Source organism: Chenopodium album, chromosome 27, assembly GCF_948465745.1.
Source record: "Chenopodium album chromosome 27, dcCheAlbu1.1, whole genome shotgun sequence".
In the NCBI taxonomy this organism is placed as follows: domain Eukaryota; kingdom Viridiplantae; phylum Streptophyta; class Magnoliopsida; order Caryophyllales; family Amaranthaceae; genus Chenopodium; species Chenopodium album.
Genome location: NC_137860.1, coordinates 19,011,469 through 19,083,557, shown reverse-complemented (window position 1 = coordinate 19,083,557; position 72,089 = coordinate 19,011,469). Strand labels below are relative to the sequence as shown.

The 72,089-nt window shown below is 36.3% G+C and overlaps 2 protein-coding genes and 2 long non-coding RNA genes across 4 annotated transcripts; 1 reads left to right on the top strand and 3 right to left on the bottom strand.

Moving 5' to 3' along the window:
• The first annotated feature begins 996 nt into the window (after nt 1–996).
• LOC145620226 (uncharacterized) lies at nt 997–2,425 on the top strand. The gene has a single exon (XM_081674862.1). It carries the CDS (start codon nt 1,132–1,134, stop codon nt 2,203–2,205), a length of 1,074 nt encoding a protein of 357 aa, XP_081530988.1. The 5' UTR covers nt 997–1,131; the 3' UTR covers nt 2,206–2,425.
• A 31,149-nt stretch (nt 2,426–33,574) lies between these two features.
• LOC145619235 (26S proteasome non-ATPase regulatory subunit 2 homolog A-like) lies at nt 33,575–48,438 on the bottom strand. The gene is made up of 25 exons (XM_081673884.1): nt 48,079–48,438; nt 47,848–47,948; nt 45,969–46,089; nt 45,812–45,871; nt 44,540–44,607; nt 42,625–42,667; nt 42,333–42,398; nt 42,184–42,222; nt 42,028–42,110; nt 41,546–41,660; nt 41,037–41,111; nt 40,362–40,520; nt 38,484–38,591; nt 38,299–38,403; nt 38,062–38,202; nt 37,877–37,981; nt 36,907–37,128; nt 36,255–36,368; nt 35,957–36,172; nt 35,414–35,473; nt 35,218–35,331; nt 35,046–35,131; nt 34,830–34,938; nt 34,160–34,338; nt 33,575–34,074 (listed from the first exon to the last, which is right to left on the bottom strand). The coding sequence occupies exons 1-25, from the start codon at nt 48,193–48,195 to the stop codon at nt 33,999–34,001; spliced, it is 2,682 nt and encodes an 893-aa protein (XP_081530010.1). The 5' UTR covers nt 48,196–48,438; the 3' UTR covers nt 33,575–33,998.
• A 5,495-nt stretch (nt 48,439–53,933) lies between these two features.
• Nucleotides 53,934–59,267, bottom strand: LOC145620407 (uncharacterized). Its single transcript, XR_014108219.1, has 3 exons — nt 58,949–59,267; nt 58,328–58,437; nt 53,934–54,173 (listed from the first exon to the last, which is right to left on the bottom strand). It is a non-coding gene; the product is annotated as an uncharacterized LOC145620407 (long non-coding RNA).
• A 961-nt stretch (nt 59,268–60,228) lies between these two features.
• LOC145620977 (uncharacterized) lies at nt 60,229–62,674 on the bottom strand. The gene is made up of 2 exons (XR_014108327.1): nt 61,768–62,674; nt 60,229–60,407 (listed from the first exon to the last, which is right to left on the bottom strand). It is a non-coding gene; the product is annotated as an uncharacterized LOC145620977 (long non-coding RNA).
• Nucleotides 62,675–72,089: the final 9,415 nt, after the last annotated feature.

The following is a 72,089-nucleotide window of genomic DNA, read 5'->3' as shown; positions in this document are numbered from 1 at the left end:
AAATCGCTAATTTGGTTAGAAGAAGAAGATAGGTTGCTTTAAATTATGTTGAGTAAACAACAAACTTTGCATTGTGGACTAAATAAGGACTTTTCGCTTTACAATTTCTTGCTTATATTACGGAAAGCTTTTATCAATCAAGGGTATACCAAAAATAATCTGATGATGTAAATGAGTTATTAAGGGAAAATTCTATTGCCCCTAGTTGATTTAATTACTCATGGTCTCATAGACAACACACAACATCAACAGCATTTTGGAGTCATTTTCCGCTTACGATTCTCGTATGTATACGAAGAAGCCAATAAGCAGTAAATAATGTTGCTATTTTAGCTTACACACTATTATCAAACAAAACTTGGTGAAGTTAGTGAAGAACTCACTTTGTGACTTTGAGGTCACAACTCATGAGTTGACCTGCGGAGTAGTGGGATTCCCTTACCTTTCCCCTCTACTCTCAAATGTTGACATGCGTGCGTGCGGAGCAGGGTTGTCTTAACTTGTGAGTGGTATCGATTCATTAGAGTTCATCTTACCCTTTAAAAAAAATGTAACATCATTTTACATGATAATATTTTTATTTATCCTTCGCATGTGTATAAACATACAATCAAAGTTTTTGTACAAAGTAGATGAATAATTGTTATTATTCAAAAGACAAAGGTCAAATTATGACAGTAATTCACACACAAAAATCTGCATAGGTCAATGTACTGCAATAAAAAAAAAAAAAAAAAAAAAAAAAAAAAAAAAAAAAAAAAAAAAAAAATTGTAGCATGCACTTCTTATATTGGTACCAAAAATTAAAATTAGGCAACCCTACGTCCCTACACATTGAGCACATTGTGAAGGGCACATGGAGCATGCACTAAATGACATAATTTCACAAACCCCACCATTTTACAAATTGCCTTAGACCTCAATTCATTCTCCCCTCAATCCCCGCATCATTACCCGCCTCTTTTTCCTCTTTTTCTTTTTTCTTTTTCTTCTTTTTACCCTTTTAATATTTGACTTAAAAAGAGAGGGAACCACTCATACCTAACAATCTAAGGGTGTATAAATACACTATAACAAACATTCAATAAAACAACTCCCTAAATTTCCTCTGTTTTTTTTTTCTTCTTAGCAATGGCATCCAATGTAAGATGCTTTTTCTTGCTCTTAGTCTTAGCCTTAGCCTTTTGTCTTCAAACTCATGCTAGAGATAGCAAGTTCTTTAGCAAAGTAAGCAAAGAAAACAAAGAATCCATTAGTATTGCTCCTACACAATCACCAACACTAGCTCCTTCTCCGTCGCCCGAACCCGATGTTGTCGAACATGGGTACGGGCTTTACGGTCAGGAGACGACTTATCAATACCCTCCTACCACCACAAACCCTACAAAAAGTGAAAATTTTGGTCAAGAGAAGTTTGTTTCTAGTGAAGAGTTGAGCAAGAACAACTTCAAGGAATTTGGAATGGGTTATTCCAATGACAATTTTAATGAGAATGGGAATGAGAAGAAAGGAATGAGTGATACTAGATTTTTGGAAAATGGGAAGTATTATTATGATGTTAATCAAGATGTTAAGGATGAAAGTAGCTTATTTAATGGGAATAAGAATGAGGTTTTACCTGAAAGGCAAGGAATGAGTGATACAAGATTTTTGGAGAATGGAAAGTATTTTCATGATATTAGTCAAGAGGGTAGAAATGCTCATTTCATCACTAACAACTATGAAAATGAGAATGAGAATGAGAACGAGAATGAGAACGAGAACGAGGACGAGGAGTTTGAGGAAAACTTTGGCCATTTCAACACGAACAACTTCGAGGATGAAATCCACAACAAAAACGAGAAATTTAACAACGCAGAGAAACAAGGGATGAGCGACACGAGGTTTTTGGAGAATGGGAAGTACTTCTATGATGCCAAGAATGATCATGGAGTTGGAGATGATGTTGGTTTTCACAACAACAATAATGTTGAGTTTGCCAATACTTTCTCTAGGAATGGGAATGAGTATGGTAATGGTAACAATGAGTATGAAACACAAGGAAGAGAGGGTTATAATTATTATCATGGTAATGAGTATAATAATCTGAAAGAAGGAAGAGAAGGTTATACACCCAAGAAGTTTCCCAACGAATATGATACTATGGAAGAATATGATAGGGAACAAGGGTACATTAATGGTCATGAAGGTGAATATGTACCATGATTAGTGTTTATTAGAGTTATGTCTAAGAAAAAATGATTTTAGTTTGAGAAGATGAAAAGGGTTTATAGTTTTTTGTTATACTTTTGTTTGTTAAGTTATCAAGATGTATGAGTCTTGTTTGGCAATTTTAGCTTTTAGTTATTTGTGTAAGCTAAAATTAGCCATAGTTTATGTATTTTTCTTATGTGGGAAATGCAACTTTGAAATTTAACATCAAAAACGATTCTCACTTAATATAAAAGAAACAATAATACTTTTTCATTTGATTAGTTATTAGGAAATTTTCACATTTACTATAAAAGAAAGCACTGTATTTGACATTTGCTACCCGTTTAAAATTTTATTTTATTTTATTAAACTAAAACACACTAACTGTCATAAGAGCACTCTCACTCATGGTCATTTTTTTTGCCCATGAGGAGATTTTAATGAAAACAATGAAATTTTGGCTTCCCACTCATGAGCATTAGAAAAAATGCCCATGGGGAAATCCTCAAATGCCCATAGCAATGGCAAAAATTAATTGCTACAGTAGTGTGGGCCATGGTACCAAATCAGCAAAAAAATAAAAGAAAATAAATAAATAATGTGATGATAGTAATACTTTAGGAGAGAGAAAAAATAGGAGAGAGAGTGGTGTGGGTTTTTTCTTAGCCCATGAATGTGTGATAAGTTGTAAAAAAAAAATGCCCATAAGAAAAAGTGAAAAAGAGGAGTGAGAAATTGGGTAGAGAGATAATGGCATTTTTTTTTATTTGCCCATGAATGGGAGTGGTCTAATAACTACCACTTAACATATTTTGTTCAAGAATCGTTATGTGGGGCCCACTCAATTAACTAACTCTATCTAACTCCCTCTCTCTCCCCGTAACTCTGTTCTCCTATTCTCTCTCTTCTCCCATTAATTTTACTCAATCTCCATAATTGACCAAGTTGAAATTTTTTTGTGAGGAGTGTGAGTTACTTGACATACCTTTGCAGTGAAGTGTTTAAAGATATGGGGTGGGAGGTTCCTCAGAGTTATAGTTTATGGTATAAGGAGCAAGGAAAGACTTGGGTAACTGGGAAGAGGAGGATTGATAATGATGATGATGTTAGGGGCTTTTTAGAGTCCAAACATAGTGAAGGGCATGTGGAGCTATTTCAAACTGTGGGGTTAGAAGAGTGGGACAGGTATCCCCCCTCTAGTGTTATTGTGTCAAACCCATCCACATCCAACCCATCTGTATCTGGATCTCACCCACCCAATTCTTATCCAAATGACCCAAATCCAAATGATAATGGATCTCAGCCTTCTCACTCACACCAATCTCATTCCTTACCATCTCAAACATATCAGCTTACTAATTTAGAAGCTAAGCCTGCATCTACAAAACACCCCAAAACCAGTCAAAGCCGAAGTAACTAGGAGGAGCCCTAGGAAGGTAAAGCATGCTGAGATTAAGCCACATACAGGTGAGAGTAAGGCACCTACAACTGAAAGTAAGCTACCTTTAGTTTCTTTACCTAGATCTAAACTACAACCTAGGAAACCAATTCAGCCTGTGTGTAGGAGAAGCCCTAGGTTAATTAAAGATTCTAGAAAGGGGGTGGGTTAGAGTGGTGTTAAGGAGAAGGAAGATGATGTTAAAAAGAAGGGAAAGGGTGTAGCTATTGAGGAAAGTGAACAAGGGAAGGTGAAAGAGAAGAGGCAGTCCTTGAGAAAGTGCACAAAGAGGTTGTTGAAAGAGGAAGATTCTGGATCAGAATCTGGCTCATCATCTACAGAGCTAAGTGACTTTGATATTGATTGGAAGGCAGGGGAAGAGGAGTTGGAGACTATTGATGAGGAAGAGGCATAGTGGCATGTCAAGACAAGAAAGGGTGTGTTAGGTGAGGTGCAGAAGACTTTGCATATTGTTAAAGTTGGAGACAGTTTCAAGAAAGAAGTTGAGCTCAGGGAGCAGAAGGAAAACCAGCTTGGAAAGGACATTGGGTGCACAGATCTGCAGCTGCAGGTTTAGGGAAGTGAGTCAGATGAACTAAGGAGTGCACATGGGTCAGATGAAGAAGAAGACTCTTGCCCATGGTTCAGGGAAGACACTGACTTTAAGAAGCCAGTGGTTCTTTTAGAAAGGCAGTGTTTTAGCAACAGTAATGTGCTAAGAAGGGCACTGAGAACCCATGCTGTAGAAAACAGGTATGAGTTTTATTACCTGCACAATGGTGGTAAAAGGATCACCATTTTCTGTAGAAAAAGATGCAATTGTCAGTGGAATCCTAAGAGAAGCAGCTTGCCACAATGCAACTGTGGTGATGAAGTGAAGAAATGTGAGTTCAAGGTGTCTGCAAGGAGACTTTATAATAGATGTGCTTGGAAAATCAAGGAATTGAGATTACAGCACAAGTGTATGAGAACAAGGATGAATGCAATGATTTCAGCTGAATATTTGGCAGAGATGTATGTTGAGGAGTGGAAGAGCAATCCCACATGGAAAATTAAGACATTTAGAGCTAGGGTTTTGAGTGATTTAGGTATACATATTGGGTATTCTTTAGCTTGGGTAGCAAGAGCCAGAGCAAAGTTCATGATTTATGGATCTTCACCAGAGCAATATGCTAGGGTTTGGGATTATGGCAAGGCAGTGCTAAAGTATAATCCAGAGAGTGGGGTGTATGTTGTGATAGATGGAGCAGGTAGACTAGAACCTCCTCTATTCTTGAGGATGTACATATGTTTGGCAGCATTGATGTGGGGTTTTAACATAGGTTGCAGGCCTCTCATAGGCCTAGATGGGTGTCATTTTAAAGGGGTCTACCCTGGTCAAATCCTTGTTGTAGTAGGCAAGAATGGGAATAATCAAATTTTCCCATTTGCATGGGAAATAGTAGAGGTAGAGAACAAAGAGACTTGGGCTTGGTTCATACAATGTTAGCAAAAGGATCTTGGAGATTGCAGTGAAGGATTGGGTCTGACATTCATGAGTGATAGACAGATTTTTCTTTATTTCCTTTCTTCAACGGTGTGATTAAGTTTTTTGTTAATGATTATGATGTGTGTTTGACTTAAAACTGTAGGGATTGCTTGAAGCCTTTGAAGAATTAGTCCCAAATGCTGAAAAGAGATTTCGTGTGAGGCATATTTGGGCTAATTTTAAGCTCCAATTCACTGGATCCACCTTCAAGGAATTATCCTGGAATGCAGCAAGGGCAACCACTCTGGTAAGTCTCTTACTTGGTGTTCAGTTTCCTATAATGTCATGTATGCCATTCCATTTTCCATTTTTTGTGCCATTCCATGTGTTCAATGTGTTATGTGTTGAAGATTAGTCATCGTGTTCTGTCAATATAGTTCAGTCATTCTGTTCACTCTTGCAATGTGACATGTCTTCAGAACTCAGTCATTTTGTACTGTCATGATATGTGTTCTGTTCTCTTATCTTAGTGTATGGTTTTCTCATGTAGTTTGACTTTGAGGTTGCAACGGAGTCCATTAAGTTTTTATCAGAAGATGCATATGAGTACTTAGCTAATATCTCACCATCACACTAGTTAAGACATGCATTTTCTGATTGGTGTAAGTCCAACATGCTCCTAAATAATCTTTGTGAGACTTTCAATGCTATTATAAAAGATGCAAGAGACAAACCCATTCTCACTCAGATGGAGTGGATGAGATGTTACATGATGAAAAGGAATTGTGAGAAGTGGGAGGCAGTACAAAAAATGGAAGGAAAGAACATGCCTTATGTCACTAAGGTTTTTGGGAGAATTGAAAGGGCTGCTAGATACTGCATTGTCCAATTGTCAAGGGGGGTGGCTATGAGGTTGACTTGAATGGGGATAAAGTGGTGGTTGACCTAAAAATGAAGTCATGTACTTGTTATCACTGGCAATTGACAGGGATACCATGTGTACATGCTTATGCTTGTATACTTGACAAAAGGGTGGATCTAGATGACTATATGGATGCATACTATAGTAGGGCAACCTACATTCAAGCATATCAACATAAAATCAACCCTATGCCAGGCCCCAAGCATTGGGAGAATATAAACTCGAGACAATCACTCCCACCTGTAGTTAGAGTGATGCCTGGGAGGCCTAAAAAAAAAGGAAGCTGGAGAAGGAGAAGGGGCATCAGGCAGCAACAAGCAACAACCAAAGGGCCCTAAGTTCTAAAAAAGATGCAGAAACTATGGCACCTTTGGTCATTATGCCAATAGCTGTAAAGATGCACCAAAAACTAAAGCCTCATCAAACTCTGAGCCTGTATTGTCAACCAAGCCTATCCTCAACACCCCATGGCTGCAAGAACAGAGGAGAAAGAAAGCTCAGAGGGCTGCTGCTATTGTAAGCTAAATGTCCTGTCACTTTTTGTATTCAAATAGTGAAGTTTATATGTTTTGTATGGCTTATGTGTTTGCGTGCTGTGACTATTTACTGAGAGGGGCAACTGCAAGACCAAACAGTATTGGTAATAGGAAATTTCCCAAGAGCAACAGAAGGAGCAAGGTCAAAATTCCAGCAAGGTCAAAGCTCACAGCCTGTAACTTGCAACCAAAATACTCAAGCATCAACAACCACAACAAGGTCAAAGGCTAAGGGAAAGAAGCCAGTTGTTTGAAATTTATGTTTAGCTACCTTTTGTAAAACTTGACTTTTGTTTCACTGAATTCTATTCTGAAAAATGTTTGTATTTAAGGATCTATAACAACTTGGTGTTTTTTATTTTATTATTTTTTTGACTTTGCATCCTTGTCAAACAATTGCAACAAATGAATTTGCAATGGTGAAAAAATTTGTTTAATTTCTCATAAATTATTCATTTTTCTTTCACGCTTGAAGATTTTACATATGCATACTGTCCACTTCATTAGAGCAGAATGAACTACTAGCATACAACATCAAACTTATTGAAATAACAACAAACACCTACTAACTTAGACCCTACACTAACCTAGCTAAGCTATCTTAACCACAACTAACAGCCCTAGCATCATCAAAATAGAGCAAAACCCAACACCCACAGCTACACACCCAAACCAGTTCCTGATCTACTGCCCTTCATTACAGTACCTCTTCCTGTCACCATTCAGAGCTTTACACTTTAGCTTAAGGTTGTCAATCTCATTGAGGAGGCACCTCCTCTATCCAGTGAGATCCTCCACTTTAGTTTTTAGTGAGCTTATCTCACCCTTCGTGAGTTTTTTGTCAAGGATCAATTGCTTAATAACATCCCTTTGCCAATCTGTCCCATCATCTTCATCCACCCACTCAAAGCTCTTGCAGCCCCTTGTTTCAATTTTGGGATCATAGAACTTGCAAGTCAAAAACTTCCTCCCTAGATTTTCTCGGGTCCATGAGGTTAGCCTTGCCATTGGTATGCCACAATCACACTTCTTGTATTTTGAGGGTGAACACCTAACCAAAGCTGCCATAATTCACTGCAAAAACACAAAAACCAGGATTCATTACAACATTTCATACTTTAATTACCCACCAACACTTTCAATTTCATGATTTTCACACCCAACAAAAACCCACAAATTAACATTACACTCAAGAACCCTAATTTGTTTTCCAAAATATTTGTGCAAATAACACACACCTCCATTCAATTAAATCCAAAAAAACATTCCTATGTACTAATAACCTTAATAATTAATCAAATAATTGAAGAAAACTTGCTTAAATTGTTCGATTAATCCAAAGAACTCACCTTTTCGAGCTTCGCAATTTTCTCCTACTCAACCCAACAATCACCAATTACCCACACTCACTAAATTCGCCCTTGTTTGTTTTATAAAATTTGTGTTTTAATTTGATGATTTTGTGTTTTAATTTGCTCCAATTGAAACCACAACGATTACAATGAACTCAAACTTTGAATATTCGTATTTGAATGGGAAGAATTGAGGAGTAGCCGTTGGAGTGGACCCCACTTCACAGAAACAGTAATGGAATAACCCAGGTGGTAGTGATTATGAAAGTTAGTGTGTTTCAGTGGTAGTAAAATAAAATAAAATAAAATTTTAAAGGGGTAACAAATGTGAAACATGGTGCTTTCCCTCGTAGTAAATGTGAAATTTTCCTAGTTATTAACGTTATAGCATGAACCTTATCAAACTCACTCAGTCGTCTATGAGTTACCCCTCCTAATCTCTTAAATCTTTTTTACTTTTAACAATTTTGTGTATAAAAAAAGGAGGGGAAAATGTTAACTTGACTTCTAAAAGAAAATATAAAAATGTTCAATCAATACATAAGAGTGAAATACTAACAACTAGGCCTGTACAAAACTATTCGTGAATTCAAAAATCCGATCCACAATGAATACGAATTTTTGGATATCCAATCCGAGTTTTCATTTCGGATCGGATATCCAATCTAAAATAAGGATATCAAATGTAGATATAAATAGATTTTCAAAATTTTGGATATGCAATACCTGAAATATAATGCCTAAATTTATAAACCTATACTAAAGGCGAAACCTGGAATGACACTTGTCATTTCCTGGTTAAAAAAATTTCCATTTTTTAATTTTTTTTTTATTGCCATAATAGTTATTTTCATTATAACAACATATTTAATCCGATTATACTAAATTTTATTTACATATATTTTATAAACTAGGAAATTTTTAGCTACAAAAATATTAACATAGATTAAAATAAGATACTGTAATATATTGTTTTCCAAGATTATTATAATATTATCAATATCAATTTTTTTTCCAACTTTTATCATTTGACAATAAAATTTATTTTAAATAAAAAAGAAATATCATTTGGTAGCATACTTTGTATAAATATTGAAATTACAAAACGTTTATAAGAACAAAATCGTTATGTTATAGTATACATATATATTTTTTATACAATCCAATTCAATAACCTTTACGTATTTGGTATTGGTATAAACTAAAATTGAATTTATTTTGTTATTACAAATAATTTTTTTAGATTAATTAATGTTGAATTTACACCATTATTTATAATTTATTTGTAATTTAATTATGATCGTGCATGGCACAAGACTTAACCTAGTTAGTGAAATATATACAAAAATTTTAAATTGTTCATATAAAGACCTTGTATTATTAACATATTATAATATTTTTGATATATTTGGTCATAATATTTATTGCAAAATGTTTAATATTTTGTTAAATATGTTGTACAATTTAACGATAAAAAAGCGATAAAATTAGTGAAATTTAAAAAGTTATCATAATCAATTATACTTAATTAATATTGGATAATAGATATCTGAATCATTCGATAATTTTCAAATCGGATTTGAATATCATTTCTGAATCCAATCAGAAATCACATTTTGGATTCGTGAACAGGCCTAGTAACAACTAACAATAAATAAAGAGTGGATTTCCCAAAAATCAACCTTAATTATAATTAGAGAAAGATAAATTACCTTGGCGATACTACTGAGTAGAAATGTTGTATCTTTTGCTTTACTAGGGCGGTGCTACATGTTGATAAATTGAATTGTATTAAAAATTAGTAGCTGTACATGTTTTTTGAAAGAGTTGAATGTATAATTTATTTATTATGTTATTAGCTAAGTGTTGAGGAAAAACGTTATTAGCTAAGTTGGCTTACTTGACTATACATTGTAAATAATATTTAGGAGCAAATTCATGTTTGTAACAGTGAGAAATGATCATCGTTCATCAAGGGGTTTGAATGTAATATTTCATGGAATACAGTAGAATTATCGCATGTGACCCAAATAATAACAACATCAGAATTCTACCGGACATCTATATGAAATTGAAAGCAATACATGTTACTTGCACTACATTTTACTCAGAGACACCGTAGAATTTCACAACACTAGGACATACAAGACATCTACATGAAAGCAATGTATTTTGCACCCTCTGTCCCTATTTTTTTTTTCTCTCATTTGACTTTTCATGATCTCTAATACGTGTCTTATGATGTATATAACTCAAAATCTATATGAGTAAAAATTATAAAAACTTAATATTAATAAAATATACGAGGCAAATCCAATAAGACCTCAGTTGACTATATCTTTTATAGACTAATGAGAATTTTTTATTTTTTATTTTTTTAGACAATCTAGACTAATGAAGTAATGAGAATTTAGAACCAATAGTTATAAAGTTTGACGCAATAGTTTGCAATGGGGTATAAAAAAAATAGGGATACAAAGGCAGTACAAAGCATAAAAAATGAAATGAACTTATAAAAATATAAAGTATTTTGAGGCATCAGTTCGTACCTTAAAGAACTCATACACGTGATTCACTCATTATTATCAATCAAATTCAGTCTAAAGAGGCTGGTATTGAACAACAATATAAATTTACGAGGTGAAGTGGAGAACCACTATAAATTCATTCCATTACATAATATATATGGCTAGGTAGTATTAAACTTCTCACATCAATATATGAAAAATGACTAAAGATATTTGCATCTCAAAAATTTATGCATGCAACCCTATAAGCATTGTCAGCATTTTCTTCAATTCCCCTGCATTTTTTTTTTTCATAAATCAATAAATTCGTCCAATTTTATAAAGTCATCACACCCAACTCTAAATTACCTAAAAAAAAAATAAAGAACTTCTCAATATTATTGTACAAACATTCTAAAAGTTCAAGCTTGCATTGCGTGAATAAAGAATTAGCTCATAGTAATCCAAACAAGTTCCTGAAATTCATTTTACCATTTAAAGAACCAATTAGTTCAAGGGTCTAAGCAATATTTTCTTTCTATTCCCCTTTTCCCTTTTATTATAAGATCATTTCAAATTAGTTGATAGCTATAGTAGCACACATGCTGACTAAGAAACTTTAAAAACTCGTGTATGGCTTCACATTGGCGAAGCCAGAAATTGAAATATGGGGAGGCCGAGATTTATTAAGTAAAATAGTATTGTATTTTCTAGCGGTATTTATAATGTTACAAATTAGATTTCACTATATTTTGTAAAGCAACATAAAATATTTCATCAAAATAATCAATACTACAACCTATGAGGTCTAGCCTTATTGGTTAAAGTGAAGGATTTCTATACGATATAAGAGCATAGGCATGATTTTCTCCTATGTCCTCCCCGTTTATATTTTGTATTATTCTTGTGGTTCGTTTGCAAAAAAAAAAAAAAATCAATAAAATAGATAAATGATTTTCTCTCTTTGGACTAAATGTCTGGGAGCCGGGCGGACGCAATTCCCCCATTAGGTTATTTGAGAGTTCTGGAGACTAAGTGTTGGAGGTGCAAATTTCTTGAATTTGTGATTCAACCAACTTTGACGTGCCGTCAATTGTCCATCTGGATCTCCATACAAATTGACAGAACCCTAACGTCATCCGTCTCTTTCTTCGAGTAATTTCTCAAAGAGTTACCGTTTGAATGTTTAGGCGGGAAAGGTGGTTTTACCATTTTGCCCCCATAAATTCATTCTATAAATATGGGAGGTAAAATCTCATTTTCACACTTTACTCAATTGTGAATTCTAGAGAGAAGACAGAGCATTTTAGTGAGAGTAAGTTATCCTCCCCCTAAATCTTCAAGAGCGCCGCCGTGAGTTTGAGTTTTTCGGACGTTTTTTGAGTTTTCCGGTCAATCTTCAAGAACACCAAGAACATTTTCAAAGTTTTCAGAACGTACAAAGGTAGGTCGTCTACACCTCTTTCTTTACTTTTACTTGTATTTTTTCTTCATTTCAATTCTGGATCCATACTCGGCTTCGTCCGACTCTCCTCATGAGGCCGGCTGTTCGCCTGGGACTGAGGAGTCTAGAGTGGACGGAGAAGAGTTGTCTTCTTCTTGGAGTGAGTCTATGTCTAGTGCGTACGTACTCACCCCCACTTGTTCTTCTCTGTCCCTACAGGCAATGGCAAGAACCATGCGTACGCGTGAGTTTCATGCGGCCAGGAACCCAGACGATAGTCTTGTTCACCCTAGGGTCCCTTATGACCCGAACAACCCAAGCAATACGGATGTGGAGACCGCCTCCACCACACAAACAACCGCCTCCACTAGCTCTCATCACTTGGTCGTGGAGGTCACTTCATCTTTCGAGGAACGCCAAAGAGCTCAAGGCGCCTCGTCCGCTCCAATTTCGAAACTTAGGTTCTTACAATATGCCAACACGGTCATGGATGAGGCGGAGCTGGTACTTTGCCAAGACCATCCTTCCCAATCTGGGGCGGACGCTGCTGGTTCGTCCGTCCCCACTTCTTCTCAACCTCTACTCCAACAGGGCAAAGCGGACAGACTAAGGACGGGAATCTCAATCAGAGAACCGTCCATTCTGCCTATTCGCAGGGCCCCTCCTACGGGAAATGAGGCGGACGCTGCCAAGGACAAGGGCAAACGTCCCTTAGTCGAAGAGGACGCCACTTCCCCTATAGGCGTACTTAGCTCTAGAGGCCGAAGCTCGGCCGAGGCAGCAGACCTGGGTAGGGTGCTGTCTTCAGAGTTTGGTAGTGCTCCTTCTCACCAAGTGGAAGAAGAAGAAGTTGAGAAAGAGGCCGAAGGTGAGACGGCCGAAGGCGAGGCGGCGGCTGAAGAGAATGTCGCCAACATTGACAATTTTAGAGACCCGTACGCCTGTATGGTTGGAGAGAGGGGCCTGAAGTTCTTGGGCCACAAATTTGAAAAATACAAGGAATCCCTCCATCTTGGGGAGGGGTTTGAGATTCAAGTCCCCATGAAGGCCATTTCTATGGCCACTTGGGACGAAGAGAAGCCGCGTAAAAGAGCCTTTTGCGTGTATAGGGCCGCTTTGGATGTGGGCCTTCGCTTCCCCCTTCATCCTTTCGTCCGGACGTTGCTGGACGAGTATGACATTGGCCTTTTCCAACTTACGCCAAACAGTTGGTTAAATGTTTTTGGGTATTTTGTGACGTGCATCTGCATAGGCTTCAAGCCAGACTTTGTTGTTTTCTGTGAGATGCACTCACTTACACGGCTGGAGAAAGACATGGACGGTTGGCTCGTCTTGAGTTCAACCAGGGATTACATGGTAGTGGTTGACCGTGTCAGCAAATGGAGGGACTTGAATCACCGTTTCTACCGCGTCAAAACCAAGGACACGGAGTTCAACTTGCGCATGAACAGGTGCCGTCCAGAGCCTATCCAGCTCGGACGCGGGGATCATAAGCCTAACAAGCCGCCCGTCCATCCCAGCCAAGAATACCAGCTAGAGTATTTCAAGGTCAACAGGGTCAAGCAGGGTAACAAGATTGAACGTGTTCCTCGCCACTGGGTTCCTTTATCCAGTTGGCTTAAGGATACCACTTTCATGTCTGCGTACGGCCTGTACCAGAACTTACCCCAAGGTGGACGCTTAGATATAAGCTTTTTGTACGCACCTAAGTTTTACTTAGAAAATTATTCTAACACTTTCTTTTTCTTTTTGCAGCGGAGGCGTACGCTATGCTTGACCCTGAACAAAAGGGTGATGTGGAGATGTCCGAGGTGGACATTGCTCGCTACAAGGCTCGGCACAAGATGTACGAGCAACTCAAGGAGGTAAATACTTGTCTAATTATTCTGAGTCTTCTTTTTTGTTGTCCGCCTTGATGTATTGATAAGAGCATGCTTCCTGAGTTTGCACGGACGCTCTTTGTCCGTTCAGGCATATTAGAAGGGAGCTCCTTCCCACTTTTACACGGACACTGAAATTTTGTTTTGTGCCCTTTTTCTAACAAGTTTACTTGTATTTTTGACAGGCATCTCCCACTCCAAGGGCGAGAAGGAAGCAGCCGGCTTCTTCTACTCCCGATGCGAACGCATCAAAGAGAAGGAAGGCGGTCGCTACCAAGCCTGCTTCCAAAGCTGCGGCCAAGACAAAGTCGCAGACTGCTACCACGCAGTCTAAAGGAGAACAGCCCCGGCTGACACAAAGCGGGGCCTCCAAGTCCGTGGATCCTGTTGCTGATCAGGTCCACGATGCGTCCGTCCCTTTGGACGATGGGGGTAAGTCGTCCCCGGAAAAAAGACCGGCCCCATCTCGACTCCGCATGTCGAGTTAGTCAAAAGATCTGGATGGTTAAACGCCAGTCAGTCGGCCAGTGACGCTGCTGGCCGCTCAGGAAACGAGGGGGATGCCTCACTACCGCCTCCTCCCGTCAATCTCTCTCCTCCAAGCTTCTCCACTGGTTAGTTTCTCTTCTTTATTTTTGTACGTCTTAATTTACTTGTACTTGTACATTTTAGCTGACACTTTTTACGCGATCGTTCGCAGATATCTCAGAGGAGATGCAGATGAGGCTGCCCGGCCAGTCACTTATTGGCGTGGACAGGAAAGCTATGCGCGAGGCCATGGTCCGCGCAGTTCCCCAAGCGCAGCGAGACAAGCTACGGGGAATAAATGAGGGGTTCCTCGACCCCATGCTCAATTGTAGTGTCGAGGTACGTCGTCTCCCTTTCATCACATTTTTCTTTCCAGCACTTAGCATATTTTTCTTTTTACTTGACTAACTCTCCTTCTTCTGTCCGCAGCTCGTCCTCCGCTTAAACGCCTTCCTTGATTGGAAGGACAAGGAAAACGAGCGGCTGAAGCAAGCTTGGCTCGAAATTAGGAAGGCCGAGGATGTTGTGACTGGGACGGCCGCCGTCCAGAGGGTCCACTTTGAAACCCCGATCACCGCGCTGTCCGACAAGGCGGCGCGGCAAACTGAAGACCTGGTCAAATTGGGCAAGGCTCTCGATCAAGAGACCTTGGCCAGGAAGGCCATGAGGGTGGAAAGGGACGAGGCCGTCCTGGAGAAGGAAAAATGGGGGCAGGGCTTTGAGGCGTCTGAGGCCTTAAGGGGCAAGCTGAAGTTGGCCCAGGCCAACCTTAAGTCTGCTTTGGACGAAGCGGACGCGTTGAAGGCCGAGGTGGAAACCTTGAAGAAGTCCGTCTCGGACTATGCTAAGCAGCTTAAAGCTCCTCGGCCGCCCAGCGCGGAGGAAATCGTCCGCATAGAGCAGAATGCTGAAGACCGGCTTAAGACATACTTCTTCGATGCATTTGAACTGATGGTGGACGATGGTGAGGCCGCTTACTATGAGGAGCGCTTCACCAAGCGCCTGAACTACGTCTGCCTCAGAGAAGAGGCAAAGAAGGCCGGCCAACCTCCTCCAGAGCTGATATGTAATCCCCCATATTTTAATTTAATTATAATTTATTTATATATATTTCTTGTAATTATATTTATGGCAATTTCATTAAATAAATTATTTTTATGAAAGGATTTAAATAACTAGTGTATTTTTACTAATTTACAAGTAATTCTAACATAGCCCAAAACCCAAATACTACTTCTTATCTAATTAGGAAACCCAAATCCCAAATAAAACCCTCACTTTCCTCCTCCCTCTCACGTAAAAAAAAAAAAAAAAAAGAGAAAAGCTTTCACTCTTTTCCTCCTCCTACTATTTCACGAGCAAAGAAGAAAAAAAAAGAAAAAAAAAAACAAACCTGCTAACTATTGCCGCCCCTGCCGCCCAGCAGCCACCGCGCGCCGCCAGCAGCCCAGCAGTTCGACTCCTCCCTTTCTCCTTCCCCTTATTTCTCCTTCTCTTATTCTTGTTATTTTTAATTAAAGCTTCAATTTTTTTATTTGAATTCAATTATGAAATTATTGTTATTAGGCTTTGATATTATGTATAAATTACAAAAGATTATAAATTTATGGGTTTTATATGTTTAAATTATTATATTAATTTTCAGATTTGGTTATGTATGAATTTAGGGCATTAAAGTGTTGATTTTTCATGTTTAAAGGCTTAATTACGTACTAAACAAGTTACTTAATTATTCTATATTCAAAATATGTCAAAGTATGATTATTTTGATTGTCTATAATTTTCAGAGTTAATAAAGTTTCAATTTTTATGGGTTAGTAGTGTTAATTTCATGTTTTTATGCTTCTTAACCTATAAAATATTTATTGTGGGTATTTTGTGATTGAAAAAGCTTTGAACCTTATATTCTAATCTTAATAAAAATTTTCAGATTTTATATCTTTTATTTTGAAGCCTCTAATTGCATTGAATTGATGTATTTTTGGGTTTTTAACACACTAAATTGCTATATAATGACTATTTCAAATAATTATGCTTATGGGATTATTTTATATGCTTAAAACAAATTTTCAGATTTATTTAACCACTTTAAAGTTGCTGTAATTTGGTATAAAACACTATATTTTCATGATTTTAACACATAAACTTGTAGTTAGGGTGTTGTACTACTAGTTTTGGCTAATGGGAGTAATTTAAAGGCTTTATTTTAATGGTTTGAGAGGTTTTTAAATGCTTTAGTATTGCTGTAATTTTAATTGCTTTGGTATTGATTTATTTCTTATTATTTGGTTTAGGAGAGGACTTTGTAGAAGGTGATTTCTAGTTTCTAAAGTGGCCAATCGAATTGTTTACTCAAGGTACGTACAAGTTACAAAACCTTGCTTTTAGGTGCATGTTTAAGGATGGATCGAGAACTTAGTATCATGTCTAGGGATGACTGGGTTAAATTGTTTGGTTATACATTGTGAATTTCATTTGATGTGCACTATTCCTTATTGCAATTATTGGTTATGTTCTAATTATGCAAGGTGCGCTTAGAGGCAAAGGTATGTGATTGGTGAACTGGCTTAATTATTACTCATTCATGATTTAATGAAATAGGATGAGTAAAGGAATGATTCATGTCTTGTAAGACAAGGTTAAGAGTTTGGGGTGCCTTATGCACTCAAGGTGTTTATACACCGAGGTAGTAAAGAAATAAATAATAAATGTTGCTTGCCACTAATAAATCAAGAATTGAAATTGAAAAAGTTGCTTTACTTGATTGAATTGATATTGGATTGATTGTATTGTTGTGCATATGAGTCATCACCAAGTCTAAACCTGTAAATCACGTAAAGTGCAAGATGGATGAGCAATAAAACTCTGGATTGGTGCACTTCTGGAGTAATGACAGTCAGGGGTTGGGGTACATGGGGTATTAGCCGTGTACTTTTCTCGAGGCCATCTGATCTACGAGTCTCTTATTTCAAATATTTTTCAAAACTAGGAGTTAGGTGAGATCTCGTACTAACTACGGTCATGGAGTCGCGCCCGTGGTCGTTGGATGTTTATTGATGTTTCTGAAAGGAGGCATGGGGTTTTTCTTTATTGATGTTCCAAATGGGACATGGGTTGGACAACCTTGTCTATTGCTAAATCCAATGAATAAATTGAAATGAGTTAGCTACTATTAACTAGTGAAGTATTAATAAATTGGATAATCGAGTCGTGTGTCGAGTTTGTTATTATTGATGTGTATGATTGATTATTAGTAGCATGTTAGGTATTTCCTTATTTTACTTTGCAGCTTGTATGTACTCAGCTTTGCTGATTACGTGCTTTTGTGTGTGTGTCCTTCTTTGGTCATGGCCTTCGCCTTTCAATGACCCTGTGACGATCCAATTTTTACACTTGTAATATTGGGGAGCAGAATAACCGCGGGTTCTCTCACATGCAGCATTCATCAGGGTTGTGGGATCTTGAGTAGAGAGTTGGTTGCTTACATTTCATTTCCTTTGCAAGTTTGATTTTATCTTAACTCGATTTTATTTGACACTATTTCTCTTGGTTTAAGTTTGTTTAAACACTGAATTTAATCACTTATTATTTCTTTTGGGTTTTGAATAAGGGCCTTAATGTTTCCAACTTGTAATACTTATTTTGATTTAAATATTTTGTTTTGAGGTTTATTTAAAACTGTTTTGGTTTTCCGCTGCTATTTTCTGAGATAACCTTAACGTTTGAACACGTGGCGGTAGCACACCAGTAATTCTCTTAAATTTGTTCAGGTTTTATACAGGTTTCTCACAGGTTTTTAAGAGAGAATTATTGGGGTGTTACATGGTAGTTACTTCCCCCGAGTCCGGAGAGTACGAGAGGGAAGAAGAGGGTGATGAGGAGGAGGAGGCGGACGATGGTGCTGAAAAGCCATCTGATGAAGCATCCGCCCCTGATCCGGCCAAGGGTGCGAAGAGTGTGGAGGAGCCTGCCAAAGACGATACGGCTAAATAGAGCTCAGGTCCTCCACCAGCCGTCTACTCAGCTTCCTTGCTTTCATTTCATCAGCTTTCACTTAGCTTCTATTGTACCTTTCTCTTTTTTTTTTAATTTTGAACCCGCCTGTTAGAGCGGTATTGTAAACTTTTCCGGCCGCCTTTTGAGCGATCTTATTAATAGAAATTTTGTCCTCCTTTTGAGCGGTTCTTTAATTCTGTTTCATACCTAGCAATTTTTCGCAATTTTATGCTTTTTGAATGCTTTTTCGTACGTCTCACTATTACGCTTTTTCGTACAAACCTAGGGGTATGCCCCTTTATTCGGTGTTTGCTTAGTCCATACTCTAAGAGGTTTGATTAACTTAGTAGTTTTTATGCCTTAAAGGTTATGACAACTAGCAAGTTAATCAAATCATAGTAATGATTGCCCTTGGACTAGGTGAACCGCCGAATCAACTTAATTGGTCGTTCATCTGGCTTTGTGAGAGTCGTCCGTTGAAACTATCGCTCGGACATACCCTAGAAATCCCAAGTATTATCTCAACTTAGAGATTCCTGGCTCGGCCGGGCTAAATTCCTAGGTATGCCCTTGCCCTATTTGTAAAGGACACTTGTATTAAACAAGTTCAGAATACCCTGCCTCAATCGTCCGCCCTGAATTGAAGCAGACGCGTCGTTTTCTGACTTAAGTCAGTTTTTCATCATTTTTTTTTTTGCGTGTGTGGCCGGGTTGCCTCATTGGAAGCAATCTTGCTACCCTTTTCACCTCGGCCACTCAGTAAGCCTTTGATAGGCCGTGTTGCTATGTTGGAAGCAACTTAGTAAGTGATTTTACTCGGCCTTTCAACTTAAATCATAACATGCAAATAAAAACAAGTAAAATAGCAAAATACTTTAACAATGCTTGACTTTTTCATTAATTTGTCAAAATTACATTATTGTGGCCGTATGGCTTTAATTACATGGCTCGGTCAGTAGACCTATCTGTAGATACAACTTTTTGGCTAAATACTTACAAGGGAAAAAACTTAAACATGATATTTTTTCAGATTGTCAGTGTTCCATGTCCGTGGGATCTAACGGCCATCAATTGCTTCAAGGCGATATGTGCCGTCTCGGACTTCTTCTCTGATTCGGTACGGCCCCTCCCAGTTTGGAGTCAACTTGCCGTCTTCATTGGCACGGCCAACATCTTCCATCCTTCTAAACACTAGATCCCCCATCTTTAGCGGACGCTTAGACACTCGGCGATTATATGCCCTTGGCATCCTTAAGCGATATATTTCATGTCTAAGTGCCGCATTCCCCCTAGCTTCTGGAAGAAAGTCTAGGGCGGTCTTCATAGCCTCCCAATTGGCCGATTCATCATATAGCATTACCCGCAAAGTGGGCTCGTACATTTCAATTGGGAGTACAGCCTTAGCTCCATAGACCAAGAAGAATGGAGTCTCTCCGGTGGAACTCTTTGCTGTTGTCCGTATGAACCATAGCACATTAACCAACTCATCTGCCCATAGGCCGCCTGCTTTTTCAAGCTTACGCTTGATTCCATTTGAGATCATCTTGTTATAGGTCTCAACTTGACCATTGGCTTGTGGTCGGCCGACCGAGGCAAAACAATGAGTTATGTCTTGGTCCCCCAACCATTCTTTGAGTTGGCGCGTATCAAACTGAGGTCCATTGTCGAATACCATTGACTGAGGCACCCCATATCGAGTGATTATGCTTTTCCAAATGAAGGCTGACACATCCGTCCATTTTATGCCCCGGACGGGCTCGGCATCAATACTCCTCTTCTCTTTTACTTCCCAAAATACTGATCTTGGAGTATCACATGATGCCGAGGAAGCCAATTTGGCGAGCGCGTCCGCTTGATAATTTTCTGAACGAGAAACTTGTCTGAGAGAGAAATGTTCTAGGCACTCGGCCTCATCCTTCACTAGCTGCATGTACTTCATCATGGCCGGCTCCCTAGCTACAAAGCCACCATTGACTTGGTGGACTATTAGCCAGGAGTCCGAGCATACTTTAACTTTGGTTGCCCCGGCCGCTTTACACATCCTTAGGCCGGCCAACAATGCTTCGTACTCAGCTTCATTGTTTGACGCTTGAAACTGAAATCTCAATGCGTATTCAAACTTATCTCCTTCAGGAGATTCACATTTAATACCAGCACCACACCCGGTCGCTGTTGCACTACCATCCACAAATACTTTCCAAACCTGGTCCCCGGCCGGCTGAAGATCAGGCCGTGTCATTTCAGCCAAGAAGTCCGCAAAAGCTTGTCCCTTAATTGCCTTTCTTGGCTCGAACGTAATGTCAAAGCCCCTAAGCTCCAAAGCCCATTTGAGCATGCGACCATTTGCTTCTAAAGTTGAGAACGCCTTCTTCAAGGGTTGGTCTGTATAGACCACAATTGAATGTGCCAAGAAATATGGCTGCAGCTTCTTTGATGCCATGTACAAGGCCAGGCCAAATTTTTCAATTAGGGGGTACTTAAGCTCAGCATTGTGAAGTACATGACTGATAAAATAGACTGGGACCTAGTGGCCATCCCTCTCGGCAAGGAGGACGTCACTTAGAGAATGTTCAGAGATGGCAAGATAGATGAATAACTTCTCATTCCTGAGCGGACTGACGAGGCGAGGCAATGTATGCAAGTGACTTTTCAACTGTATGAATGCTTCCTCAGCCTCCTCTGTCCACTCGAACATGACTTTCTTTTTAATGGTTTGGAAAAAGCAACAGCACTTATCCCCTGACCTTGACAAAAATCTTCCAAGGGCTGCTAAATAGCCGGTCAGTCTTTGCACCTCCTTAATTGTTCTTGGTGACTTCATGTCAAGGACGGCTTGAACTTTTTCAGGGTTGGCCTCAATTCCACGTTGATCAATCAAAAATCCGAGAAACTTACCGGACTCAACACCAAATACACACTTCTTTGGATTTAACATCATCTTATGTCGCCTGAGTTCGGTGAACGTTTCTCGTAAGTCCTTCAGATGGTCGGCCGACCCTTTTGACTTGACAATCATGTCATCAATGTACGCCTCCATATTTCGGCCGAGCTAATCTCTAAAGACTGTGTTAACAAGCCTCTGAAAGGTAGCAGGGGCGTTCTCGAGGCCGAATGGCATAACTTTGTAACAATACAACCCCTGCTCGGTCACAAACGCTGTCTTTTCTTGATCTTCTTCCCACAAGGGAATTTGATGGAATCTGGAGTATGCGTCCATAAAACTCATTAGGGCGTGCCCGGCCGTATAATCAACCAAACGGTCGATCTTGGGCAAGGGGAAGCTATCCTTAGGGCACGCCTTGTTCAGATCCGTGTAGTCCACGCACATTCTCCAAGTTCCATTCGGCTTCTTCACAAGAACTACATTAGCCACCCAATCTGGGTAGAAGCATTGCCGAATGAAACCGGCGTTCAGCAGCTTTTTCACTTCAGCTACGGCCACCTGATTTCTCTCTTCTCCATGATTCCTCTTCTTCTGGCGGACAGGCTTTATCAAAGGATTCATGGCCAGCTTGTGAACGGCCAGGTCATGACTTATCCTTGGCATTTCACCAACTTCAAATGCAAACACATCTTTGAATTCCCTTAACAGCTGAACTAACTCATCCCCAAGCGTCCCCAAGGCTATAGTGCCAACACTAACCGTCCGTTCTGGGTGGTTGGGGTCAAGTACTATATCCTGGTGGCTGCCAGTAGGCTGGGGCCTCAACTCATCTGGCCGGCCAACAGTCATTAATTGCTAGGCTTCTTCTACCTTGGCCGCCTTACACTTCTGGTCGACCTGGTATGCTGGGAATGAGGATCCTTCTTCTTTTGGCTCGGACAGTCTCGGGCCGCGTGATGTGGGCTTCACGGCCAACTGATTATATTCGTTAGCCATTTTCTGACTTCCTTGAATTGTTCCTATCTTACCGTCTGACCTTTCAAACTTCAACAACATCAAGTGGGGCACAATGACCGCCTTGGCTGCATTCAAAGTAGGACGGCCAAGAATGACATTGTACCTTGTCAACTCTTTGACAACTAGGAAGCAGACGACCATATCTCTCCCTTCTCCCTTCTGCCCAAAACGGATGGGAAGATCTATCCGTCCGACTGGATGAATGACATTCCCCCCAAATCCTACCAAAGGGTGGGTAATGTCTTGGAGAGCATCTTCTGGGAAGCTTAAATTCCTTAGGGCGGTCAGGCTGATGATGTCGGCCGAACTGCCCGTATCAATCAATATTCGTCTCACCTTTAAATTTGATATCTTCATGACAAAGACCATGGGATAATTATGCAAGGCCCTGACCTCCCCACGGTCAGCCTCACTGATGATCACTTTAGGAAAAGGCTCGGCCTTAACGGCATCCGTTTGCATCACATTGGACAGATTTCGAGCGTCCTGCTTGATTCCTTTCATGGTAGGGCCGCCTGAAGCAAAGCCTCCTGATATCTCGGCCACAAAACCTAAGTCAGTGTTGTTCCCATCATCTTCTTTGTCATTTTTCTTATCACTCTGTTGCTTTTTCTCGGACGTATTGTCTGTCCGTTTGTAGGTGAACTTGGACTTCATCACATAAGGTTTCAACAGACCCTTATCGGCCAACTTATCCAACAGCCTCTTCAGATTGATGCAATCGTTCGTGTCATGACCTACGTCTTTGTGGTAATGACAATACTTGTTTTTGTTTCTGTATTGGGTCGAGCCTCTCAAAGGCTAAGGCTTCGTTTTCAAACTCAAACTTGTCTTTTATCTCCATCAAAATGGAGTAACCGTCCTTGTTAAACTCATACTGAGGCTCGTACGTCTTGTTTTTCTTTGACTTGGGTTGCTTATCATCAGCTACCCAGATTTCTTTTCTTTTGTTTCCTTCTTTCTTTAGGCCGACCGAGTATTGCTGAGAAGATTGCTTCTTCTCAGCCCCCTTGGTCGGCTGTTCTGATTTGGTGAGCGAACAGAAATCCGCGGCCTCAACGTAGGCTTCGGCTTCCCGTAATACACCTACGTATAACCAAATCTTTTTTCTTACCAAATCAAACTTGAAACCATTATGCCTTAATCCCCGGAGAAATTCTGAGTATGCCATTTCGTCCGGGAGATTATGAATTTGGGTTTTTTCTTGGTTAAATTTGGACGTACGAATGTAGTCCTTCATTCTTTCCTTGGACAATTGTTGCCAAATTGAAACCTGTCTTTCTTGGTGGGATGTTGTAAGGGAAATTTCCCACGAACAAAAGACTGAGGGTGGTATAGCAATTTATGCATCCGGCCGGAAGGCTATTAAACCATTCCTGAGCCACTCCCTTAAGGGTGGCCGGGAAGCATCTGCACCAAGTAGCATCGTCATCTACACTTTGCAAGTACATTAGGTTCCTGTACGAGGTAATATGTTCCTCTGGGTTGCCCGTACCATCATAGGCACCCACTAGTACACTCTTCACTTTTGCTGGTTGAGGGGACGTTAGTATGTCTTGCGAAAACGGAGGCGCCTTATCTCCTAAATTCAACAAGCGCATCTGACAGTCAATGGGCTGAGGCTGCGCGGACGGTCCAGCCAGGTAGGGAGCCTGGCCGAACGTCTGGCCATACGGCCCATACTGCCCGAAGATCTGGGGAGTTGGCTGTATCAACCCATTGAGAACTTGAGGGGGCTGATATTGTGATGCCTGAACTGGAATGGGAGTAATAGTGTGAGCGGCTTGGCTTCTGCTGGAGACGGCCGTGTTAGTATATTAAGAGAAAGATTTGTTGGAGACTTCATCCGGCATGGTTGGGGTAGAGGCCGTGTCAGAATTTGCGGCCCTCTCCCTTTGTTTGTGCCGAATGTAATCCCTTGCGTCCTTGAAACGCTGTGACGGCTCAGTCTCCACTCTTTTTGGATGTCTGCCTCTCCCCCCAGCCGACTGTGTTTTTGCCAACATACTAGAGAGATTGGTCTGTGGGACTCGGGGAGACCTTCCATGCGGACGGCGGAATAGAGTATTACCAGCATCAGTTGCATTGGTCTTGTTGTGTGTTTTCTTGGAGGTACCTCCTCCCCCCTTTTGCTGTTTGGAGGCCAACTCTTGGCGAAGCTTAGTCAGCTCGGCCATTAAGGTAGCTAGGGTGACAGGAGGTTGCTCAGCCTCTTGAAATGAGGCGGTCAAAGGATTGCTAGAATGTATGGGTGTATGTAAGTCTTCTACATATCCGTCCTCGCCTGGACGAGGACCAGTATTAGGTGTCTGATCATCTATTGCCATAACGGACGAATATCCCCACAGACGGCGCCAAATGTTTCAGGGTTTTTTGTGATCTCCTCGGATACTGGTCACGCTCTTCTGGCAACGAGACGCGGACACCTGCAAAACAACGAATATTCGGTTATCGGAATATTTGCCTCTGACGATTAAGTTAGAGATCGGTAATCGGAAAAGCTAGATAGAGAAAGTAGAGAGAAGTTGGAGCTCTTTTAATGCTCTTTTTAATGTTAAGTCACAATCCACCCCTCCCATCATAAATGATTGGGGTATTTATAGGGGTGGGAACATGTGCCCCTCTAGGGTTTATACTTTAGAATTCCGTGACGTGATTGGCTGCGCAATCAGAGGCCACCACGTGTCATAGGGGGGGCGCCGTTTTGCGGCTTTCAAGGGTTTTCCTCGGGATTTGGGCCTGATGTAATAAAGGCCTTTTCTCTTTTTGATGTTTTATTATATGTTTGGGACAGCTGACACGTGTCACCCTATCAGGAGGATACGTGTCGCCCTTTCATAGGGACATGTGTCGCCTTCTTATTGGGCCACGTGTCGCTATGGGATTGGGCCACGTATTTAATCAAAGCACCTACATCTACTTGAACATTATACTTCCTCCGTTTTCTTTTACTTGCAACACTTCCTGGCCTAAAAAAGAAATGTCACAATACTTGCAACACACTATAAAAGGAAAGTTACTTTAAGGAAAAACTATACTATATCCTTTATTTAAAGCACATGACCCACTAAATTACACTCTTAACAACCACTCATCCTATTTTAAAGTTTATTATATCATGTAAACTCTACATTTCTTAATTACCACGCTAAAGGGTGTGTTGCATCTAAAAGAAAACGGAGGAAGTAGAAATCATTGAACTGACTAACACCATTTCTAATGGAACATTAACTGATAGCTCCCTGCTTCTTCAAGACTTTCAGCTGGACATTGAAATGTGTATCGGCAAGCTGAAGAATGACATCGTTAGTCTCAGGGAAATTAGTGAAATGAGGTTTAGCAAAATCAAGTGGAACATTCTGTCATTGAAAATAAAACACAAAATCAAATAATTATGCCTCGATCAACATAGAATTGGTAAAAGTGAATAAAAAATGATGTTCACGACAAGCAGCTGCAAGCTTGGCAAGGCAAGCATTAGTTTCGATCATTCTAGATGTGAGACTTTCAATAGCAGGTTTCCTCCTATGCCTTTTAGCTAAAGTACCAGATTTTCCACTATATCCAATTTCCTTAGCTCCCTTACTTCCTCTAGGTCTACGGATTTCAAAATCAAATGAACAATCCCCTAAATAAGTAAATATCAAAGCATCAGCGACATCTACACCATTATGCTCTACAAAATCAGACCACCCAGCATCAAGATATGTTCCCCATCCACTACCACACTCTTCATGCACTAAAGTAACAAACCATGACTTGTCATTACCATCCAATGACAACTCTATGTTAAAAAAACCATCATCCAGGACATCCCTAAAGCCATCTTGAATACGCTATTCTGAGGCACACAAAAAACATACACCACAACACAACCACAAAATCAAAATCAAAAATCAAAATCCAAAAACTAATCATCAACAAAAATGAATTAAATAGCACAAATTAGCAATAACAGTACTACAACTACAAACAACAAAAACAGAAACAATAATGCATACCAACTTTTCATGTTGCTCAATATCATTTTCACACAGAACGGTAAACGAAAGAGAGATTCTGTCCATGGAAATTTCTAATGTCTGAATACTTATAACTCGAATAAAAATAAATTAAAATGTAAGTCTATGTAATAGCTTAACTCAAAATACTTCATATCCTTCACAAAATTATTCAATATATAGGCTAAGACAAAACTTTGAACTACAACACCATTAATTAAATTCAAGTCTGAACTAAAACTAACACTTCTACAAGTAACCTTAACAATACAAGTGCAACTTTAGATTCCATTTCACCAATAATAGCCAAAATAAAAACATAAAGTCAAGTAAATGCCATAACAGTCAACTAAATTTTAATTTAACTTACAATAATACAAGTAAATGCCATAATCTGTATTCATGGACAAATTATGATGTTAGACTGAATCAAATTGCAATTACAACATTCAGACAAAGAAGGAAAAAAAGTTTCCTTGTCAGAACATTCACACACAAATCACACAACAATCTAAATCAATATTATTTTCTAAAACTAAGAATCTGCACCAAAATCAGAAATCAATGGTGTAGGCGTCGTTTGAAGTGCGCCTACGTAAAAGCATGTTGTGAATATGCTTGGCACTCATAGGAAGTGGGAATTGACGTATACGATTAGGGACAAGGAAAGTAGGGAGCCGCCAACAAGTTTTTAAGGAACTTGTAAACAGTTCACGGATCATAAAAGGCAAGCACGAAAAGGGACAACGATAGGCAACAACGATTGACCCGTGAAGGTTACACCCCATTCATAATCCATGAGATTACTAACTCCATATGGTTCGGAACCACGAAAGGAGGATCGGGGATGATGGTACGAAGTGAGTCATGGAGTCACATTCGCCCCTATTGGCCTCTACTCGATTCTTATTGTGAAAAGCATTCTTGCGATCTCAATCGCATACAAACAAAATTCAATTTGCTCCAAACTATTATTAAGCTATATTGTTTTAATATTAATGCAACATATAATTCTAAAATATTTGTGATCACTTGAATTAAATAACAAGATTAAAGGAACCTAAACCGGTTGTCCAAATTATCTTATTAGTCGTGATTTTCAATTACATATTCCCTTTAAACATGCAATATGATGATCATAATAATAATAAGAATAAACATTAATATTGGAAGCAATCTAACAATAAATCTAACAATATAAAATCGTTAGAAAAATAATTGAAATAAAACGAACATGATTCCTTACTTTGATTTTGTTTGCTTGCTACTATAAAAACAATAAACGCGTTAGTAAATTCAAGGAATATTAATACAACAATAATTAAAATGAAATTAAATTAAATTAAATAGAGTTGATTTGGGGCCAAACCCTCAAACAGTTCTACCTTTCACGCCGTGGTTTAAGGATAGAACCTCGGGTAAAGTACGGACTCCTTGGAGTGCCTAAGGAAGGTATTTTGATAGAGAAGGGTAGGCTAGTGTTTAGGCTAGAGCATAGGAGAGAAATGAGAGAGTTAATTGATGCCCCGTACATCATAAATGAGGGGGTATTTATAGAAAAATGTGCTGAGGGAACACACGGAACCCTAAAATGATAAAAACCCTAAAAAAATGTATCCCGCGACACGGCAAACTGTACCGTGACACGGGAAATTCCACCGTCAGACGGGAGTGATTCCCGTGACACGGTGCAAATTTTGAGTGACGCGGGATGTTTTTAGCAAACGAGCCGGGGAAGAAAACATGTTATGGTTTACGCAGAAAGGACACGTAATGCACCCATGTCACAGCAGGTTTCCCGTGTCACGGGATTTCTTACCGTCAGACGGGAGAGAATCCCGTGACTCCGGGATTCTTGCCGTGACGCGGGACATTTTTGTCTGTTTTTCCGTCTAAATTCATTTTTTAACCCTAATTTCGTTCAGCATTTTAATCGCCGATTGATAATTTCGGGCCATTTTCTGAATTATTAATATTTGGGCTAAAATAAGAAAATAAGTAAAAGAAATAAATAAAAAGGTTTGGGCCAAAAATAATAAAACAGTAAAAGAGATTTTAGGCTGAAATTAAAACTATGCTTTTACCAAACATCAAGACTGATTCATGGACTATTCAGAAATACGAATTCAATTAAATATGATTTTCAAGCACTCTCAGGATTAAATACTGAACCCGACCAATAGTGGCGGTGAAAGGTTGTTCATCATCGGGTGTGGTTTTGGGGACACATTTTTAGGTGTCTACAAATGGCTACCAAAATCAACTCTTTTACATAATCTACACACTCAACAAACCACTAATGTGTAAAGCAAATTGACTTAACAAATCTGAATCCCTTTTCAAGCAGTCTTTTGATTAGGCCTAACACTCTAATTATCAACCATACATTTTAAGCATTACCTATCAACAAACTTTTCATTAAGCTTAACACTCTAAACTCCTTCTCTAACCTATAGCTTTTGACTACTGCAATAAGACAACAAATAGAAGAGCCTAAGTTGAAGATATTGACAACTTTGACAAGTTCTTTTAAAGACAACCGGAGAGTAATGTTATAAATGTCATACAAACAACCTAAATGTTTGAAATGCTTAAAATGTTTCACTAAGTTTTCTTTCCTGATTTGTGCATGCATTTAAATTACTGTCATATATATGATTATACTGATATTTGCTAGCCTTAAACTCTACAAACTAGCAAACTAACAAGCCACAGTATATACCATTCAGACATAAATTTTCAGATATTATACTCCCTAATCACCCTGATATTTAGCATTTCCGAGTTATTTCTCACCACTAATCAACTCTGCCTTCTTCCCCTAGCTATTTTAATGCAGTGAGTGATAGAAAAACCTCCATATATATCTTGATGTTCCATTCTGAATTAGCACTACAATCTTCCCTCTCTCTATCTCAAAACCTCTTTTTTCTCCTAAATTATCACTACATCCCTCCCTTTCTTTTTCTCACAACCTCTTTTAACTCCTTTACACATTTCTTTCTCTCTACATATCTAAATTATACATTTCTTTCTCTCTACATATCTAAATTATACATTTCTTCCTCTCTAGATCTCAAAATATCTGCTAATTGTGGAAAGAAAGACAAATATAAAAATATAGGTTGTGAGAGAATTTGGCAAAAGAAATATTTGATTAACAGTACAGAAACCAGGATCTATTGCCAACATTGAAAACGTGCTAATACAGAATATCTCAAACAAAACTACAAACAATAAAACTCAAGTCATGTAAGACTTAAGCTTTACAAAACTTTATAAACAAAAAATCCAGAATCATTAAAAATCCAAAATTTATTCAATTATCAAATATAACAAGTTCAACATTTCTGCCTACAATATTAATACATCAGTACTCAGTTGTAATTTTATATATAAAACAATAAGATTCCGCTACAAAAGCTCAATAACAGCACCTTCATCAACCTGAACTTCGTACTCATTGATCACTGCATCAACTTCATCCTTAATAAAAACATTGCACCATTTTTCCATCATAAGTCTTTATCTTCAATTTGGCTTTGAACTCTGTATAATAAAGTCGCAGCACAACATCGGTCGTTTTCCCGAGTCTACGAAAATGCTTTCTAGCAAAATCTAATGGAACATTCTGCATTGCGAAAACAACGTGTTAATGCAAAATAAAAATATGAATGATTAGAAAATAAGAAAATTACAAATAAAATACAATAGTTCAGATAACTCATACAATAATTCCATTTGAATGGTAGCACTCTGAAAATACAAAATGAAAATTTGCTCCTTCACAGCTAGCTGACATACGATTCGCCCACGCATTCGCCTCGATCATGGAAGATGACGAACCTTAAATGCCCACGCTTTTTAACCATCCTCACCAAAAAAAAACCACAACACCAAAAAAAATATACAGAAGCATTATATATCCAGAATTTCAACTAACAATAAAAGACTCTAAACATGAGTCAAACATACAATCAATTATAATAACATCTCCAACATAAATTATTGACTTTAGAGTTCATGCAACCTGATCACACTCATCTAAAGGCATAAATATAGGAGTTTTTGTTTCAGACTTTGTAGATTGACATGAAACTTAATCAAAAGTCCTGAATTTTAGGAAAAGGCCATTTTGTTTTCATAGGCTAACATTCTATAACCAGCAACAAGTTCCATAGATACAGCATAAAAAGTCACACAGGAACATGCTACAAATATAAAATTTTCAAAGCTTTTATAATTTAGTTACACTAAAAGCATGTATAGCATTCAACCTTTGAATTGTGTCACCACCAACATTTCTGATCCAAGACTTAAGAGTGCTCAAATAGTTTAAGATTAATAAGGCTTCTGCCACTCCGCCTTAGTAGTTAAATTAGACCTCATTTTCGATTCCCTCAACACTCACATTAGTGTTTCCAAGATAGCCAATTACAACATAAATATGCTTTAGGTACAGAATGATCCCAATGAGCCACACAAGTTCAAAACAACAAAACTTTTGGAAGAAAATAACAGCATTCCATGAAAAAACCAATAACATATCTCAATATACTATCACAGCACACAATTTTGCAAAAGACACAAATATTATTTTCTTGAATAAGGAAAAGAACAAAACAGAACTCCTAAAACAACAATCTGAATATTGACCATATTTCATTAATTTCAAATTTCCAATTACAACCTACTACCTAATAGAGCTATATAGATTTACATCTAATATACTTAAAAGTTGCTAACAACTATAAAGTAATGCAAAAGACTATAATCTAAACATCACAAGCTTGCAAAAAAAAAACCCCTAAACAAACTACTACCCGAACTACTAGGGCGAGGGGAACTTGTATGCTTCCGAATCTACATCAGAATCCCCAAGAGAGTAATGATATATGTTACCTCCAAATTCATCCTCGGAATCTACATTAAACTCCCCCCTCATCATCATCATCCCCTGCCTCTTCTTCAAACACTTCCCCCTGCATTTGCTCCTCTTGAGGCTCACCCTCCTCATTCTCTTCATCTTCTTCTTCCTCATATTGTGCCTCATCCTCATCTCCTTCCTCATCTTCCTCCTCATCTTCTTCCTCATCTTCTTCCTGTTGCTCTTCTACTTCAGGCTGCACTTCTCATGAACCACTCGTGGTTCCTGTAGTTCATGATGAACCACCAGAGCAACCTGATCAGCACCTTCCCCTTGCACCTCCTCAGCAACCCGAAAAGGGACCTCTGCAATAAATTGAACATCCTCATCATCCGAGGAAATCTCCATGTCAACAGCCCCACCCTCGACATTAGCCGCCACACCAGACGTCTCTCCATCGGCACCCACAGACCTAGACGCCTTTGACTTGGAACCAACTTTCACCTCACCATCACTACCACTATCAATTTCTATAACACCAACACAATCACTATCAACCCTAACTCTCTTATGCCCTGTTTTTTTTTCAAGACCCTTAAATTGAGAAATTTCAGCCTCCAACACATCCAACTCCCGCCGTAAAACTTTACATTCCAATCAGCCTCTGTACGGACATGCAAATTCACGGCTAAGGAATCTTCAAGTTCGGATTTCCTCCTTAAAAACGACAGAAAATACAATTTCTGATGTTCGCCTGAAACAGGAGGAAACTTTGACGAAGAACCATCATTAAAATCAGCCATTTTAAGCAGCAGATGAAAATCCAGAGGAACTCAAAGTGTGTGTCTTTGAAATCGCTTTTAGGAAGTAGAATTTCACAAAGAAAACCGCTAAAAAAAGAAATAAATAGCAAAATGAAACCATTATGTCAATTTCGTGTCTCTTCATCTGCAATTTGCTACTGTGAATTAGTGCCATTGAAAATCGTAATGCATGTTTCTTCATATTTTGTTTGTAATAACACTGCAAACGTTCTACACAAGAATAAGAATGAGAACATCTAAAAATAGCAAAAAAGCTGAAAATATACCATGTACAATCTAATTTATAAAAAATCGGTGTACTAACAAAATATCGCACCGGAAAATCACTCGGGTATTTAAAACCTGTATTGTCTTAAAAATAACGAATTCGAAACTTTCAACTTTAGAACCAAAAAAAGTACAACTAGCAAAACATTTACACTTACATTAAAATCACTCAGATATTTAAAACCCTTATTGAATTTTATTAGGTACACGTAACTATTTTTATTGGCTTTTTTAAAGTTCTCATTATTGTCAAATTGTCACACTACTAGGGAAAAAAACATAACAATTCATTATCGCACCGGAAAATCACTCGGGTATTTAAAACCTGTATTGTCTTTAAAAAAAAAAAAAGGACTCGAAACTTTCAACTTTAGAACAAAAAAAAGTACAACTAGCGAAACATTTTCACTAATTTAAAATCACTCAAATATTTATTGGCTTTTTTAAGGTAGTCATTAATGTTAGATTGTCACACTACTAGGAAAAAAACATAACAATTCATTCAAAATTCACGAAATATAATTACAAAAAAAAAGTCATTATGTTCTAACGCAACAATACAATCGACAAAAAACAAACTCTGAAATTTTCCATTTTGAACTATCGCGCGCGAGGGCAACTAGTTTAGAATTAAATTCAAGAAGAGAGTAGGAGAGTATACGTGCTTAAATGAAATATATATATATATATATATATATATATATATATATATATATATATATATATAATCGCTAGACTGGCACGTGTGAGTCTAGTCCAGAAAAGAGAGATGGACCGGTTTTACACTAAGTTAATGACTTAATGTAAGCCAGCCTTTTTTAAGAATTTGGGCTTTCAATTTGGACACATGTGGTTGCAAATGTTTGTATCATGTCATTACCAAATCTATTAGAAATCAACTTATTATGAGATGTAAGTAATTCCATAGATATTTTCTAAGTTTGTTCCAAGCACATAAATATTTTCCAAGTTTGTTCCAAGCACCCTCTATCGTTCAATTTCGGATACGACTCGAATTTAGGTTGTATTTCCTCTTTTCTTATTAATTGCATCATTTGGACTTTTAACAATTCACAAACCCCTTCTTTATTACCTTTTGTGTTTTATTTTTCAGGAAAAATTTAGTCTAAGTGGCATCTTTTTTTTTTTTTTTTTTTGATTCACTAAGTGGCATCTTATTAAATCTATCTTAATTTATGCTTTATATTGGCCTTTAAGAAACTCCAAATAGTACAATTCAAAAAAAAATAAAAATTAAAAAAAAAAATGGGGGACATATGATTCAAACATAGGCCCAGTTGTTCCAAGTGCTACTCATTTCTAGTTCAGGTCAGATCAATTTGCATCAAGTCAACCTACAGCTTCTATGAAAACTACACGGGTAAATTGTTTGAAGCATTTAACATGTGCAATGGCAAAACAAATGGATGGATTGATTCTTTACTTTGACATCCTAAAATAGTAAAGACATCTCAATAGACTAGCCACACCCTTTTATGTTTTAAAGGGAAATATCAAGAGCGCATAAAACAAACATATGGAATGCGAAAAAACACAATATATTTCATTTCATAATTTAAAGACCATCTACTTTTAATTTCTGCTACAAAAAACGTCCCTAGGCATGTTCACAACATTGCATCAATTGATCCTCATCCGCAGCCATGCTAAGTCTTAGCTACTGAATTTCTGGCTGGCCAATCACATAGTAACAGCCTCGTCAGCAGCTCAAGGGCACCAGTAGCAGCTTGACACCCCATTTTCACCTCCAAAGAAAATCTTCGAGCCACTACAACTAAACTAAACCCCACCTCTCCGAGGCAAAGCTTAATCGTGAATAGAATGATTACTCATGACTTTGCTGGCCTGACAAGTTAATGCTCCTCTCTGTATTCTGGGTTTTCCTTCAAGATGACAAAGCCTTCGAGTATGGACGATAAAGGAATATACCTAATAAAACCAACCAAAAAAAAACATAAGCACACATGCAGAGTAAAAATAGATGGCCAAAGCATATATACATAAAATCTCTTACTTTTCCGTGGCAAGTTCTGCCCTGTCACCAGCAGAAAGAAGAACTGGGGTTGAATGAGTTTGGAAACCAGTAATGGTCTTGGGCCGACCCGCCTGGCCAACAACATCAACTGCTTGACCAACCCGGACAGGTACTGAAAGGGGCTTAAGGTTTTCATCAACAGTCAATAACATTCTTGGCTGCAGAATCACAGACAAACAGACGAAGCAGATAAGTACATGACTCAAAAAAAAAAAATGGCAAGACACCAGAAAGAGTGGGACCACATGAAAAAAAGAAATGCATCCTGATATTATGGCTTGTTTTGAAATTTAATTACTGAAGAAACATATGGATAAGTAAAACTAAAAAAAAAAATATTCAGAAAAGAAAAACTATAAAAATTACTGATTTTCACTTGTTTGATTGTTTAATGAGCAAAGGTCTGCTGCAAAGCTTGAAGTAAAGAATTACTAGGCTTTTGTTTGGTTATTTTAATGAAGAACACTTTTGAATTTAATACGATTACCGCACAGTTTTTCCACTGTAATTGAAAGAAATAATATGGAAAACTAAATGGTGGAGTTGTAAATACAAAGTCTCCACATGTACATAGTTTTCTCACCCATCAAACAAACGTGGTAAAATTATATTCAAAGATTTTAAAGGAACTTGGATATAAATAACCAACCTGCATCGCAAGGACAAGAAAGTAAAGCATATAATGATATTTTCCCAAGATGATGGCCTTCATATCCAGACATGCATGAAGCGTTACTACTAAACCAGCAAGTGCCATCCTGTTAAAACAAAGTGACATTACATAATTACAACCAGCAATTAGAATGCAGGCAAAGCAAGCGTCTGTTGCTAGACCTGATTTCAAATATGAAAAACAGACACTTACGGGGATAACAAGAAGCGGTCAGAATGATATGGGTTGAGGGTCAAAAGACCTTTCCCCATATGTACAAGACCTTGAGCAATCCGAACCTGCATTAATCACAAAAAAGTTTTATCCAATCAGAACAGCAGCGACATAACTCTTGACACAGGGTAGACGTGCTAGGAGGCCTTACACAGAAGAGAGCACTAGCATCCTTGTAGTAATAGCTGGACAAATTTCTTAGCATCCCAGCAATTCGGGCATTATTGGTACCAGCACCTATCAATCCCAACGAAATAATGGCAGCCTGCATGGTGAAAATTAAATTAGACATGACAAGATGAGAAGTATACACCTGAAAAGAAACAGGAAACAAAATTTCCAGTTACCATAGCTACATCTGAGTCAGAATCATGGCTCAGTCTACTTAAGGTATCCATAACATTTACCTGCAGCATAGGTAATTAAAAGATAAATCAGTAACATGGACAAAAACTTTTCATATGTACTACAGGAAATGCTTGGGAAACGATATTAAGTGCTAACAATGTGTTCTGTGTTCTGATGGAAAAGAATCCTCAATTATTGAAATCAACAATTCCAAGGCTAATCTTCCTTCTATAATTATACATGTTTCCCCTCAACTCACACCAGTATAATCAATATCAAATTTTATCAAAATCTCGAGGTCTGTATTTCTTTGGTATTCCATCTTTCAGAATATTACTATAGGTCCAATTTACTTTAATAAATGCATGCTTCAAATTTCATAAACATGTACAACATTCACTGTTAAAGAGCACATAAATAGTAAGGACATTTCAGATAGTTTACATAGACACCTAGCTCCTCAAGAGTTTGCTTATACTATAGTGATACTTCAGAATCTCATGACACACAGAAACTTAATCTCATGACATTTCAGAGCTTACTTTAGGGTTCGATATGCATAAGAGACCAAGTGCCAAAGGAACTGCACGGCGGATATTCTGCTCTCCATACTGCAGCAGATGCTCTAGTGAACGAATTGCCATCTCAACACCCAATTCTTCTGCCATAGCTACCATGGCAATTCCCAGAACAGCTGGTCCCTGGTGCGTTTCACCTTTGTCAAGATGTTGTGCGCAGTGACCTAGCAGACTCTGGACCTGCAATAAGGAAAACAACAAAATTGAGAAAGCTATTTGACACATTACAACAGCTAATGGAAGCCATGTCTATAAACAGAACCTTAAGAACATTTCCAGTTCCAGCATAGGCACAAGATAGAAGAGTCATATCACAATGTTTCCTGATCTTTTCATTGAAAGTCTTAGAAACCTCTGCTGTTGCTTCCACACTTTCCTGTAAAGGAGATACAAAAGCAAATAATCAAACAGAGTCCACAATGTCATTAGTGATATTCAGAACAGGTACAGAAACATAAATCTTGGAATTATAGTCGAGATAGTGTGAAATTTTGTGGAGCACAAGTCCTCAAGAAAATGTCAATTGTTACGAAGCAAAAATCAAAGATATATGCTCTAGCAGTTCATTTGGTACTGAATTATAAATATTTGGATATAGTCAGGAATTGGTGTGAAGATTTTTGAATATATATCAATGACAATCATAAAGAACATCAACTTCTGAAGGGAGTAACATCTTTCCAAACTTATTTCTACTAGCTACTACCATTCATTACCTACCTGGGCCTTAAGATGCTATTATCTTTACATGGGATGTTGCATGTAAAGATTAAACACAAAATCACCTTAATTTGTAACCTTGTATCAAACCAGCCATAAGAAAATGTTTAAACTAGTGGGCATCTACTCAGTATAAAGGGGTGAGGGGGACCAATTAGATCATTAAAATTATAATTGCACTAATTAAAAGTTACCTGCTTCCCTAAATACAAAAGACCAAGGCCCAAAGGTAGAAGCCTCGCAAGTGGCTCCCCTAAATCAGACTCACTCCTATCCATTAATGCAAATATAATTGCCTGTGCAACCTCTTCATTACAGGAACCAACAAAAACCAAACCAAGTGAAATTGCAGTGAAGGCGATAACATCAAGAGAAGCCTTCGTGTCCCCAAGAATCGGAGTCAACTTGTTGCGTATCTGCGGATGGCAACTATAACATCAGATATTTATTGAAGCATAGATAAAAGCACATCAATACATAGAAGGCACTATGACACACTAACAAATACAACTACAATATCACAATCAGACAGCATTACTGCCATACAGCCTGTATCCTGTCAGACAGCCATAACGAGTAAGACAACTATGATGTCAGCACGTTACTGATACCTAGTACAATTTTTGCCAGTCTACTCTTATTCTATTCTTTAGATTCGAATTTCCACATTTCTATTTCCCGCTTCGGTTCATCAACTGTAGGGTAAAACTGGCCATAAGTATTGCTATATAGGTGTAGGCAAAAAAAAAAAGAAAAAACAAAGGAAAAGACGATTACATCCCAAGAAATGCATATTAGTCAACTGTGATAATCCATTGTTCCATATTCTTTGTCAGGTGCATGTTGCTTACATGAATGACACCAGTGAATGAAATACATCACAAAGCAGGTTACTCTAGGTGCACACGAGGCACGTTTTTTAAATACAAGCTTGTAACACCCAAAATTATAAGCACATTAGCTGGGATGGAAGGAATAACATTGATGCAATATGAGACTTTTCCATTTCTATTTTATTGATAGAAAGAAAATCATTTCTGTTTGCAACACAGTAAGCCACTACGACTCAATACATGTCTTGAATCCATCAATTCAAAAACAACCTTTAGTCTTCTATTTTCTTTCTTCGTAATAATACAGCAGGTGCACACAAATAGAACATACCTGTTCATTCTGAGTGTTTGCATATGTAATGCCCAAACCCATAATGGCACCAATCCGAATAGCTGGATCTTCTTTATCAACATAATCCCCCAAAAGCGCCAGAGCCTACAAGAAAAATGGATATCATAAAACAGCAGATACTTCAAAAGTTGCTCAAGTATAAGGATGATTCTACTTAAACATACTGGATCACAGTCATTCTTTACACCACAGTTCACAATTCCAACACCAAGTAATGCACCCGCAATAACGTGATTGTCAGTACTGTGGAAGTACTTGTCCAGTTGTGCAAGTCCAGAATCAACATCCCAAAGCAAGATCATACCCTGCCATACAAGAATTTTGTAAATCAAAAAAAGAAAATTGGCAAAAAAAAAAAAAAAAATGCATAAAGAAAGAGGAAAAAAAGGTAAAGCACATACCAAACTCGCAGCAGCACTAGTTTTCCCGTGTTCTTTGTTTTTAAATAGCCAATTCCCAGAAGAACCCCCGGTTGAGGAATCAGCAGGGCCAGTCATCAGTTTGTCCTGCAGCAACCACCACAACATGCCTTAAGCACTATTTATAGAGCATAAAGCTGTTAATACCAAATAATGGAATACAATACCTGTCCAAAACCAGCATTTACAAAAGCATTCACAAATGTAGCTGCCAGATTTTGTCTAGCAGAGTCAACAGTTGCACCAGCACTAGCACGGCCATCCAGTAAATGAGCCTAACAGCCAAAAAATTGGATACAGTCAGCATTTACTAAGCAAATATTCAGAGAAATGTTGGAGCAACAGAATATGCATGTATAGATTGCCAAAGACATAGACAGGCGCACACACACACACACACACACAATGCTGTGATAGCACAATCAAAATACATATCAGAGAGCATCACTAAACAGCATGAATAAAAGGACATGATATAATATCAACATATCTGTTCAAATAAAAAATTGGTTAATAAAAGGGTAAGCGACAACTGAGTAAAATAACCTCAAACGACATACTTCCTCCGTTTCTTTATGGTTGCAACACTTCCCTAAAATGGAAATGTCACGATAGTTGCAACACACCATAAAAAGGAAGGTTTTTATGGTGAAAATTGTACATGGCCCACTTGATTATACTCCTAACAATCTCTTAACCCCATTTTAAGTGTATTATATCATGTGAGGTCCACTTTTCTTAAATATCGTGATAAAGTGTGTGTTGGCAACTATAAAGAAACGGAAGAAGTATTAGTTAAAGAGAAAAAAAGGGGGGGTAGTTTACCACATTTTTCAGTGACATTGGTAAAAAAAGACAATATGAGTTCTGTAAACATATATTGATGGTGACAATTAAGCCAAACTGGGCCAGGTGTTGGATCAACGGATTAGACAAAAAATTTAATTTATATTTTAAAATTAGAAAAAAAAAAAATGTGTTCCCTTTTTTCAGTATTTTAGTTATAAATTTATCAACCCGACCTTTTTATGTCAATAAGCTCTTACACTAACCCCCTATTCCCCATTTTTGATTTATGGCTTCAATGAAGAAGACATGAGGAATAAAAAACAACAATTAGATGATTTCTTATTCACCATAAACAAAATTTCTATAGCTGATTAAGGACATTTTGGATTATTCAAGAATAAATTCAAAAAATTAGCAACTATGGTATATTGCTGAGTATAAATGGCTGATGTGAGATAATAAAAGTAATTGCAATGCCATACGAGTGTAGTAGCCAATAGTACATGAAGTTTTTATTAAAAAAAAAAAAAAAAAAAAAAAAAAAGGATTTAGAGAAAGCCACAAATGAAATAATGTATTACACTAAAAAAGTGAATTGAATTCACATCATTATAACAACTAACAAGTGTGAAGATGTTGTAAGAAATAATGTTAATTACTAAACAAAAAAGACAACTGACATATAACCTCACTTTTGGCCCATTTTGTGGCTAACATCGCTAGTACTTTATCTACCTATGTCACTAGAGCTTTATTTATATTACCAAATTGTCAAACTGAGAATTAATTTTCCCCAAATTGTCACATACCCTCGCTATTTTTAAACAATTTGGTTAAAAAGAATCCTTCTAATTTACATCACAATATTTTTGTTTACTACATATAAATATATAATGCATTTAATCCTTTAACTAGAACCCTTTTACTTATGAATAAGAAGCAGCAACCTAAAACGTATAGCTATAACAAACATAAGCACAAAGATAGAAAGGGAATAATCCACATGACTAATTAACTAATATAAGCTTTAAGGCTTTTGACTGCATTTTATGATTTACAAACGAAGGAGATAAAAATGTGGGATCTTATTAGAATTTTCTCAATATCAATATTTAAAATTTCAACATTTCAAGTTTTTACTTTTCAAAATTAAAAATATAAATGGTCAAATACGTGCATTTGCGACTGCAAGAGCCAAAGCTGGAATGAATGGAGTACATTGCTTCAAATGGATGTAAAAGCACATAAGATATTACCTTATATATATCCTCAGGTGATTTGGCTTCCATAACCTCTATATCACGAGCAAGGGTCAAATAACCTTCACTCAACTTAGAATTGTTGATAATATCTTGCATTTGCTCCCTTTCATCATCATCTGAAACCATGTCATCATCGAGCTCAAATAAGACACCCTGCATAATAAAAAGTTGCTCAGTAACAGAGAAAATATACAAGCCTGAAATAGGCTCATAAGTATCTTCACATCATAATCAACTAACTCCACATTAAACACCAATGACAATGAAAGAACATAGGTGAGATGCAAACTGTACAAGACAAAATAAAATTGCTACATAATCACCGTACAACAGAATCAGGAAACAGAATCCAAAATTGAAACAATCTGTAGAGCACATTCGTAGATGTCAAAAGGGCCAAAATAACCAAGACAAAAAATTATTTTTATTAGCAATTAAACCAAACCAATAACATATCCACTGATCTTATATATCTGATGTGCACAAAACTCAAGACATTCACATCAAATTAGTAGTGTGCAAGGAACAGAATCTGATAAGGATCTGAGCACAGATACAAGGCACTGGCAAAATAATAGACAAATACTGGACTACTCTTTTGAGCGGTATTGCCTTCGACAGACAAAAGCCAATAGAGGCCTTCAAGATAATGGAGAATTCAACACTCACATGTCGTGCAAGGATGTAACAAAACTGCTTCTTCCGCAGGAGGTCCTCACAAGATGTGAAAATCTGCTTAACATACTGCAAGACAAAATGAACGTAAGAGTCTATACACAGTCGAAGTGGGAACACAAACACGCCATCCAACCTTATACCAAGTTTTATGGTTAAAAACCAGTTAAGACATAAAAGGCCCTATATACATTTGATAGTTTGCTAGTCCGCTTAATCAAAATTAACATTCCACCAGCAAACACAAGGACTGCTGAAAATAATGAGCACCCAATGATAAGTTGCACAATACTAAGTCCAAGCCATTTAATTAAGGCCCAAGTTTTTCCACTTATATCCACATTGATAAGAGTTAATTTGCAGTGTAAGAAATACTTTTTATTTAGGATAATTGTAATTTTATGGGCAGTTTGGCATTAATCAATGATTTTTCTATCCCACGAAGAAAAAGGCAGGGGAACAATAGAGAGAAAGTTTTTAAATAATAGGAAAGGGAGGCAAACCTGCAAGTTGTCCAGGAATAATGAAACCTGCAGTGCAGAGGGATACTCTTCACATTTCATATATATAGAATGGGCGATATCAAGGACCAGCATATCATCAGGGCTAGCAAGATATCTGCCAATGTAGCAACGTAAATGTGAACAGCAGTAAAGAAAACATGTAAAGATAATAAATAAATAAATAAAATACGTATAAAAGCACGTCCACAACACATAACATAATCCAGGCAAAATTAATGGGCCAATGGAGCTGTGCAAGGCTGCAAGCAAAATCTAAGGACCAAGGTAATACATATACCAGATACACTCAAATGATAATTGTTTAGCATTAAAATCACAGTTTAGACAACTCACATCTTATGATTCTAGTCAAAAAAAAACAACATTTTGAGCATTCATAGACGATAATGTAAGGAATATGATCAGACTCTCAAAACAAAATCGTATGGAGACAACTAAAGAGGAAGGTGTAAATATATTACTTGGCTGCAGCAGTCAAATAAAGACACGTCCTTTTGTAATTTTTATCATCGACATGCTCTTGCAACAAATCAAGATCTTCCACCTAAACATTACAGAGGGACATTGTATTAATGTTTTCAACCACAGCTGCAAATCCAAACAAGATAAACATGTACCTCCATGAGAAGATCAACTGCTTCAGGCTCAGCATTGTGCTGCAATACAATGAAGATTTATCATTAGTAAAAAAAATGTCTAGAAAGGGTTGCTGAAGAAAATGCCATAGCAAATTCAAAAATACTTCTTCAAACATGCAGAAAATTACCTTCATGTGAAAAGCAATAATTTGTTGTACAAGATCCATGAGATCATCAATAGGGGCATCCTCATTCTGAAACCATTAACACATTAACATTAAGTTCACCAAGCTCACAAACACCAACAGGAAGCTCCTTAATAAAAAAAACCACATAATAAGGGCAGCTAGAAAATGCACAGAATGAGATCACACTAGCCAATAAGATGTAGACTCCATTATAAATCAAAAATTCAAAAAATTTTATGATGCAAAGTATGAGATCACACCATCAGATAATCATTAAACCAAAGAAGCTTACCTGACGCTTTGTGTATTCTTGTGCAATCTCTCCAGCCAAATTTCTGCACACACCACACCAAGAACAAAAAGAGATTTTATTAAACTAAAGTTCATAGAAGTATGAAGTAGACTGCACATGACAAGGATTGCTCATTGCTAAGCAATGTGAAGTGCAAAGAGTGAATAAGTTGGGACTGAACACTGAACAAAATTAACAATATTTGGAATATAATGTTTGCACTTGTCTCCAGTAATTACAAACTCTTCTTTGGCTTAAAAGTTTCCAGGCAAAATACGATATTTAGAAATATTGTTTACCAAAAGCATGAAGCAGACTATAGATGACAAGTATTTTCACACTGTTAAGCAGTTGTAAAATGCAAAGGGTGTGGGCCAGAGTGCTGAACCAATTGAACTTTGAGGGGTGAAGTCTTATGTTACAAAATGAGGATACTATATGGGTACGGATCCGAGTATCCAGTACGTTAATTTCAGAGTTTTAGACACAGAAACCACCTTCACATTGGACATGGCACATAGCGTAGATACAACAATAAAGATATTAAGAAACCCCAGCCACCCCCCCCCCCAAACCAAGCCCCATCACCCCTTAAATTGTACACAACCCACAGCATTGTACGAGTAATGTTAATAAAATGGAGAAAAAAAAAAAAAAAAAGTTTACAGCCCACCCCCACTTACCAATCCATAACATGTGAAACTTAAAGACAATAAAAAAAACTTCAGGGTTACAGCCGCCCCAGTCCCCACCTTTTTTCCCCTATCTGCCTTGTTGTTAAGAAGATCTACAAATGACTTCTATGGAAATGCTTCCACTCTAGGATGCTCGGACTCGGGTAAAGATCAGACTCGGAAATTTATAAAATTGAGGATATGGGGACACTAAATTAAAGAGTCCAAATTTTAGATATGGACTTGTGGACTCGAATGTGTAAAAGCAAACTTAAGAATTCGTAGTTAAATTTTTTTTTTTTAAAAAAAAAAAAGTGTAATTAAATTAAGTAATAATATCAGATAGTAAATAAAGTAGAAAAAGTCGAAGGAAAGCCTTTTCCCAATTGCCATTTAATGTTGACACAAGATTAATAATGTGAAGAGAACCATGTGAGGTCTTGAACCTAACCCCACCATGCATAAGCAATTGTGTTTCTTCCTCCACCTACACCCACCCACATAAAAAATAAAGAAAAATGTAAACGCACGCAATTGAAAATGGAGTAACATCAAAGAATTCCCATTGCCTGATTATAAAAAACCAAGTCTTCTTGGTGGTCGTATATCCCTTCCGATCAAAAGACCTAAGGTTTCGGCTCTTGTTTTGCTGAATCCGACATTTTATTTCATAGCTAGGGTTCATAAGTTCATAACTTCCGAGTCCCCTTTCTCTTCAAAGGGTTCAACCCGGACTTCATGTCCACACTAGGGTCGTGTCATGTGTGTCATGTCGACACTGGTACGGAGGGGAGGTGGGCTGAGTCCAAGAATCACAGCTTCCACTTATCCCCGATTTCCTTTCCTGTATTTTCGATGTTTTTCGTAATAATGACATGAAATGTACAAGCCGTATTTCATACCGGATTGCGAAACAACCTAGATATGGAGGGTTTTTTTGCAGTGTCTTAAGACACAATATTTGCAAAAAAAAAAACATTTGCACATATCTCTAGTATTTACATTTTCTTGTTTGGCATGAGAGTTTCCAAGTCAAAATACAGCATCAACCAATGTTATGTAAGAGTCAAGTACACTAACATAAAACACAAAATGTATGAAAATAATGCTATTACCAAAACATGAGCAACAAACTACACATCTCTAATAGTAAATGCTTAAAGATCATGAGCCCCTAGATAATCAGTCTAAGAGATGTATTTCTAGTAAACAAATAAAAATATTAAAACAAAAAATGTTACCTCACATATTCATGACCCCATGAACCAATATCACCCTCAGATCCCAATAGCCTGTACTTCAAACTCTCCTGCAAGAATAAAAGAACAAATAAATCTTAACACTTTTAATTCAAGCTTACATTGCATCATCATCAGAAATCAAATAAGCATTCTCATTAAATACAAAGTCCACTTGCAAGCATGCTTCAAAAGATGAAAAACCATTAAATAATAAACTACAAGTCAGATGGCGCCACCTGTTTCTACATTATACTATCAAAAAAAAACATTGCATTCAGTACTACCTAGCCATATGGCATCCGACCCTATGACATACCCCATACCCAAATCAGCTTTTCCACCCAAGGGATTCCATGGCAAGGAAAGAAAGAAGGAGAAATCAATATTTTGACCTATGCTTTTGTAGTTCATGAGTTTATGAATCAATCAGCAACCACTAACACCCTATTAAAAAGGCATAGCCTTCAGTACAACCTTGACAAAAGGCATACATAACTTAAAATAATTTTTCTGATTAACATTGATTTACACAGATTAGAACTGAACTTAAAATAGTTTGAAAGTTTATACATAAACCACTAATACAAAGGAATAATGATGAGCTTCATTTTTATTTTATTTAAAATAAAAAGTATAATAAATCAAAACAGTCAAATAAATATTTCTCATTTCCAACGAGCCATAGTACTTTCTGACTAATCCAAAAGAAGAGAATATAAGATATAGTATCGCTCAATTATTAAAATCTTTGCTTAATTGCATAATATCTCACAATATATATATAAATACATATATATAAGGCATGCATACACCTTTAGGCAATTGGAGAGAGAGTGTTGATGTGTTAAGTGGGTGTAAGAAAATTGTGGAGAAACTATGAGACTATGTAAAAACATTGGTGGGTGTAAGAAACAAAATGGAAAAAGTAATAGAAAGTAAGTGGAAAAGGTGTATATATTGTGAGGCAAGGAGGTAATGTAGTAAAAGAAATCTGCCAAAATAGAGTAGAACATAAGTGTAAAGAACTTTCAGGAATAGGTAAAACCATAAAACTTCTTAAATCAACATCTGTAATTTGGTTTTAAAAAAAGTGTGTCAGTGCTTACATATATCAATTAGAACAAAAGCCAAATTTACAGTATATGATATCATGAATCAACATCCATGCATAATGGCCTTAATGGGACCTAAGACAAGATTAGTAAGCCAAAAGCTGTCAAGTCCCCGACCCTGCTTACAAAACACTAAGAAAAAAGATTAGAAACCACTCACCCGTTCACCCTCTGCTGACATGGTCAATGCCAAAACAGATAGTATATCAGCTAGAAATTCCTGCGTTCATCAAAATAAAAGCAAAGTCATTCAACTTTAAAATGAAGGCTACATACAGGTAATAAGAAAGATCTGCGAAGATTCAATAGGGCAGTACCTTCAATTCAGAACCACTCATTGTTTCATAAAATGCTTTCAAAGTCCCATAGTGTGGGCGGAGAAATTTCAAAGGCTTTGGGACAGAAGTCATAGAACTTGTCGCGGATCGAATCTCCTGCCTACAAAAGTGAAATTTCACATAGCTCAAATAACTTATCACAAAATTCTGCCAACATATGCTTCTTCCATTTTGCTTAGTGGCATCATACTCACTTTTTACATTATTTGTGTACTACAACATGATGTGATCATATAGGATCTAGTTATATTTGTCTCAATATAATTTAGTAATTTACTCAGTAATTAAATATAGTACCTAGTTATACTTTAATGTTGGGAATGTTTAAGTTAATAAATTACAATTACGATTTAAAAAAAAATACACAAAGTTGAAACCTTCCCAAATTGGAAGCCATACATAATATGTTCAAAAAATATAACAAAGCAAAACTCTAATTTAATCAAATAACTAATAAAAATATCCTACCATAGGTTAATTGTAAAACAATACTAAATATTGTGAATTTCCAACAATACAAAATATAGTGAATTCCCCAATCATACCTGCTACAACATATTCACAGACTAGCGCTTATCTGGATAAAGATATTTCTTATTCTCAGTTATTTTCAAAAGCATCTATCTAAAGAAGATGACTCTAAAATCGATTGGTGCTATATACTACCTCCATTCTCCAACACATTCATTTACAGAAAGTTGCTACAACATATATACATAGAACCTCTTTCCCAGATGACGATACTATTGTTCCAAGCTACTTTCAGAACCTACAGTGATATGTAGGTTTCTTTTATTACATATATAATACAACACTTCCTTGACAGGAAGTTTCAAACAACAACAACATTACTAAATTTGGGCATGGATACCCTCTATTCTCTCCTCACACTTAGGGGGTGATCGGTATGAATACTGGAAACGGAATGGAAAGGAAACAAATAAAAGGGGGAAAGGAATCATTTAACCCTAAGCTTTTCATTTGTTTGGTTAAACCACATAGAGTAATCACTTAACTTTCTTTCTTTTTGTTTGAGAAGGGTAAGGATAGTTGTTACCTTAGGTTTTAGAGACGTAACAAATAGGTGGAATCCATTACCCCTAGTTAATGGTAATTATAACTCAAACTTTCTAACCACACACTTGGAAACGGTAATGTTTAATTAAATCTGTTTCCAAGCAAAACAAAACCTTACAATTCATTTCAATTTCATGTCATATTGACATTAAAATAAAATTTTATAATGACAATTTTTCATTATATCTACAATTCTAATAAATGGAGAACTATTAGATTTACAAGGAGTCTACCTTAAGAAAATCTAAGATGTAAAAAATATTAGAATTGATAAAGATGACTAAGGGTCATAATAACATGAATCCTTTGCAATTAAAAGAGGGGAAGAAATGTATTAATTTAAGCATCTAACTTTAACAGAAGTACAGTTCTTTCTTTGCTTTCCTTAATTCCTAATATGTTCAATTGGGACAGGTAGAAAATACAAGAACCACTTTCTCCCACAATAATGTTTCTATGTCATCAATGGCCGTAATGTCAGCACATTACAACGACAATTCAGTGCTGAAACTGTCGATCAAGACACCATCAAAATCAACCATTAACCTAATTCCTTCGTTTTTCAACGGAAATTCCCTATGCATTCAAATTACATTCTCTTTTCGCTAAAGCTACCTAATTTAATAATGTCAAAGGAACCCCACAATCAATCCTTGAGCACAACACCAATTATAATGAAATCAGTAATTCCTTCAAACAAAGTTCTCCACTTCCACAGAATTCCACTAGTACCGACTACCAGAAACCGAAAACTACAAAACAATTTGCAAAAGGAAGTTACCTCATACTCTCTAGAGCTACTCTCTGCAGCCCGGGATCGGGATCCTGAACCCGCTCGACGTATAACTCCAACTGCTGCTTCAAAGCCAAGTCCTCCTCCGACTACATTCAACATCAACATCAACATCAAATGATTGCAACAAAAACAAAAACCCAAAACAACTTATCGATTACTTCAAACACCGAAAACACAAAATTAGACAGAAATCAACAATTGAAGAAAGAAAATTACGAGATCTTCCTCCTTGTCATCCTTCTTTTTGGGGTCCTTCGAAGGAACCTTGGTTGAAGCTTCATTGCGATTGGCGCTAGGGTTGCCAGCTCCGGTATTGCTCGGCTCAGGGTCCATGATTGCGAGTGAAACCCTAGGAGAGAGAAAAATTAGGGTTCGAATCGAATTGAAGATTGCGAGTGTAGGAAACTTGAGGAGTTTGAGTTCGATTAGATTCTCTCTTCAGACTTTATCGAGTTCACAATTCTGGGAGGAGAGAGAGAGAGTGTGTGGAGAAATTGGGAAAGAGGCGGAATTAATAGGTACGGAGTTTGGGTTTCTTTTTGCTCAAGTAGCTTTGAAATCTCAATTGTAAATTTCAAGTCCTATCAAGCACCAAACTAGATACTTGTATAAACGAAGGTGGCAACTTTGTAAATATAGCAATTATAGCCATAGGTACTTCCTCAATTATTTTAAGGAAAAATACAATTTAATAATTCCAACTATTGACGATTTATCTAGAATAATCCCAACTAAGGATTATAATCTAACAGTCTCAACTTTGGCTCTTTTTTTTCTTATAACGGTCCCAACCGGTCAACTACGGGTCAACAATCGGTTACAACAGATCATATGCCACATGTCAACACACGATTGGTGCGAAATAAAAAAATCAAAAATCAAAAAAACAAAAATAAAAAATGTCATTATAATAATTAGAAAATACAAAAATCAGTAAATTAAAAAAAATAATAATAAAATAGTTTTAAAAAATTGAAAAAAAATCAGAAGTTCAAAAACAAATCAAAAAGGAGTCTCTGGCATGGTTTTCTTAGTCGAGTTTGATGGTTTAACCCTGCGGATCATCGAACGCCGAGCCGAAGGAGCTCTCCAAAATGGAATTTTTCATATGAGCGGTCGAGATAGTTTTCGTTTACCAGCGCTGTTAGAAAAAGTAAACGAAAAGAGTAATAAGAAGTGAAAAGGGCGACGGGAAGAAGTGGCATTTGGAAGTGTTGTTGACTGGGTTCCCAAGCTACCGACGAAAGTCGGGCGAAGAAGCGGGAAGGCCAATCCACGACAGCTGACGGCGGATTGAGGGCGGAAACTATGATTAAAATTAGGCGCTTGAGTGGGGTCTGGGGGTCCCTTCGAAATGGAAGAAGGAGTGCAGTCAATAAAAGAATAAAAGGACTAAGTATTGGCAGTTGGCATGTTCGAGCTAAGATCTTTTGAGGCCGGTAAAAACGGTGGCAACCCTCACCCCGGGAGCTAATAAATAACTACATAAAAGTTTACGCCCATCCCCCTTTTATTTCTCGGGATAATTTCAAAAAGACTTGAATCTTCTGTCTTTTTGAAATGAAGTCTACTAAATCGATTTTTCCGAACCTTACTCGCCCAGGCAACTGGAAAAGTAGGACGAACGCCAAAAAGGAGTTCAGCTTCTAAACGCAACATCTGCAGTCAAGTGACCAATTCACGGTCCCATCCTTCTACCCTTTCCCGGGAGTCGGTGACTATTCATAGCTATTACAAAGTTCGACCTAATGCTTTATTTCCATCCTAGTTGATCTTGATTCGACATTAGAAGTATATTGCTTTCTCCCCAAACCTCTTTACGTTGCTCTCCCGCCTTAACGTAAGAGAATATGGGAGTAATTACCTGTATAAAAAAAGTTTTCTTTCTTAGTTACGACTTTCTAGTTTGGCAGCACCTTAAAGCTAAGCTAGGTAAAGTGCTTTATCTCGTGAAATCGGGGCAAAACAGCTGACATTTTAAAGGAAAGGGTTTTGCAGATAAAAAAAGAGTTCTAAACTTGTAAGCAAATAGGAATTACCTTGAGAAAGGACCTCTAAATCCGACGACCTTGGCTGAAAAACTCCCAATTAGGTCTGTAGCCTAACAAGAAGCTACTTCTTTTACTAAGACTTATACTCAAAATTTACTTTGAAAGCTTAAAGCAAAGAAAACGAAGGAGATCTTCATTCCAGTCAGCTCACTTACAGAGCACCCTAACCCCATTTCCTCAAAAAAGAAATGGAAAGGGCGGAAAGCAACCATATCGAATGGTCCTTCGACCTTCGTTTGATTTTTGCGGCCGGCATAGATCTCATGAGACCCGCCCACTATTACTACGAAAAAAGAGCCCTGTCCTTTTCCGTTCCAATCAGACCCAAAAAAAAAGAAATCAATCAAAAGTCAGTGGGCCGGGGGACCAAGCACGGCATAGCTAGCGGCATAGGAGTCGACTCGGCGTCAGCGGCGGCTAATTGAAGTCAATCTTCAAGGTATTTTGATGACATAAGGATAAGCAAGTAAACTACCTTCACAGGTAAGGATCGGCTAGGAGAACTTGGTTCACTTCGGCTAGCTACCCAAAAAAGAATAACCAAACCACGTCTACAAAATGCCAGTACCATGCAGCTGCTTCAAAGCCAACAGGTTTAGGTTAAGGAGATAACAGCTCGGGAAGTAACAAATCCAAAAATTACAAAAAAAAAAAAAAAAATCAAAAATTACAACAAAAAATTCAAACAATTAGGAAAATTCAAACAATTAATAAAATTCAAACAATTAGGAAAATATTTATAAAAAAATTCAAAGAAACAAAAAAAATAACCACCCACAACCCACTCAGCCACCCTCCCACCTAGAGCTGTCAATTCGGGTAAATGGGTCAGGTTTGAGTCGGGTTTGTGTGGGTCGGGTCATCTCGAATCGAGTCAATACGGGTTAATGTCAGGACCTATGTGGGTCGGGTTCGGGTTGGGTCATGCTTGAGTCGGGTCATGTCGGGTCATACATCTTTTCGGGTTCGGGTCGGGTTTAGGTCGGGTCAATTCGGGTCCAGTTACATATAAATAATTTTTTTTTAATTTATTTAAAACTCCAAATTAAATTACGTAATTTAAAACATTTTCTGAAAAAAAATATTAAACAGACAAGTGAATAATAAAATTTGAATTACCTTAAAAAAATAATAATAAAAAAAAAAGATAAGTCAAGTAAGATGAGAAAGACCTGCTATTGTCTGGGTCCCATGTATTTTTTATTTTTTTGTTTAATTTTTTTTTTTTTTTGGCTGCTGTCCAGTTCAGTTTTTCTTTGACGAGGATTATGTAAGAGATAAGTCAAGTAAGATGAGAAAGGCCACTTTTGTTGTATAATTGTAATCCATGTTAATAAATTGAAAAAAAGCCTGAAACTTAATAGTCAATACGGAGTACTCTTTTTATCCTAAAAACTCCTAAATTCTAAAATTCGGGTTAGTAATAGGTCCAGTTTAAATTCGTGTCGGGTCAATAACAAGTCGGGTTGAATTTGGGTCAGGTCAATAACAAGTCGGGTTGATTTCGGGTCGGGTTTAAATTTGAGTCGGGTTAAGAACGGGTCGGGTTATTAACAGGTCGGGTTGAATTCGGGTTTTGACGGGTTAAATCGGGTTTGGGTCATTCTCGGGTTCGAGTCGGGTTCGGTTTAGGTCAATAATTTACGGGTCACATTCGGGTCGGCTCCTCTCTAGGTCGGTTCATGGTCGGGTTCGGGTCTCAACTACTCGGGTCAACTCGAATCAAGGGTTGGTTTTAGGTCGGGTTCGGGTCACCATTTTTTTCGGGTTCAGACGAGTTAGGGTTAGGGTCGGGTTAGGGTCGGTATTTCGGGTTAGGGTCCCACCACCCCCGTAACCCTAGCCAGCCACCCCCCTCCCCATTCCACGCCAGCGGCTGTAGACACCTAAAAATGTCTCCCCAAAACCAAACCCGATGATGAACAACCTTTCACCGCCGTTATTGGTCGGGTTGAGTATTTAATCTTTGGAGTGCTTAAATCCATGTTTTATCCAATATATTTCATAAACCAATCCATTTCCTAGCTCATTTCCCTAAACCATAACCTATTTTCCTCTTTTCGTATCCGCGTCAAAAAACCAAGCTGAACTGATTTTATGGCTACCTAATTTTGATCCAATTATTATTTGGTTGTATAGGCCTTTCAATAAGCTTTCCAACCATATATCATAAGCCCAATTCCGAGCTATAACGAAAAAGATATGAGCAAAACCGACACCCTTCCACTAAAATGATCATATCTTAAAATCTACAAATTATTTTGACCTGATTCTAATTGGGTTGGAAAGTAGACTTGATAAGCTTTCCAATTATATATTATATGCCTTATTACAAGTGACTGATCAAAAGTTATGATGATTTTAAAAACGCGTAAAAAACTGGAATAACCGCGCAGCAGCTAAAACGCTGCGACGCGGCAAGATCTGACGTGGCCCGGGGCAAATTCCCGTGACACGGTATTTTGGATGTGTTTTTCATGTTTTTTAGTGCCCCGTGACTTGGCATTGGTACCGTGACACGGCAACTTATGCCGCGACACGGTGGACTTTGCCGCGTCACGACATTTTCTGCCGTGTGTCACGGTGGGCTGACGTCACGGTGTTCATGGTTCCTACCGTGACACGGCAGTACTCCCCGTGTCACGGTGCCTTTCATGTGACACGGGACAGCATCGTGTCCTATCCGCGTAAACCTTCACGCGTTTTTACTCCCGTAGGTCAAATATTTCCCGCGTCACTCTATTTTTCCTTGCGTCACACTGATTTCCCCCGTGACATGGTAGAATACGTCGTGTCGCGGTAGAATCTACTGTGTCGCGGTAGCCTTTTTTAGGGTTTTTATGTTTTTAGGGTTCCGCATGTTCCCTCTGCTCATTTTCCCTATAAATAGGACCCCCCTTTCTGCAGTTTGGGGCACCAAATCATTCTCTCTTCCTCTCTTTTACACCAAAAATCATTCTCTCTTTCTCTCTCTCGTATTCTAAGCCTTAAACCTATATTCTTAAACACTATTCTTCCCTTAAGCATTCCAAGAAGTCCATACTTAACCCGAGGTTCTGTCCTTAAACCAAAGGCGTGAAAGGTACAAATAACTGAGGGTTTGAACCAAATCAACTCTACATTTATTTAATTTAATTTCAATTTGATTTATTTCTTATTGAAGTTACTAAAAATTTATTCATGATGTAGCAATTTAAAGGAAAGTGCGGAATGCGAATAATTAATTAATTTAATTACTTATTTTATTTCTTATTGTTTTTATCATGATTAGTATTATTATTATATTTGACTAACGCTATTATTGTGAAATTGCTTCCAATATTAATGTATAATCTATTATTATTTATTGATCACCATATTGCATGTTTAAAGGGAATATGTAATTGAAAATCACGCCTAATGAGATAATTTGGACAACCGGTTTAGGTTCCTTTTTAATCTCGTTACTTAATCAAGTGGTCACGATATTATAGAATTATATGTTGCATTAATATTCAACTAATTTAGCATAATAATAGTTTGGAGCAAATTGAATCTTTGTTTGCATGCCTTTGAGATCACAGGAATGCTTTTCACAATAAGAATCGAGTACAGGCCAATACGGGCGAATGTGACTCCATGACTCACTTCGTACCATCATCCCTAATCCTCCTTTCGTGGTTTCGAACCATATGGAGTTAATAATCTCATGAATAATGAATGGGGTGTAACCTTCACGGGTCAATCGTTGTTGCCTATCGTTGTCCCTTTTCGTGGTTGCCTTAAATGATCCGTGAACGGTTTACAAGTTCCTTAAAAACTTGTTGGCGGCTCCCTACTTTCCTTGTCCCTAATCGTAGTCCCTAATAGTAATGTCAATTCCCACTTCCTATAAGTGCCAAGCATGTTCACACATGCTTTACGTAGGTTGTAACGCCCCGACTTTTAATTGGCGTTACCGGACCGTACTTAATCCGTCATTCGCAGCAGAAATTAATTAGTCATAGCTAAACCATTCTTTACTCATCATACACAGCGGAATCAATCAATTAGATAATCTCATAATCACCTGTGGGTTATGGCCCACAAATAAACATACTCCTTAATAAGAAAATTCAATAAATTATACAACTCCAGTCTTCCTTACAGTAATAAAATAACAGATCTGTCTCAGCTCTCGATGATTCATAATACATAAGCATTGATTCTATAATCCCTCAACTATGTAGACTCCTTTAATCCTTTTGCCCTTGATTAACTTGAGCTCCATCATCATTATCCCTGTAATTATACATAAAAATAGAAAACAGAGAAAACACAGGAAAAATCCAAAAATGAGTGGAAAACTCAGTAACATTACTCTAGCTCGTAAAACCGTTTTTCTTTCAAAATCATTTGAGCACATATCTTATTCCTTATGCATTCATAGTTGTTCAGAAATAATATAATATCATTATTTTTAAAAGTTGAGTCGGCAAGGATCATTCCCTTTACATAAGATCATAGGTAAGCACATGTTTTAGATATAACGTAACTTTCATTCGTGTGGGATTAATTCTCCATTTAATTAATATACTTTCCTCCACCTATAACTCACTTATTTTCTATATTCAGTTCATTTTCCATTGTCGACAAATGTAATGTCGTATCATATTAAATCATTTCTGAACAACTTTATACCTCATATAAATTCATAGCACATTGGCACAATTCATAATCATTCATTCGTAACACTTAATTGAATAAAATAATCATTATCGTTAAACATTTAACAGGGGCATAACATAATAGATCACGTCCACATATCTTAGAGATTAATGAAATAACTAGAAATACTTGTTATTCATAGCATCCTTATCACCTTGTATGATGGTAAGACATCTTTACGAACGATCGTACATATCAGTATATCGTAAAACTCATTAATAGAGTATCCTTGTGAGTTCTCATAAGTCCTTTAATAAAATTCAGATATTCGTAATCTTTTTGGTGGACATTGTAACACCCCAATAATTCTCTCTTTAAACCTCTGAGGACCCTGAACAATATTCAAGAGAATTACTGGCGTGCTACCGCCACGTGTTCAAACGTTAAGGCTTTATTAGAAAATAGCAGCGGAAAAACTAAATCAGTTATAAATAAGTTTCAAAACCAACGAATGAAACCAAATTAAGTCATACAACTTGGAACCATTAAGGCCCTTATTCAAAACCCAATAAAAGTAGTAAGTGATTAAATTCAGTGTTCAAATAAATTCAAACCCAAAAGAAATAGTGTCAAATAAAATCGAATTAAAATAAATTCAAACTTGCAAAAGAAATAAAATGAAACAACCAACTCTCTACTCAAGATCCCACAACCCTGATGAATGCTGCATGTGTAAGAACCTGTAGTAATTCTGCTCCCCAATATTACAAGTGTAAAAATTGGATCGTCACAGGGTCATTGAAAGGCGAAGGCCATGACCAAAGAAAGACACACAAAGCACGCAGTCAGCAAAGCTGAGTACATATACAAGCTGCAAAATAAATTAAGAATTCCATAACATGCTACTAATAATCAATCATCATGCATCATTAAATTATAGACTCAACACACGACTCAACTATTTATATTACTAAGACTCCATTAATTAATAATAGGTGAATCATTATTTTTATTCATTGGATTACGCAATAGACAAGGTTGTCCAACCCATGCTCCATTTGGAACATCAATAAAAGAAAAACCCCATGCCTCCTTTCGGAAACATCAATAAACATCCAACGACCACGGGCGCGACTCCGTGACCGTAGTTAGTATGAGATCTCACCTAACTCCTAGTTTTGAAAAATATTTGAAATAAGAGACTCGTAGATCAGACGGCCTCGAGAAAAGTACACGGCTAATACCCCATGTACCCCAACCCCTGATTGTCATTACTCCAGAAGTGCACCAATCCAGAGTTTTATTGCTCATCCATCTTGCACTTTACGTGATTTACAGGTTTAGACTTGGTGATGACTCATATGCACAACAATACAATCAATCCAATATCAATTCAATCAAGTAAAGCAACTTTTTCAATTTCAATTCTTGATTTATTAGTGGCAAGCAACATTTATTATTTATTCCTTTACTACCTCGGTGTATGAACACCTTGAGTGCATAAGGCACCCCAAACTCTTAACCTTGTCTTATAAGACATGAACCATTCATTTACTCATCCTATTTCATTAAATCATGAATGAGTAATAATTAAGTCATTTCACCAATCACATACCTTTGCCTCTAAGCGCACCGTGCATAATTAGAACATAACCAATAATTACAATAAGGAATAGTGCACGTCAAAGGAAATTCACAATGTATAACCAAACAATTTAACCCAGTCATCCCTAGACATGATACTAAGTTCTCGATCCGTCCTTAAACATGCACCTAAAAGCAAGGTTTTGTAACTTGTACGTACCTTGAGCAAACGAATTGGTATGCCACTTTACTAACTAGAAATCACCTTCAATAAACTCCTCTCCTAAGCCAAATAATAACATCTCAATCAATACCCAATCAATTAAATTTACAGCAATACTAACTTACTTTAAAACCTTCAAAATCCAAATCAAACAACACTTTAAAACCTTCCCTTTTGTTAAAATTAAAGGCTTATATATAGTTCTTTAAATTTTTCTTCATAAAAACCTTAAAATACACTCTTATACATGAAATTACAGCAAGTTTAAAGTCTAATAAAAATCTGAAAATTATATAAAAACCCCTAAAATCTCTCTTTTTAATGGGTGATTAAACCCTCTTTATAAAACATCAAAAGTAGTACTTAGAAACTATTTCCAACACTTGAAACTTCAATAAAAACATATATTTATGCTTAATTAACTTTAAACATAATTAATTTTATTAATCAAACTCAAGGATAATATTTTAAGTATGTAAAAACTTCGTTAAAATCAAAAACTGCCTGAAAATCATATTTAGAGGCTGAATTTGGCCTCGAGAGGGTGGTGCTCACTACCATAGGTAGTGAGACTTTCTTAAAACGTGGTTTCCACATGGAAAACACCACTTTTTTTTGTCAAAATCGGATGAGTTTAGAACCTGATCGGGATTAAAACGGGATTAATATTAACGAACGGAAATCTAAAAATTAAAACACGAATCTATGTGTTCAAAATAATCTGGAATTAAGTTAAACTAATCAGTAGTTATAATCACCAAAATTTCAAAACATCATTACTATAAAAGCCCTAAATCAATTGTTCATAAAAACCCTAAAATCATGATTTTCAATAAATTGAAACCCATGTTTATAATTCATAAAATATGAAATTTATAACATAAATATAATCTGAAATTTATAATCTTTATACCATTAAAATATAATTTGATACTAAAAATATAATCTTTATACAAAAAAAAAACCCAAAACAATTAAATTAACATTAAGCAAAATAATGAAACAAAGGAGGATGAAAATAAGACTAACCTTTTTGTGTGGGAAATTTTTGGAGATTCATGGGATATTTATAGGAGAGAATTATTGTAGGGTAAAAAGAAAGATTGGGCCTCATAAAAATAATGGGTCGATTAAGTAAACAAATGGGTTAGGCTTGTATGATTGGACATAAATTGTAGAATAAAGGTGCATAAAATAATTTGTTCAAATAATTTTCGACCCAGATTAATAATTTGAAACTTTTGAAATTAAATTATGAAAAATAACAAATAAATATTATAAATAAAATAAATTTTCATTTATAAAATATTTTAAAATACGGGGGATTATAGACATGCTAGTCGCCGGACAGTATGACATGGCGGAACGTCTTCCGCGATGGGCCGGTGCCCATAACATAGAGCTGGTGCTCGACATAGTTGGGCAGGTGCCCCATGGGTACATGCATTGCATGACCGAATATAACATATACTGCCAGACAAACTAGGTCTTTCACTTTCATTTATTAAGTTGTGTATCTTTTAATAAGTTATTCATAGATTATTAACATACTTTCGAGAGATCCAAAAATCAATAGAACATTGTATATATATAAAATCTTTCATATAATCATAAGACTAAAATACATCAACAAACATGTTTATCATATCACAAGTCTTTAAAATTATATACAAGGATATAAAAGATCATATCATGTCATGTATACATAGCATGCTTTTAATTCATAACATGCCAAATATATCATACAGACATACATGTGATAAAATAACAAGCCATTAAAGTTACACACGTGCACTCATAGTAATTAGATATAATTGTCACATATACAGGTCTAAACACAGTAGCCAAACATAATGATTACATACACGAGACTGAATAGAATTGCTAGACATAATGGTTACACATACATGGCTATACATAATTGCTAGACGTAATGATTACATATACGGGACTAAACACAATTGCTAGACATAATGGTTACCTCATTCGATCATCCTTAAGAATCTCATTTATTCTCCAATAATCATCATCCGAACTCTCAACTTCCATCATTAGTTCCTCGTTGACATAACTCATTCCATTCGATCATACCTAATAATAATAAACACTCATTAATAACTTTTCATTTCAAAGCCTTTGATAAAACAAGTACAAACTTATTTCCAAAGAATAAAACAAGTATTAACTCATTAGAGTAGAATAAATAATCACTACTTTGAAAATAGATACTACCACTATTCATACTAGTTGAAAAGGAGTTTAAATCTACAAATACTTTAATTACTTAGTATGAAAACAACCCAAATAGTCAAAAATACTCATTTTATTAGAAATGGGTATAAATATTAGTACGTAAGTACATATATGATACTATGATCATTTAATAAGCAAATACTACTATTATTCATCATCATTAAGAAAATTAAATTAAAACAAAGCTAGTAATATATAGTCATTAACTAAGAAAAACAAGAGTTGCTTTCCAAACATAAAAGTCAACTTATACCCATAATTAAGAGCAAATAAAAGATGTAATAAGCTCACTTTAGTTTCACATGTACAGAGTAGCCTCAAAGACCATTTTTAGTTTCACCAAGCATACCATGAGTGGAGGAAGAAGAAGAGTACGTGGCCGCGATGCGTGAGCTTGGTGGCAAGGAAAGAGATGGCAGCAACCATTTCAAGCAAAGGGAGGAGCAGTGATAGCCGCGGTAGTGAAGGACGGTGATAATATATGGAGTATTATTGTTCCAAGAACTTGAAAGAAATGAAGGGTATGAATCAAAAGATGAAGTTTGCTAAAGTGATAAGCTTGAGTATTAGACAACCAATTATAAGGAAGCAAAAAGTGACTTTTAATCATCAATTCTTAGCCGTGAAGGAGTGAGATAAGCTCAAGATTGAGATAAGCATAATCAATCAACTTTGATCGGTTAGGCCAAATTAAGCAACAAGTAAAAAGAACAAGCAAAAATTAACTTTGGTCTTTATAACTTCACCGTGAAGAAAAATGGGTGAAGGGAAGAGGTGGGTTTTGTCTTCTTTGGATGCATAAGGGTATTTTGGTAATTTCACTCTCTCGATCTTTGACATTTTACAGAACATAAAAATATCATTTGACCCGAAATAAATTTTGAAATAAATAATTTTTGTTGTAAAATTAGCTTTCGAAATAATATAATCTTAAAATAAGATTAAGACTAGACTAAACACAGTCGTTCTTCGTAAAATAGAGATTAAATTATATTAAGCTTATAATAAAGATTAGATTATAATAAATCAAGTTTTAAAATCTCGGGTATTATTACATCCTTACCCCCTTACAAAAAGTTTCGTCCTCGAAACTTGGCATCTCATAACTTATGATCATTGTAACAAATATTACCTAAAAATCAACTTTAAACATTTCTTATGAATCAAATCATCTAACTTAAATCCAATAACAAGTATGAGTCTCAAACCTCAAATCAAGTTCGTATCCCATAGCTCTTAACCTCAAATCATTTCATATATTAGCAATCATAACTTCAAACTCAAACCTCAAATCATATTCATATCCCAAAGATACTCTTCCATGTCCTGTAAAATTATTTCCACTTCTCAAAGATACTCATTAATCACTTAAAGATCAGCTTCTGTGTCCCAAAGATCATACTCTGGCAGTGCAAGTCTATGACCCGCACTTCCGGCAGAGCTCCGCTCTGATACCAAACTGTAACGCCCCGACTTTTAATTGGCGTTACCGGACCGTACTTAATGCGCCATTCGCAGCGGAAATTAATTAGCCATAGATAATTCTTTACTCATCATACGCAGCGGAATCAATCAATTAGATAATCTCATAATCACCTGTGGGTTATGGCCCACAAATAAACATACTCCTTAATAAGAAAATTCAATAAATTATACAACTCCAGTCTTCCTTACAGTAATAAAATAACAGATCTGTCTCAGCTCTCGATGATTCATAATACATAAGCATTGATTCTATAATCCCTCAACTATGTAGACTCCTTTAATTCTTTTGCCCTTGATTAACTTGAGCTCCATCATCATTATCCCTGTAATTATCCATAAAAATAGAAAACAGAGAAAACACAGGAAAAATCCAAAAATGAGTGGAAAACTCAGTAACATTACTCTAGCTCGTAAACCGTTTTTCTTTCAAAATCATTTGAGCACATATCTTATTCCTTATGCATTCATAGTTGTTCAGAAATAATATAATATCATTATTTTTAAAAGTTGAGTCGGCAAGGATCATTCCCTTTACATAAGATCATAGGTAAGCACAGGTTTTAGATATAACGTAACTTTCATTCGTGTGGGATTAATTCCCCATTTAATAAATATACTTTCCTCCACCTATAACTCACTTATTTTCTATATTCAGTTCAATTTCCATTGTCGACAAATGTAATGTCGTATCATATTAAATCATTTCTGAACAACTTTATACCTCATATAAATTCATAGCACATTGGCACAATTCATAATCATTCATTCGTAACACTTAATTGAATAAAATAATCATTATCGTTAAACATTTAACAGGGGCATAACATAATAGATCACGTCCACATATCTTAGAGATTAATAAAATAACTAGAAATACTTGTTATTCATAGCATTCTTATCACCTTGTATGATGGTAAGACATCTTTACGAACGATCGTACATATCAGTATATCGTAAAACTCATTAATAGAGTATCCTTGTGAGTTCTCATAAGTCCTTTAATAAAATTCAGATATTCGTAATCTTTTTGGTGGACATGCTAGTCGCTGGACAGTATGACATGGCGGAACGTCTTCCGCGATGGGCCGGTGCCCATAACATAGAGCTGGTGCTCGACATAGTTGGGTAGGTGCCCCATGGGTACATGCATTGCATGACCGAATATAACATATACTGCCAGACAAACTAGGTCTTTCACTTTCATTTATTAAGTTGTGTATCTTCTAATAAGTTATTCATAGATTATTAACATACTTTCGAGAGATCCAAAATCAATAGAACATTGTATATATATAAAATCTTTCATATAATCATAAGACTAAAATACATCAACAAACATGTTTATCATATCACAAGTCTTTAAAATTATATACAAGGATATAAAAGATCATATCATGTCATGTATACATACCATGCTTTTAATTCATAACATGCCAAATATATCATACAGACATACATGTGATAAAATAACAGGCCATTAAAGTTACACACGTGCACTCATAATAATTAGATATAATTGTCACATATACAGGTCTAAACACAGTAGCCAAACATAATGATTACATACACGAGACTGAATAGAATTGCTAGACATAATGGTTACACATACAGGGCTATACATAATTGCTAGACGTAATGATTACATATACGGGACTAAACACAATTGCTAGACATAATGGTTACCTCATTCGATCATCCATTAGAATCTCATTTATTCTCCAATAATCATCATCCGAACTCTCAACCTCCATCATTAGTTCCTCGTTGACATAACTCATTCCATTCGATCATACCCAATAATAATAAACACTCATTAATAACTTTTCATTTCAAAGCCTTTGATAAAACAAGTACAAACTTATTTCCAAAGAATAAAACAAGTATTAACTCATTAGAGTAGAATAAATAATCACTACTTTGAAAATAGATACTACCACTATTCATACTAGTTGAAAAGGAGTTTAAATCTACAAATACTTTAATTACTTAGTATGAAAACAACCCAAATAGTCAAAAATACTCATTTTATTAGAAATGGGTATAAATATTAGTACGTAAGTACATATATGATACTATGATCATTTAATAAGCAAATACTACTATTATTCATCATCATTAAGAAAATTAAATTAAAACAAAGCTAGTAATATATAGTCATTAACTAAGAAAAACAAGAGTTGCTTTCCAAACATAAAAGTCAACTTATACCCATAATTAAGAGCAAATAAAAGATGTAATAAGCTCACTTTAGTTTCACATGTACAGAGTAGCCTCAAAGACCATTTTTAGTTTCACCAAGCATACCATGAGTGGAGGAAGAAGAAGAGTACGTGGCCGCGATGCGTGAGCTTGGTGGCAAGGAAAGAGATGGCAGCAACCATTTCAAGCAAAGGGAGGAGCAGTGATAGCCGCGGTAGTGAAGGACGGTGATAATATATGGAGTATTATTGTTCCAAGAACTTGAAAGAAATGAAGGGTATGAATCAAAAGATGAAGTTTGCTAAAGTGATAAGCTTGAGTATTAGACAACCAATTATAAGGAAGCAAAAAGTGACTTTTAATCATCAATTCTTAGCCGTGAAGGAGTGAGATAAGCTCAAGATTGAGATAAACATAATCAATCAACTTTGATCGGTTAGGCCAAATTAAGCAACAAGTAAAAAGAACAAGCAAAAATTAACTTTGGTCTTTATAACTTCACCGTGAAGAAAAATGGGTGAAGGGAAGAGGAGGGTTTTGTCTTCTTTGGATGCATAAGGGTATTTTGGTAATTTCACTCTCTCGATCTTTGACATTTTACAGAACATAAAAATATCATTTGACCCGAAATAAATTTTGAAATAAATAATTTTCGTTGTAAAATTAGCTTTCGAAATAATATAATCTTAAAATAAGATTAAGACTAGACTAAACACAGTCGTTCTTCGTAAAATAGAGATTAAATCATATTAAGCTTATAATAAAGATTAGAGTATAATAAATGAAGTTTTAAAATCTCGGGTATTACATAGGTGCACTTCAAACGACGCCTACAGCGGCCAACCCCATAACCTCCTAAAATGGCCGGTAAACATCCACCCATCTCGGAAACCATCCGGCCGACTCAAAATCACCCCCGAAACCACCCCTCTCACATTCCTCGACCGCCATAACCACCACCTCCTCTTCCCCAGCCATTGAAACAACCCCCTCCTTTCCCCCACCATCAAAACCGGCTATTTCGGCGGTAGGGGGAAGGAGGAGGGGTTGTTTAGGGGGTCGGGGATGGAATAGCGAGGGGGTAGTTACGGGGGTGGTTTTGGGCCAGCCGAGTGGTTTTGGGCCAGCCGAGTGGTTTTGGGCCAGCCGAGTGGTTTTCGGGTTGAGTGGGTGTCAGCCGGCCTTTGTAGGAGGTTATGGGGGTTGGCCGCCGGCGGGGAAAGAGGTGGAGGCAGGGTGGCTGGCTAGGGTTACGAGGTGGTGGGAGGGTGGCTGGGTGGGTTATGGGATTTTTTTTTTCTTTACTTTTTTTAATTTTTTTGATATTTTTTTTTCTAATTTTCTGATTTTGTAAAAATTTTCTTATTTGTTTTTAATATTTTCTACTACCTCCGGTCCAAGTTAGTTGCAACTTTGGGGTATTATTTGTGAGATATAAAATATTCCAAAGTTGCAACTAACTTGGACCGGAGGTAGTAATTTTTTTTTTTAATTTTTGAAATATTCTTAATTTTTTTAATTTTCTGATTTTTCAGTTTTTTATTTTTTTATTTTCTGATTCTTATTGAAATTTTCTAATTTTTTTTTCTAATTTTTAAAATTCTTAACTAATCATGTGTTGACACGTGGTATTTAGTAAAAAAAAAAATTACATTTTCAATAGGTTACCGGTCATTGGGACCACTAAAAGAAAATAAGTGGCAAAGTTGAGACTGTTAGAAAATAAACCTTAGTTGGGATTATTCAAGGTAAATTGCCAATAATTGGGATTATTAAAGTGTATTTTCTTTATTCTAAAAGCTAGAGTGTACCCGTGCAAAATGCACGGGATATGTATTTTAATATTTTATAGAAAGATATTACAGAGATCTAATAACAAAAATATATTTTAAATACGTGAAGTTGTTTGTGATATAGTAACTGACTCTTTTATGTGGCTGGATACTACGTGTAGCTAGCTATTATAGAAGTTACCTTATTAGTGTTATAGCGGTTACTCTGTCAATATTATAGGGGTTACTCGTTCAGTGTTATTGTTGGTATCTCGCCAGTGTTATAAGGGTTATGTGTTTTATGTTATAGAGGGTATATATCTTTTGTTTTGATGATTATTGAATTAATGTTAAGGTAGTTAACTGATTTTAAAAAAAATATAAATAAACAATTGGAAGAATTTTAAAGAGGAAAATAGTGGAACTTATGGTAGCGATATTATTAAAAAATAAAAAGTACACATAATTTTGGAATAAAATGTGCAATTATTGTAATATTGGTGTTTCTAAAAAGAAATTTATTAGGTAATATAATAAAATACTACGTAGGTAGTTTTTTGGGGTAGTGTGTGTTAATAGGAAAAATAATTGTGGAAATTTTTTTTTTGGAGGGTTTTTCTATTTTTTTTTTTAAAAAAATGACAAGTGGAAGTTATTTGGAGGGGGAAAAAAAAAGAAAAAAAAAACCGATCAACCTAATTATAACCTGCAAATTATTGACTTTAACCGAACTCGACTTGAACCCAAGAATGACTCAACTTGGAAATGACCCGACTTAATTATAACCCACAAATTTTTTACTTCAATCGAACCCGACTCGAACAAATCGACTTAAGAATAACCTAAAAATTATTGACTTCAACCGAACCCGACTCATACCCTAGAATGACCCTAACTCATTTTAACCCGTGAAAACCCAAATTAAACCCGACCTATTATTCACCCGACCCGAATGTAATCCAATCTATTATTGACTTGACCTAAACCTGACCCAAAGCTGATACGATGTATGACTCGACGTGATCCGACTCAAGCATGACCCAATCCGAACCCAACCCGCATAAATTATGACATTGATCCGGATTGACCCGACTCGAGTTGTTAAACCGCTAATTTAATTGACCAACAAATATCATCTTCATAAGCCAAATTTCAAAAACAAATTTAATAAGCATAATGATGAGGGAATAAACAAATCAAACGCAACAAACTTATAAACTTCTAACTCAAGAAAGAAGTCAAACTACACTACTACATAAATCGAAAAATATACTAGAATAAGAATTAATCTACTGTAAAATTAGAACGGATGAAAGTATAGAAGAATTCTCCATAACGAATTGAATTGAATTTTTTTTTTCGTCTGCTTTTTCTTTCAAAAACAACTAATGTTCAAGTGTTCAACCAAAGAATCAACTTCAACTATACGAACAATACAAACTGCAAATACGTCTTCCCATGAATATAAACCAACAAATTTGAAAAACCAACCATTTCAATCAAAATTCAAATGCTAGAGTAAAACCAACCATTTATAAAGAGATTTGTAGTATTACCAACTTAACAAACTACTTTCAAAATTATCAACTGTATCATTTAAGGAATCACATGACTCTATTACTCTATTTGGTTACATGCAACTATCAAATAAAACACCCACATTGCCACAGTTCATTGCTCTCATCCTAATCTACAACACCCACGACCCACCGTTTAAGATTCTTGAGAATTAAGATTGTCATTGCATGCACTTGTGCTGTTGTGCAGTTACCCATTATTATTGAGAGTATGGAGAAGAATGAGAAAGGATAAGAGTATGAGGCATGAAATTGTAAATTCACGTTTTTAGGCCTATGATAATTATTTTAGCAATCATAACTGCTAAACGGTTACACATCATTTTTATTAGCCAGATTTTTTTTTTTTTTTTGTAATTTAAATTTTAAAATTTAATAAAATTTTGGAGGAATTTAATAATTTAGCAGGAATGAATGAGAATGCAGGGTCGGGGATTTGGAGGGCTCTCGTTAAAATGACTCTACAATTAATAGATAGATATTACGGAGTACTAGTATTTGGATTGTGCCCAGTTTATCTTCCAATTTGTTTATCTCGGGGTATAATCGGCTTTTTAAGTACTAGTGGAGGGGTACATATGTCTTTTCATATACTAGTTGAGAGGTACATGTGTAATTTTATAAATGCAAGTTGTAAATAGTAATTGGACAGCTCACTAAAAGTATCAAATAAATGATCACGCTTTTTAATATTTACAAAATTTGCCACCAGATTAACAAAATTCGTTAATTTGACAGATAAACTTGTATTTTTCCTAGTATTTAGACTTGGAAATTGATTTTGGCACACCCTTAGTTGATTTTAGCACACCCCTATGTGAGAAGAGCATAGAAAACTGTGCTCTCACATAGGGGTGTGCCAAAATCAATAAGGGGTGTGCCAAAATCATTTCCCTTTAGACTTGGACGATGAGTTATCCACTAATTTCATGATTAAAATTCTTATTTATACTTCCTCCGTTTTTTTAGTTGAAACCATTGGACTTTTACATTATTCACACATTACACTTTGACTTGCTTTTGTGATTTATAGATACGATAGATAAAATATAGTCATGTGTAGGGTTGGCAATGGATTCATACTCGACCTGGATCCGTGGATCCATATCCGTTTTTCGCGGATATGGATCTTTAAATTTTGGATCCGACGAATCCGGGTCGAATATGAATTATGTGTTGTAAAACATATCTGGATACGGGTATAACTAAAATACATGTATTCAGATCCGTTTACTCGTTGTTTTAAATTTTATTTTTTAAACTATAGGAACAATAATCAACATTAGATTATGTTGAGACTTTAGTTTCATTACTCTTCATAATATTTCCTTTAGTGCTCACCGAAAAACTTTTGCATAACCTAAACTTAGTGTACTGATTTGTTTTTATTTTTTTTCTTATTTATTTAATTTTGTCATTTTAGTGTAATTGTTTACAAGTTGCGATTTGCTGCTACTTTAACTTAGTTTGTCATTTATTTTCTTTTAAAACACTTAGTTTGTTATTTGAAATAGGTGAAATGTACAAGATCTGTTTAGGATCCGTTTTGGACCCGAATCCGTAGGATCCAACGGATATGAATATGGATCCCTTTTGTCATACCCGACGTGTAATACCCCGTATTTTTGAAACATATTTTATAATAAATTATTAATCAATTAGTATTCTCTAAAAAGGTATTTTAGTAATTTACTTTACTATTTGAATTTTGGAGCCAAAACGATATTTGAATTTTGGCGCCAACAATATTTTCAAAACTCGATTATTATTTTTGGATTTTAGATAAGATTTATGATTAATTTATTTTATTTTAAAAACCGGATTATTTATATATATTTCGGATATTTTAATTAAGCAATATTTATTTAAAAGGGCCGAAAATCCTTTTTATTTAGCTAGTGATTTCGGATTTTCTAAGCGTAGAAAATCTGATTTTTCTTGGTTAATTAAGTTAGTTTAAGTTGGTATTCTGTAATTAATTATTTTCTACAAAATATATTATTTACACAATCATTTTTAATCCTTAAAATCTAGCAAATATTCTCCTAAAACTATAAGTGGAGGTCCGAAAATATGAGCATAGATATGCACAATATTTTCGGCAACCATATGCTAATTGGGGTTAATTATTTTGTTAGTTTTGTATTTTACTAGGGATTCTTAGGCGCGCAGTATGGCTAGCCCTTTGAGAAGAATTATTATTGGTGGTATTTATGTCTTATGCATATTTGCATGGTATTTTATTATGAAAATGATAGATATAGCCCTTAGGGCTTTGCATAAGAAGCTAAAATAGGAAATATGAGGATAAATTGACATTAATTAAACTGATCTGCGCGTGATTTTGTCATGAATTTCTAACTTAATTAATTCCATTTTAAGAAGTATATTTAATGCTATATAGGCCTAAGGGATACATACATCTATTTGCTTGGTAATTTATAAACCTATTGAGATGAATAAATAAAATAACAAGTCATCATACAACAATATACTTCGTAATTTTTGTATTCTATATATATTAAGATTAATTTAGAGTACTTAGTGTTTATATCCAAATAGAAAAAAGAAAAAAAAATGAAGAGATTAAAAGATGCTTTAAATATTGAAATAGACACAAATTATTAATCATCTTTGGTGATTCAAAAGACAATTTTAAGACTTTTGAATTCAATGGGGACAAATATGTAAAACAACATTTTTAAGGATATAATTCTCTATGCACTATTTAAAAGATTTCTTATATTTTTTATAAGGTAGGGAATTATCTTCCTCAAATCCATCTCACAAAAATTTGATCATTTTATTTCCCTACCTTATTGCATCCTTGATTATTCCCCAAGTAAACCTCTGTTTTGCTATATTATTTTGGAAAAATACACTTTAATAATCCCAACTATTGCCGATTTACTTCTAAAAATCTCAACTAAAGTTTATTTTTTAACAATCATAACTATTACATGAGTTTTCTTCTAATAGACCCAACTGGTCAACACCAAGTCAATGACTTGTTGTAATAAGTTACCAATACACGTGTTAGCACGTGATTGGTCTATAATTAAAAAAAATTAAAAAAATTAAAACCCTAACAGCCACCACCTCCCCTCCCGCCATCATAAAAGGCCACGGCCAACCCCCAGCTAGTCGGAAAACGGTCGACCGTCTCCCTTAACCCCCAAAAACTGTCAGTCGTCTCCCAACCCCAAAAACCATCCCAGTCATCCTACTCCCACCCCCAAACCACCCATCCTCCTTCGAAAAACAACCTCCACCCACCGCAATGGCACAGCCAAAGCAGCGGTTGCCACCACCAAAGCAGCAGGGCTAGCAGCAGCCACCGATATGGCGTAATCAAAGCAGCGATGAACCGCACCCCTCAATTATAGCAGCCGCAAAACCACCTGCCACCACCGCTCACAACCCTTTGTGCTTCCTTATCACTCCCCTCAGCCACCAAAACCCCTTAATCTCTCACCTCAACTCATTCCACTTCAATTGCAGCACAAAGATGGAAGATTGGGAAAAATTAAGAGCAAAAAACCAATCACCTCGCTACAATATTTTGCCTTGATTCGCAGCAATTTCGCACCTCGTTAAAACCCAGTTTCGCACCAATTTTAGCCTTGATTCACAGCAATTTCGCACAGCAACCACCATAAATTGAAACCCAGATTTGGTTCGGCCGTTTTTGGAAAGTTAGGGAGGTGGCCGCCGGCTTTCAGTTGGCTGTGGTGGCTGAGATTTCACGGTGGGGTTGCTGGGTTGGCTGGGATAGATTTCTGTTTTTTTAGTTTTTTTTGTTATTTATTTATTTATTTATTTTTAAGTATTAGGCCACTCATGTGCTGACATATGGCATTTAAGAACCAAAAAAAAAATTTACCCTTTTAGCAGGTAACCGGTTTTTGGGACTGCCAGAGGAAAACTCATGTAATAGTTAGGATTGTTAAAAAATAAACCTTAGTTGGGATTTTTAAAAGTAAATCGGCAATAGTTGGGATTATTAAAGTGTATTTTTCCTATTATTTTTCATGAAAAAACATTTTCATAAAAATAATTATTCTTAGTCGTCTTAATAGTAGTATTAAACTTTCCATGATTTTTTTTTATCTCTCTTCTCCAAGTAACTTCCTTAACTCTTTTTACCATAATTTTTCCTACATTCTCCTACCATAGTTCTTTCATTCATGATCCTATAAATACCCTTTATACCTCTCATATTCTTCACACCAAAACCCAATTCTCTTCTTTCTTACTCATCTTTCCCTCAACCTTTTCATACTTTTCTTTCTCCTCTTTTCACAAAAATCAACCCGTTTATCTTTGAAGCTAGTTTTCAGGCACTTATGGTCAGCTTCTGGGGTATTGATGTTTCACAGAAGATTGGTCCTCTCGAAACATCATTGAGGTTAGGCTCACGAATCACCCAATTCGGAGTTATATTGAAGGAGTTATGGCGTCTGAAAGTTCTGCCTATTCTTTTTAATAAAAATATAATTCTCTTTAGTCTTTAATCCTATTCATTTATCTTCTTCAAGCTAGTTTTCTAAAATACAAATACCTATTCAAAGTTATAATTTTATATTAAATTTTTATTTTTAAAAGAGTTTTATAGTCCATGCACATTAGATTTGAGTTTATGTTTAAAGATGTTGTAATAACCTAGGCTGCGACGACGTCCCTAACCTATTTCTTGAGGTCTGGTTTTGTGGGTTTTTAAATTTTTTGAAGGGGGTTTTGGGGTTGGGTTAGCTGTGGTGGGATCCCGATCGGCGCGGTGGTTCTAGGGTTTGGATGGTAGTGGGGGATGGTGGTGGCTGAAGTGGTGGTGGTTTTTTATTTGATTTTACTTTTATTCTTTTTTTATTAATTTTAGTTATCAATTTTGGACAAATCAAGTTGTGACATTTGTAAATTAAATGTAATAAAAAAGATTACCTACTTAATCGGTTATAGGCTACTCGAGACAATTTTAAGCAGATTGGATATAAAGGTCAGGTTATTTAAAATAACCCAAAGGTGTGATTATTTTTAGAGGACGCCCCAAATATCTAAACTTAGCAAACTAGGTTAGCTCCCGTGCCATGCACGGATTTTTAATTACGCCATATTTTCTTTTTATAAATTAATTTATGGCATACAAAATATAAAGCTAATCTCTTTGTAGAATAAATTATATTCCACCATAATTACATCTTATGTAAAAAGATTATTTATTTCCTTATTAATCCGTACTTAAATGTGTAATAACACGAGAAAGGTAGATATTATTGCAAAGTATGGGCCCTTATCAATATTATAATATATATTGTAATTAATTTAAGTTATATTTTTTATTTATTTTTGAAAAACTTACAATATGGAATTGGTGGACCATAAATTGGAAGTGACACTACTATACTTTAGAGAGTCTCACCATTGGAAAATTAGACTTCACATGAGTTGCTAATTTGAGAAGTTGGAGGTAAAAAACAATTCATTTTGTATTTCAATACGTTGAGACTCACCATTGGAGATGGTTTAAAGAAGAAATGTAACAAAGATTCACTAAAAATAATTTCACTTCAGTAAAATTAATTTCACTTCAACAAAAATAATTGGAAAAATTGCGGAAAATAATACAACCTTTAAGCGGTTCTTTTTAATAATATAATACAACATTTTGATTAAGTCTTAATAATATAACCTTTAGCCCCATCTATTTTAAACAGGCAAATTAACGAGGCAGCCTGTTACAAGAGGTAAGTTGATGACATGACATTAACTCTTTTGACATGTCATTGACATTTGCATAGTGTTTTCAAAATCCCTTCTTTTTCATAAATACCCTGCTCTTTCGTCACTCTTCCCCAACTTCGCACCTTCCCCTTTCATTTTTCAGTCTCAAATCTTCCCCTTATTTCAATTAAATTTGCTAATTTACTTCCTCCATATCTAATTTTTTATAATTAGGTGATATGTCTGGGAGAAGACACTCATCCCAATCTGGTGGATTTGGAAGCACCATTAATTCGAGAAGTGGGGCTAACCCCGCCCAGAATTCGTTGTTCATGTGGGATGGATGTTGTTGTGAGGACAGTGAAGAATATCCCAAATATGGGGATGAGATTTTATGGTTGCCCCCTATGGCCAGTAAGTTATTTAATTTTTTTTTTGTTTTTCGTTTTTTATAACTTGTTCTTACTCTAATTTTGGTTATGATTAAGGATACTCAATGTGAGATGTTCAAGTGGATAACTACTACTACTTATTTGGAGGATCTTGAAATGAAGATTATGGAGAAGGATACTGTAATCTGTGAGTTGGAGTATGAGAAGAAATTGAAGGATGACAAGATTAAGAACCAGCAATTGAAGAAGGACAAGTTATCTGATGCACTTGCCAGGATGAAGTCACAAATGGAAGAACTGAAGAATCAGATTAAGAAAAGTAGGAAGAATGAGAAAAAAAAAATGTA

Coding starts and splice junctions, on each gene's coding strand:
- LOC145620226 (XM_081674862.1), top strand. CDS start 1,132: ATGGCATCCAATGTAAGATGCTTTTTCTTGCTCTTAGTCTTAGCCTTA.
- LOC145619235 (XM_081673884.1), bottom strand. CDS start 48,195: ATGGACCCTGAGCCGAGCAATACCGGAGCTGGCAACCCTAGCGCCAAT. Junction 46,090..47,847: donor GTAGCTCTAGAGAGTATGAG/GTAACTTCCTTT, acceptor TCACTTTTGTAG/GCAGGAGATTCGATCCGCGA. Junction 42,668..44,539: donor TGGGGTCATGAATATGTGAG/GTAACATTTTTT, acceptor TGGTGTGTGCAG/AAATTTGGCTGGAGAGATTG.